The sequence below is a fragment of the Notechis scutatus genome, chromosome 2, assembly GCF_049901735.1.
Source record: "Notechis scutatus isolate UNSWTSFEM ecotype Mainland chromosome 2, rNotScu1.2, whole genome shotgun sequence".
Lineage (NCBI taxonomy): Eukaryota > Metazoa > Chordata > Lepidosauria > Squamata > Elapidae > Notechis > Notechis scutatus.
Window position 1 is genome coordinate 219417974 of NC_142010.1, and position 72089 is coordinate 219490062.

A 72089-nucleotide genomic window follows, 5' to 3' on the forward strand; every position below is an offset into this window, starting at 1 on the left:
TTGGATTACATAGCCAAAATCAAGACTGCTTTCAAAACAGACAGAAAAATAGCAGCTATCCTAAGAAACCCCAAAGATAAAATTGACCTGGAAAACCAAGGCATATATGAAGTCCCCTGTGCATCATGCCCTGACACATACTGGACAGACCAATAGAAGAATAAGTACCCGCCTGGATGAACACAAAAATGCAGTAAAAAAGCTGGAACACACTTCCTCACTAGTCCAACACAGGAAAGCCACAGGTCATAGCATCAACTTCAATGGCACCAAAACCCTAGCCACTATAGAAAACCCCAGCTACAGAATTATCAGGAAAGCCATAGAGATTGAAAAAAGACCTGAAAGCATGAATAGAAGAGATGATTCCACCAGACTGTCAATTATTTGGAAGCCTGCACTCACAAACAAAAAAATCTCCACACCACAAGCCAGGCAAACACCTGGGCACAAACAGATCCCCCCTGATACCTCCAGCTCAAACACACCCCAACCAGGCACCCAGATGAATAAATGATAGCCGTCCATTTACTTGGAGCCAAGCCGCACTAAAGGCCTCCAATAAAGTAACACAATGTTGCCAGCCAATCAAGAAAAAAAAAAGCCACAAAACAGACAGAAGATATTAGAAACACCAATCAAGCAGAACACAGCAAACTTCAAGACCAATAAACACAGACCAAGACTCCCAACCAATCAGGATGAAGAAAAAACCATTCTGGCACAGCAGAAGGCTAGCGCCAAATTTAAAACAGAAACGGCTGTGAAAGTCTGACTCACAGACGAACACAATACAGAAGCCTGATGATGGCAGATGAGATTCTGCCAAAATGTTGCTACAACTTTAAAAGCACAACTATAATGATGTGAGAAAATACCCGAACAAAGCTGAATACCATATATATATATATATATATATATATATATATATATATATATATATATATATATATGTATGTATGTATGTATGTATGTATGTATGTATATGTATATGTATATGTATATGTATATGTATGTATATGTGTGTGTGTGTGTGTGTGTACACACACACACACACACACACACACACACATACATATGATGTAAAAAATAAACAGAATAAAAGTTTTGAAAAAAATCTTATAACCGTTTATAAAAGTTTTCTCAGTACAATGTAAATTTCAACCCTTTCTTCCACATAATCTCCCATTGGTTCATATTATATAAACTATATTAATAGCAAGTTTGTTCTAGTGGTGAAAGTACCAGGCTAAAAAGCAGGAAACCATGAATTCTACTCCTGCCTTAGTCATGAAAGCCAGCTGGGTGATCTTGGGTCAGTCACTTTCTCTCAGTCAACTCACTTCACAGGATTGTTGTTGTGGGGAAAATAGGAGGAACATGCTTGTTATGTATATGTAAATAATGTAGTTGGGTTGACAATATATAAACTACAAATATATATGTTTGTAGCTTTAAGGAAAAATATTGTAATGTATTATGCTGTGTTCTGGTTGGTTGATTATGCTACAAGTTGCCATAAGAGGGAGCTATAGATCATGGTTTAATTCTCTTTCTATTTTTCACTGGTGATCTCTCTTGGTACTGATACTGACTGACTACTGACTGATACTGACTAACCCTGTTTATTTTGATATTCTATTGATATTGAAGGTTATCTATTGTGCTATGGTTTGATATTTGTCTGCTGTAAAAGACGTGAAACCACTAAGAAGACTTTACAACTGGATATTTCTGGACTGTTAAAATGTGTATGACATGGACTGTTTATTGGACTGTGCTATTTCTTCAAGTAAACATTAACACAACTTGTTCAATTCTGTGTGGCTGTATATTTATTCATAACTGTTCTCATAAACTGTTTCCATGTGCATATCCTTTTCATACAAGGGTTACTCTGCACATATCCTAACAATGCTGGATATGTCTGCCACCTTGAGTTATTTGTAAAAATAAAGATGTCAGTGTTCCAAGTAATGCACCCATAGAGAGCAGAACTCTGAGGTGGGTAGATTCCTCAAAGAACAATTTATTGGATACACCATATTGGCACAACTGGTGAAAACTAAGTCTCAAAGTTCCCGTGGTTTTCATCTGATTAAAAAGTAAAAGTTCCTCCTTCCTCCAAGTCATCAGTTACATTGTCCAATAGAGGTGCTGGCTAGTTGCTTGGTTACTCCACTCCTCCTCTTCCCAGCCACTTGTTGGAATGTTCTTGGTTCCAGGAAAACATTTTGGTTTTGACTACAAATCCCCAGGTATCTATTTCCCTCCTCCCTGTCCTTCATTCTTCCTTGTAGCAACCCTGAAGCCTCACAGATGGCTTCAGCCAGGTTCACTTCAGGGTTGTCAAAAGATGGGATACAAATGAATAAACATCTGGAATTTTTGGTAATTTTATCATACAAACTTTAAAGGGGCAGGCTACCTATGGAACTGTATTTGCCTCATCACATTAGCCCATCCCATAAGGCTGGGAAGGTATGCTACAGACTCTGTCAAATAATTTCAAGTGGGGTGGGGGCCCTAGGAAGAGAGCCTCCTCTGCCTCTGCCCCCATATTATGGAAGATCTTGCTCCCAGACTTGAAATGGGTCTTCCTGGCCTTCCACAAAGGGGTCAAAACTTGGCTCTGTGGCCTTGGGGGAAGGTCATAAAGGACCCCATAACTTTGGGCCTGACTGGTCCCATGAGTATTCCCCCTCCCACACTTATATTAACTAATGATAAATGCCCATCCTGGATATATTTTATCTTTTTGAAATTTTAAGTCATAATTTTATAATTTAAATTATTAAATTAATTGTAATATTTTAATTTTATGTTGTTTATGTATTGATTATATTGTACACCACTGAGAGCCCCTCCCTAAGAGACATGGGTGCTTTAGAAATAGGAAATATAAATAAACTTGTTCACCTTTCCATTTTCAATAAAAAATTATGCATCCCAGCAAGAATATGACCAACATTTGTAAACCTCTACATCAAATTAAGTTTTATCCTTTTCAAATTTTTAATTCTTCTTATCCAGCTTGAATCTTTTCATTAGCTGAACAATAAGGAGAGCCATGACATGTAAAATCTTCCAACTCCAATTTTTCTCTTGTTTTTAAGTTTAAACTCTCCTTGAGAACAATTCAGCAAGTCAGCATAAGTCAACCATTTTTAGCCTCTGCTTGTAAATAAAAAACAGGATTAATTTTGGCAACACAAAGATGGAGGTGGGTAAAATGATATTCAGAGGCTCCCCCTTAAGCTTTCTCCCTCTTGATTTTGATTTATTTTCATTACCGCCCCCTCCACTGCCTCTTCCTCCATTTCTGCTCCAAATGACTGTGTGCTCTGCCTTTCCAATCAAAATAACACCTAATCAGTAACTCATTCCCTTGCCTTCTGTCTGCTTGAAAGTACAACACATCAGTGTGATGCCAGCTGATCCTAATCAAAAAGCTTCCTGCTCTCTTCAGCTGAAGCCCATTGTCATTATATCCTTTCTCTTAGAGGCTTTCATTTCCTGTATTATCTCCCCAGGTGTCTTATGAGAAGGCTTGAGCAGTTCTCATGGATAGACAGCATGGGACCTGAGCAAGGCAAGGTAGCAGAATCAAATATTAAAAACCCTAGGGACGAATCAGCGTAATGCATGATTGCTTCCCCCAGCAATGATGATGCAGATTCTTTCTGGTGTGTGATGCTGTTGCATAGAATTGCTATGAATAGCAATGCAAATACTTCCCAATCCTTTGGACCTTTGAAGAGAAGGAGACCACAAGCATCCTGACATAAATGATGCAAATTGTGTCATTTTATCGACACAAATTTTATACATTAAATAATTTGAACAATGACATCATGGCAGGCCTGACATCACTTGCTTCCCCTAGGCAGGTACTATGGATGTTTGCCCTTGCAGATATTTTCTTCCATGCATGTTATTGAATAACTTTGGGCTGAAGAAGTAGAATTGGGAAGTGACAGAAATGTCCTTTTAGACCCATTTCCTTACAAAGATAATTCTTATTTTCTGGTAATGAAAAGCTAATGACTCTAATGTAAATGAGATTTAGGCAACATCCCATCCTGGACCACTTGAAAAGGGTTTTCTGAAAGTAGAGGAAAAGTGAGGGTAAAAATATGCTGGCACATGCAGATTTATTGTCATTTTCCTCACCCTCTCTTGTCCTACACTGGGTTCATCTCCCATTGCACATAGTTCTTCAATCACATTGTCTGGTTTACCCCCTTAATATGGCTGCCATTTTGTCTTTACAGAAAACAGGATTTATTCTTCGTAGGTTACAAGTCCTGATTTTGGGAATCCCAAAATAGCAGCTGGTTCAGATTCAGCCAGAGAAATAAATCACAAAGTTTGCATAAAAAGCCACCTGTGATGGGGGATTCAATTATGATGCACATGTCTGTTGCAAAACTGCCAAAGTTGAAGAGATAACAAGGCTCTGTGTAATAAGCCACCCTCAATGTAAGCTCAGTCTTTTGCAGGTTGCTTCAGCAATTACACGATAAAAACAAACTCTAGTCTGAATTAAATACATAATCTTGTTAGAAGAAATAACATCTGTCTTGCTTTGTTCGCAAGCCCCAGGAGGTTAATTTGCTTGATTCTTTTCAGTAATAGAAACACTATGCATTTGAAGAGGTATCTGCAAAAATTAGACATTAATAACAAAGCTAGCATCAAGAAGGGATCAGTAGTGGGATTCAAATTTTTTTGCTACCAATTCTGTGGGCGTGGCTTGGTGAGCATGGCAGGGGAAGGATACTGTAAAATCTCCAGTCAGAAGTGGTATTTGCTGGTTCTCCAAACTACTCAAAATTTCTGCTACCAGTTCTCCAGAACTGGTCAGAACCTGCTGAATACCACTTCTGGAAGGAATCGGTCAAAACATAACAGGTTCAAAGTTTCCATGTGTATCTTACCGTACCTGTATTTACCTGTATGAAATAGCAAAAGCAAATTAAGTTCAATTTTAAGACTACCTCTCAGGAGGGTTGTGTACTTTGGCATGACTCTTTCCTGTCTTTCAGTCTGAATCCTTGTCACATTGTATGAAGTATATAATCTTTGTGAGCCAAGAAACATCCCATAAACTCAATCCAAGGAACAACCTAAGTTTATTTATTTTATTCTACTCACAGCCATTTCTGCAGGTGCATACTGACCTATTACAAAGGCAGGAAAACTGATGGAATGTTATTTCCATGTGCCCAGTGACAAATGTTGATTTTATCAGTAACGTCAACAGTAGCTGACACTATGATGCACACAAAGCAAATGGAAAGGTCACATACCATGGAGCTTTCACTACCGGTTTTTTTTTTGTTTTTTTTGAAACTATGCATTCTATCCTTATATCATGTCAGCAGTTATACCTAGGGCAAAAGGCAAAAAAAGAGGAGAGGTGAATGGGAAACTAACCACACAACTTCCTTAAACAGGAAAGCCTCTTTGAGTTGATAAGACAATTGGCATTCTCAAAGCAAAACTGTGTCCCAGCACTTTTGAAAAATGTTATTCAGCAGGAGCAAGACTCCTAAATTCACCTCATCAGACAACTATTCAGTCTGTTATGCATAAAATATCTGTATGCATTATCTGCTCATGAGCGCAGATACTAGTGAGGTTAATGGGGTCACCCCAGAATAGCTCTGCTTCCGGTTTGTGTATGTAAGAAAGAGTAAGGCAGTGGAGCGGCTGATTGAAAAGAAATTCACAAAAACCAAGGGCTGTAAAGAAGAGAATTAAATGTGCCCAACCAAGATTTTAAAAGTTCAGAAGGGAAAAAAAAGCCATTTCATCAGCTGTATTGAGATTGTTCGAAAATCTTGCTCACCTGACCTCCACTTTGACGTGTTACTCCAAGTGTATTTTCTTTAATCATTCATCCATAGTAATTAGGGGACAATTCATCACTGTAATCCACCCTTCTATGGTATAAACAATGGAATGCATGGGAAATGAACTGGTTTGTATCCAGAGATAGGCAGCCATTTATGATTCTTTTGATACATTTCTGCTACCTATTATTAAGGTTTGTACATATGTAATTCTAAGCACAGGAGGTAATAAATGGAAGAAACCCAGTTCTAATATGTGAATTATCTCTCCAGATGATTCCTTGAATATGTGAAGTCACAGATCAAACATCAAAGACAGAATTTAATATAGTTAGTTAGCAATCTCAATCCTCTCAGGGGAAAATTCATGGAACTTAATAAAATTTCCTTCTGGATACATTATGGTATAACTATATTTTAGATCATTTTGAATTAAGTGCAGGAGTAACTCAGATTCAAGTCTGAGTTATTTGGCACAGATCAAAAGTTAATTTGTAATATACCCTGCATTGCTGTTGTTGTTTTCTTAGAGGACATCTCTAAGACCCCAGATCAGGAGTTGGTATGCAAATAACTTTTTTTTAGTGAACTATGGAAAATTAACTTTGTGCTTGTTGGGTGTAGAGGACTTGAAATGGTAATATCTTGGCTTCGGTATTAATCATGGTCTTCTTAAATCTGGACTGACCAGATGCTTTCCTGAAACTGGACAGTTCAGATCTTTCAATAAGTCCAGATGACCTGGAGAGCCAATGAATTAGATCAAGTAGGGTACAGAAAGTTTTAATTTCTTAATGTATTAAAATAATGTCCTTTCCATAAAAAGGGAGATCCAAAATGAGATTGATTATGGAACTTTCCACCAATCTGTTTTGAACACATAATTGTCCACTCTATTTCCTTCTCATCCATATGAAGATAAAAACATGCTACTTCTTCTTGCTTAACAATCTAAACCAAAAATGTTGGTACATTTCTTACTAACATCCTTCCAGTCATCAACACATTTTTATCAGGGGTAGGATTCAATTTTTTTAACAACCGGTTCTGTGGGCATGGCTTAGTTGGTAGGTGTGGCTTGGTGGTCATGTGACTGGGTGGATGTGGCTTGTGGTCATGTTATTGGCTGGGTGTGGCCAACTCAATATCACTTACATTGAGGCACGCATCTCCTTGCCCGGCCTCTCGTGACTGTGGGGATGCTGCAACAGTCCTTAAGTGTGAAAAAAGGTCATAAGTCACTTTTTTCAGTGCCATTGTAACTTTGAATGGTCACTCCACACAATCAAAGTACCAGCAAAGGAGAGAAAAAAGCCTCCAGAGACGTTCCTGAGACAGGAAGTCTAGTTCTGCCAAAAATGTAATAAGGGTTAATGGAGAGGCAGTTTCTGTAAGCAACATCAGAATGTTTCCCTGCTGCCTTCCTTTACAGCAGGGGTCTCCAACTTTGGGTCCTTGAAGCCTGGCGGACTTCGACTCCCAGAATTCCCCAGCCAGCAAAGCTGGCTGGGGAATTCTGGGAGTCGAAGTCCGCCAGGCTTCAAGGGACCAAGGTTGGAGACCCCTGCTTTACAGGATTAGGCCAGTAATTTCTTTTAACAACCGGTTCTCCAAACTGCTTAGAATGTTAACAACCGGTTCTAGCGAATAGGTGCGAACTGGTAGAATCCCACCCCTGATTTTTTATTTAACTACCAGTAATTGTATTTTCTTTTTCCTTTAGCTGAATAGACTAAAGCTTCAGCATACTGTTATGTCTGGGAGGTGGGTCCCAAGGAGAAATGAGACTCGTGGTAGTGAACAACAGCTCTTTATTAAGCAACCAGATACTGAGACAAAGCCCTAGCTGCGGCTGCTCTTTTTATAGAGCTGGCCGCGGCTAGGCAGCCAATGACAGGTTTTTGAGCTTGCCGCGCTTGGTGTTAGCCAATCGCGTCAAGCTCCATATGAGCCAATCAAGAGTGTCCCAATAGCGACCAATCATGGCCCAGCTTTTCCGGACCAATAGGAACGCAGGCCTTCAAGCCTGCTAGTACGGAACACATACCTTTAAAATGGCTACTGTTTTGTTCCTTGCATTCCAATCATTCCTTATAGGCCCAGTCACCTAATGAATGGATTATGCTTATTAAATTAATCAGAGCTCTCTGCAAGCTGGTTAGTACATTCTCACTTCTATTTTGCTGGTCCCATTGTGGAGTTCAAAACACTACCCCACAACCAGAATGTAATAATTAAATGATAATATCCTCAGTTAATGTTATAAAGCACTTGAATGGGTTTTTTTAAAAATAGGACATTATACAAAATCTACATTAAATTAAATAGTATATTGAACAAAAGTACATATAGTTTGGCCTCACTTCCATTTAATTATTCAGATTGGACTGGATGTTGATGACTCAATTCCAGGGTTTCATAGAATTTGGATGGAATACAATTGATTTTTACTTTTCTTGGATGTTAAATAAGATTGTTTTCAATCATCACCCCAGAACATTGCTTGCAATATGTTATTGGATTTTTGGTTCCTGCTTTCTTCACATTCTGATAAAAAAGGCGGAGGATGAAAATATAGATTAATCTTTATTACGACCTCAACATTCACCTTCTGATGTTTCTCAAGCTTTGCACAAGATAAATATTGCTTCTCTTTCATCCAAATCTAGTAATTACTTTGCTAGATCAGAGACAAAGCCGATCAATTAGATAAAAGAACTAATACTTTGTTGCCAAAAAGAAAAAGGCCAGACAACAGACAACTAGTTGCTTCTGAGAGATTGTAAGCATAATGGATCTGGCAAAGCTATGACCCTCGCATATAACTCCTAGCATCTTTGCCAACAATGTTGGCTGCAACTGCTGGGAGTTGTAATTCACCAACAACTGGAGAGTGACAGATTTCCCATATTGTATAATAATGGGCATCATCTATATATTTCCAGGTATTTGGAATAAATATAAAAATCTATTTAGCAAACAAACCACAGAGCCATTAACAGAATATCTTTTACAAATTTATCTAATTTCCTCAACCCTTTTTCATGAGTTTCTTGTAAATGCAAAGCTGTAGATCATACCTGGGACTCTTAGATTGTGGTTATCATTAGATAAGATAATATATCCTTTCAGATTTCACTCTGCTATCCGTATGAGTGGACTAGGAAGAAGGTAGAAGTAATCATTTAGTCATAACAAAAGCTTCTAAATGTAATAACAGAATAGATTGGGCAGAAATCTGCAGCATGTATTAAATGTTATACATTGGAAAAAGGAATTACAGATGGAGTTTCTCTTTAAAGAATACATAGTAAAACAAAAAGATTTCAAGGATATTCAGAGCTTTGTAGGGAGCTTGATATAAATATTTAAACCTTGAATTACCTTTCTTCCCCTCACACTTCACTGAAAGCAGATAAACCATGTTATGGCTTGAGCTATGTGTGAACCAGGCAATAGCCCTCTCTAACATATATGAATGGGTAAAATAAATGATAGGAGCAGAAGGAATCATGATTAATGATGGATGCAAACTGCTGGGGAAAAAAGTGTAAAAAGTTAGAAATATGGAAACAAGAGACATAGAATGACTACCTTTGAATAATCATAACACTCTGAAGCTGCAACCTGCATTTAAAACATCATTGTATTTGAGAGACACCTCCTGTATATATACTAATAGAAAGAATATGCAAAGCATACAAAAAAGATGTTTAGCAAAGAATGTTATCAAAGCACTCTTGATCAAAATGTTAAAGCATTTTTGTGTAATGCACACAAATATAAACAACCTCTGAAATAGCTTCCTGGGCCCTTTAAAGGATATGACTTTGTCAACACTTTGAAAAGATGTACTTTGCTGAAGCTAACACGTTTTGTACATTTCCACATTCAGATGCTTTGCACATCCCTTTAAGTACCTGAGTATGTTAGACTACATGATAGAACAGAATCAATTATGACCTGCTACAAAAATCTACATTTGTCAATATTTCTAGGACCCCATCCTTTTTAATTTGCTGTAGCTATAGTCATATTCTAGTTATCTAGATATTTAGGTCCAAAATTAATTTTTGTGGGCATCTGGATGTGGTTCTATGGCAGACTCAGTATCTCTGAAAGAATGGAAATGGCACTGCAGCAATGTCTTTCCTGATAAAGAAAACATGGATAGAATGTGCACCTGCACCACAGATTGCTACTTTTTGTTAGGAAATGACATGATTGATGTTTTGTGCTTTTTTTTTTTCATGAGTAGAGAGGCAGGGGATTAAGGAGAAAGAGCTTGCTTGCACATGGAAGTATAGCCTTTTAAAGGATACGGAGTCCAAGCAAGCCTTCAGTTTCTTAATCACTTTTGGATATAATCAATTTATAATTGAAAAGAGTTTTTTTTAAAAAAAAGAGGAACAAAGAAAACAGCCTCTGGGTGAGTTAAATTTCATTCCAAATTATAGAAAGTAAAACAAAGAGAAAACAATTGTTTTAAAAAACTTTAAAAAGAATAGCAAAGAGCTTGTTTAACGAGACTTTGAACTAAAATGTTATAAACAGATAAAGGGCATTGTATAAATTTGAAAGATTAATTAATATTCTGGCAAAAGTGCTTTTGGCATGATTTGGAATTAATCAAATAAACAGACCAGACCTTCCTGGGAATGCCAATTGACATGAGGAGGAGAGAGTCATTAAAACAACCTACATAAAATGAAATTAATCCAGAAATGTCACAAAACATGTTTGAACAGGTGGAAAAACAGGTATTTGAATCTTTCAAATCTGTTAAAAAAGTGGTTGCTTTTGATGCAAGACTATTAGAAAGATTTATAAAAATGAAAAAGGAAATGAAAGAAGCTACAAAAAATGAAGAATCTATGGGGCAACTTATAGGAGAATTTAAACAAATTAATTACAAAGTAGAAGTTTTAGAAAATAAACAAACATTGTTGTGAATCAATAAAAGTGAATAACCTAAATGCAAATTAGGGGTTGAAAACCTGCACACTTGATTGGTCCTTATACAACAACTTGGGATTGGGCCAGAACCAGTCCCTGATTGGCCACTTTTGGGACTGTCCTTATTGGTCAGTAGTTGGAACCTGCTTGCGCATTTTCATTGGTTAATAAGGCAGCAGCTAACCCTATAAAAGGGTTACTGCTGCCCATAGCATTGCTCTGTTCCATTCTGATTCCTGTTATTATTAAAGAGTTGAAGTCACTGGTCAGATGTCTGGTCTCCTTATTCTCCAAACTTAACACTGGCGATGAAGGTGGGATCCGGAGACCGAAGAGCTGACTAAACCTACAGAGCAACCTACAGAGCACGTGGTCACACACGCACCATCAACGGCAACATGGCCAGCGGTGCCGTACCACCCGCTCCATTCAATCCAGAGACCGAAGACTGGGAGGCCTACATGGATCGGTTCCAGATGTTTCTGGAAACTAACAATTTGAAAGATGCAACAACCGGCAAAAAAAGAGCTATCTTTCTAACGCATTGTGGGCCAACCGTGTTTAAAATGGCAAAGTCGCTTGCCAAGCCAGCAGAGTTAAAAGAAATGGACTGGGACGTCCTCGAGCCGTTACTACGGGCTCACTCACGCGCCTCCGTACCAACCCTAGTAAGAAGACACGAATATTACCAGAGGGATCAACGGAAGGGCGAAAGCCTTGCCAATTACATCGCGGACCTCCGGAACCTAGAGGCCTCTGCGGGTTCGCCGACTTGGAAGAAGCCCTCTGGGACCGTTTGGTTCTGGGCCTAGAAGATGGCACTATCCAGAGCAAAATTATGGCTAAGGGGGACATCAGCCTCACCGATGCCCTCAAAGAAGCCTCGGCAGCAGAGGCGACAAAGAAGTCAGCAGCCCAAATGCGCCGCACCAACGCACCGCTACGTAAACTCGCCACTGATACCTCGCCTCGCTCAGAGAGACACCCGGTATCGACTCACCACGAAGACCTAGAGTCCCCGTCCGACAGCGATGAGGAAGAGGTCAACCGACTTCGAACGGAGAGAGAGCAGTCCTCACAACACTCATTTCGACCGTGTGCGGCTGTGGAGCGAATCACCCACGATCCGGCTGCAAATTCCTTGACGCACTTTGCCGCCATTGCGGAAGACGCAGTCACATCGCAAAGGTTTGCAGAAGCAAACAGAACTCCAAACCCCGACAGGCGAATTCCAGTCTTCCGGATTCTTCGGCACACACCGAGAAAAAGTGAACCACTCCTACAGAAACAAGCCGTCCACCACTTCCACTAGGCGTGAGGAAACCAGGCGAGAAGAGACCACCAAACAATCACCATAGGCCACGCTACATCCCTTGATGCCGGAAAAATCCGAGTAAAGGTCGCCATCGAAAACAAACCTTGCGTGATGGAGGTAGACTCAGGATCTTCCCTCTCTATGGTGTCGTGGAAAACGCTCCAACAGCTCATTCCAATGATTCGCCGCAAGACCTTAACCCTCAGAGGGTTATACTCAAAGACTATCAGGGCAACCGAATTCCCGTCGTCGGGTCCCGCAGATTCCAGGTCTCATTCAAGGACCGCACCGTCGCACTACCACTGACTGTCGTGGATCGAGACAGGCCTAGTCTTCTAGGCCTTCAATGGTTCAGGCCGCCGGAATCACTGTAGCCGGAGTCCACAAGGCCGAAAGCGTCGATTGGGAGGAAGCACTCGTGCAAGAATTCCAAGACGTTTTTCGCGAACGGACTAGGCAAGTATAAGGGGACCCCAATCTGCTTTAACTTGAACCCTGAAATAGCACCCATCTGCCTTAAGCGCGTCGGGTGCCGTCGCCTTAAAACCTAAAATCGACGAACAACTCAATAAGCTGATAGCGCAGGGAGTACTGGAACCCACCGACCACGCCCGTTGGGAAACCCCAATAGTAACGCCTATCAAGCCTGATGGGTCCCTAAGAATTTGCGGAGACTACCGGGCCACATTAAACCACGCACTGCAGCAAAGTGCTTATCCAGTACCGGTAGTGCAACACTTACTCCATTCTCTGGGCGGCGGAAAAGTTTTCGCCAAACTAGATTTAGCCCAGGCGTATCAACAATTGCCTGTAGACCCAACCACAGCCGAGGCGCAAACGATCGTAACACATAGGGGCGCATTTAAATGCAACCGGCTCCAATTGAGTAAGCGTCGCCCTGGAATCTTCCAGAGCTTAATGGAAAGGTTGTTACAAGGGATAAAAGGTATTGTCCCATATTTCGACGATGTACTCATCACGCCGCACCTAACAAAGACATTTTAGAAAAGCGACTCAGAGAGGTTTTACGAAGATTCCAAAATGCAGGCCTCAGAGTAAAAAGATAAATGCCACTTATGTACCGAAAAAGTAGAATTTTTGGGATACCTCCTGGACAGCCAAGGAATTCATCCCACCGAAGACAAATTACGAGCAATTAAAAAGGCACCCACTCCTAGGAACAAGGCAGACCTACAGGCGTTCCTTGGACTTATCAATTTCTATAATGTGTTTTACCCCACAAAACAACAGTAGCTGAACCATTGCATAGACTATTAGACAAAAAAGCAACGTGGGTTTGGGGACAACGGGAACAACATGCTTTCCAACAAATAAAGAAATTGCTAACTTCTGATTCAGTACTTATGCAGTACAACGAGACTCTGCCGCTCACTATCACGTGTGATGCATCACCTTTGGGGTTGGGGCAATTCTGGCCCACGTGTTACCAAACGGAGCGGAAGCCCCCATCGCGTTTTTTTCGCGAACCTTAGCTAAAGCTGAACGAAATTATAGTCAGCTGGACAAAGAAGCTTTAGCGATTGTTGCTGCAGTTAAAAGATTTCACGAATATGTTTATGGCCGTGCGTTTACAATAATCACTGATCATAAACCGCTACTGGGGATCATTGTGGGTAATAAACCAACCTCGTATATATTGTCCCCCAGAATGACCCGTTGGTGTGAATTCCTGGCGGCCTACAACTACACCTTGCAGCACCGCCCGGGAAATCGATTCTCCACGCCGATGCATTGAGCAGAACACCGCTCCCAGACGCTGTTGTGGATCCAGCCCCAACCCTCTCAACACTACAGATTGAAACTCTACAGGCACCACCCTTGACGGCTAGAGACATTGCTTTTGAAACGAAACAGGACCCAGTTCTCCAACACATACTACACTGGGTTGAACGGGGGTGGCCGACGGACCAAATTGCACCTGAATGGGCACCCTTCAAAGCCCGCCAAACCGAGCTGTTTTCCCAAAAGGCTGTATCTTGTGGGGCGATCGAGTCGTAATCCCTGCCAAATTGCAACAGACTGTGTTGGCGGTATTGCATGAGGGACATCCGGGCATTGTGCGGATGAAATCACTTGCACGCAGCTACGCTTGGTGGCCCGGAATCGACAAAAGAATTGAGGCCTGGGTCACTACGTGCCAACGTTGCCAGGACGCCAGCAACGCCCCACCGAAAGCAAGCCCAACCGAATGGAAACACCGAGGGACCGTGGTCCCATATTCATATTGACTTTGCGGGCCTACCAAAGGTCACACTTTCCTGATTACTGTCGACGCCTATTCCAACTGGCTCGAGATTCATCGAATGCACACAACTACAACCGACTCAGTTATTAATAAATTAAACAGACTATTTGCCACGCACGGGTTTCCGGACGTGTTGGTCTCGGACAACGGCCCGCAGTTCACTGCATTGCCCTTTGAACAATATCTGGCTGATCGGGCATCCTCCATGCGCTGACCTCGCCCGTGCACCCTGCGGCGAATGGACGTGCAGAACGCATGGTACAATTTGTGAAAAAGACCCTGCATAAAATGGAATTTGGCAACATCGGCGAGAAAATCAATCGAATCCTCTTATTGCAGCACATCACACCCCACAGCGTGACCAACAAAACACCCGCGGAACTTCTTATGGGGCGGAAAATACGATCGCACCTTGACCGGCTCCACCCCGCCGCACCAGAAAAACCTGTCGGCTCCAGCAGCAAATGCCGAGAATTTAAGGTAGGCGATTTAATCTTTGCCAAAAACTTTTCCGGCGACCCGTTATGGATACCCACAACCGTTACCCACCTCACCGGGCCTAGATCTTACCGCCTGCTAACAGACGATGGGAGGGTGTGGAAACGCCACATAGACCAACTCCGATCGAGATTACCACCCAGCGGCCATGACTTCCCAGTTCAACAACTCAAGGGGAGGGAGTATCGAGGGAATTGCAAATACGGTACCTGAGTATGTTAGACTACATGATAGAACAGAATCAATTATGACCTGCTACAAAAATCTACATTTATCAATATTTCTAGGACCCCATCCCTTTTAATTTGCTGTAGCTATAGTCATATTCTAGTTATCTAGATATTTAGGTCCAAAATTAATTTTTGTGGGCATCTGGATGTGGTTCTATGGCAGACTCAGTATCTCTGAAAGAATGGAAATGGCACTGCAGCAATGTCTTTCCTGATAAAGAAAACATGGATAGAATGTGCACCTGCACCACAGATTGCTACTTTTGTTAGGAAATGACATGATTGATGTTTTGTGCTTTTTTTTTTTCATGAGTAGAGAGGCAGGGGATTAAGGAGAAAGAGCTTGCTTGCACATGGAAGTATAGCCTTTTAAAGGATACTGAGTCCAAGCAAGCCTTCAGTTTCTTAATCACTTTTGGATATAATCAATTTATAATTGAAAAGAGTTTTTTTTTAAAAAAAAAAAGAGGAACAAAGAAAACAGCCTCTGGGTGAGTTAAATTTCATTCCAAATTATAGAAAGTAAAACAAAGAGAAAACAATTGTTTTAAAAGACTTTAAAAAGAATAGCAAAGAGCTTGTTTAACGAGACTTTGAACGAAAATGTTATAAACAGATAAAGGGCATTGTATAAATTTGAAAGATTAATTAATATTCTGGCAAAAGTGCTTTTGGCATGATTTGGAATTAATCAAATAAACAGACCAGACCTTCCTGGGAATGCCAATTGACATCAAAAGGAAAAGATAAACGATAGAATTTGCAGAAGTAGATAAATGTAATAGGAGATGGATTGTGTCATTAAAACTATGGAAATAAATATTGGACTAAAGTCTAAAGGATATAACAATGATGAAAGAGGGAAAAGAAAGGAGAAATAAGCCTTTTATTTTCATCTTTGTAATTGACTTACTTCTGAATTATAAAAATAAGAATATTGACCATCAGAAAAGCTGCAAAGCATGAGGAGGAGAGAGTCATTAAAACAACCTACATAAAATGAAATTAATCCAGAAATGTCACAAAACATGTTTGAACAGATGGAAAAACAGGTATTTGAATCTTTCAAATCTGTTAAAAAAGTGGTTGCTTTTGATGCAAGACTATTAGAAAGATTTATAAAAATGAAAAAGGAAATGAAAGAAGCTACAAAAAATGAAGAATCTGTGGGGCAACTTATAGGAGAATTTAAACAAATTAATTACAAAGTAGAAGTTTTAGAAAATAAACAAACATAATAAATAGAAAAATTGAATTGGACTTAGACAATCTGGCAGTACCGGAATTGAGTTTAATGATGACAATAATAACAGTGCAGATTCATTGCAAACAAAATCTCTTGGGTTCAATCTTCATCACTTCCACTCTTCCAGATAAGGTGAAAATCTCTTGCATGACACATGATTCATTATCCATGGTTACTGTTTTGTTCTTTGCACTCCACTCATCTCTTATAGGCCCAGACACCTAATGAATGAATTATTAAAACAAGTCAGAACTCTCTGCAAGCTGGTTAGTACATTCTCACTTCTATTCCGCTGGTCCCATTCAGGGGTTCAAACACTGCCCTGAAACCAAAAAATAATAATTAAAATGATAGTATCAAAAAAGTAAATGTTGCAAAGCACTTGAATGAGTTTTTCAAAGGACATTATACAAAATCTATATCAAATTAAATACTACATGGAACAAAATCACATATAATTTGTCCTCACTTCTATTTAATTATTCAGATTGAACTGGATGTATGTGTCATGGAAGGGATTTTCGCTTTATCTGGAAATGGTGAGGATTGAACCTAAGATATTTTGTTTGCAACACATCTGCACTATTATTATCATCCCTGAACCTTGTTTCCCAGGCCTATTATTTCCTTTTCTTCAATATAAGCTATGCTGTTTCTTAGATAACAAAATAGACCTTAAAATAAATAGGAAATAGAATAATGCTACTCTCATCAAAGTATTAATGCATGTTTAAAACATGATTGGAGTCAGGTTATTATTTATTATTTTAAACTACCCTCTAGACCAGGGGTGTCAAACTCAAGGCCCGGGGGTCAGATCTGGCCCACAGGGTGCTTTGATCTGGCCCATGAGGCCACCCTGGAAACAGAGAAGGACTGGCCTGTGGTGCCTCTGCCAACAAAAATGGACCTCGGGAGGGCTGCATGCGACCTTTAGCAGCTCTATTTTTGCTGGCAGAGGGTTGCAGGAGGCTGTTGCAGCTGAAAACAGAGCTCAGGAGCCCATTTTCACTGGCCAGCACAAGCACCCCCAACACGAGTTATGTTGAGCTGGCCATGCTCACCCCATCCCCCACCCAAGGTCGAACACAACTCTGATGTGGCCGTCAATGAAATCAAGTTTGATACCCCTGCTCTAGACAGCTTAAACAACTAAATATTAGCATTTCTCTAAACAAAAATACAGAAAACGAAGCTGCAGCAGCAAAAAGAAACCCAATTTACAAGAGCAAGACCCAAAGCAGTTGGCTTTTAAAAGGCAAGTAAGCCAATGCTTAACTTCCTTCAAATTTTATTAACAAAGAGCTGAAACAAGAGCCTCTTGGATGAGTGTTACAGAGGCTACAGAATTCTAACCAAATGACCTCTTACTTTTAAAAAGTTATCTTTTTGAAAGCCACTTCTGTCTAGAGCACTGCCCAGTCCAAATTAAGTGGGAAGCTACAGAGAGTCACAAGAAGGAGCCATAGATGCCTTGAAATTGCCTACTAATAGTTACCCTCCAGGTACTTATGTGAGCACAAAAGCCTGTTGTGACAGTTTTTCTTGCTATCTATAGATATATTTCATTTCAAATTAAATCACTGGGTTTTGGATTTTTTTTTTTTTAGAAATGAAAGGCTGCATGTTCATATCTTTTCTTTCCTACACCCCATTCAGTATTCACTTGAAAAAAGACAGATGGGTGTGCAGGTTTAAAAAATATCTATCAAATGGAATGAATCTTACTCACAGAATAAGACATTCTTCTTAAACTAACCACAACCTTCATTTTAATAACATTTTATTTATGTATTTATTAAACTTTTATGATGCTTATTTCCCCTACAAGGTGACTTTTGTCTGTAAGTCTTGATTGCAATCATATAATTAAATGTGTAATATTTATAATATAACCATATAACCCAATGGCTTAGGGCCTTTCCTCACTGTTGAATTAAAATGCTATTTTTGCATCTGGAATTGGCAAAATACTATAACGGCAGAAAAGATGTTGTCCCTCTTGGTTCTCCCTGTCCTTTTCTTTTTCCTGCTTGTGTTCAGATGAACTGCTGAGTAGTGCTATCCTGAATTTGCAAGTATAAAATGTTCTAAGCAATGTGATTAGTTGATACCTCCAGCTCTTCTGTTCTCCCTTCCCTGCCAGCCAGTGGGAAAACATCAGATCTTATGTACTTTGTCCTTGGATACTGATAGCTTACAAGGGAAAACAATATTCTTATACTGGTATAACTAAGAAAGATTAATACTTCCTTACTTGTAGAATGGATATAAGATGAAAACAATGTCATAATAGCAGAACAAAGACATTGCCAGAATAGGTCTACACCATTTTAGGTGCAAGTGAAGATATTTAGTTCATTCATTCATTCATTGTGAATGAATAATAAATATTACTATTTAATGCGGAGTAGTGAGGTTCTAACTGCTCATCCCTCCAACCTTGAAGTTGCTGAACTACAACATGCAGCAGCCCCTTTCAGTTTCCAGTTCAGCAACTTCATAATGCAAGGATTATGCAGTTGCAAAGCTTATGAAAGCTCACTAATAATGCCAGCGACACATGAATGAAAATAGTGCTTTATTTATTGATTTGTAGATTATTTTGTTCCAATTTCTCCCCTTTGTTAGATCAGTAATTATATGTCCTACAGTGTAACAGGTAAATAAGATAATGATAAGCAGAATTGATTAAGTGTTTAAACAAAGGAACAGTAATGAATCAGAGTGTTGACATCTTGAACAGAAAAGTGAAAAGACAAGACATAATGTTTAGGAAACTAAAAGCACAAGTTGTTTCCAATGGCGTCTTTCTGCTGACAAAACATCTGCCAGCAAACTAGATTTCTCTGTCTCCTGTGTACCTCCCAAATCTGCTCTGGAGGAGGACATGACACTTTGGGGGTGGATTTAAGAGGTTTTGTGAAATGGTAAAGCAGAGAGAATAATAAGAAAGCTCCTTTAAGAAATAGAAATCTGGTCACATAATGCTGATTGTAGCCCACTCTTGTCTTCTGTAAACTATGTTAGGACAAGACCTGAAATGGAAGAACATGAAGTGGAACCTCACGATTCTTTGTGTTTTTTTTATCTTCTAACATATCCCATTGTTATGTTATTCTTCCATCTGGGAAATGCTTTAAAAGATGAAACCTAGCAGATTTTACATACCTCAGAGTTCTCCTTGGATGCTGTCAACTTAAGGGGGAAAACATTACAGAATATTCAGTTGTGGGGAAAAAAATTCTCACAGCAGCTCCAGATGTCATAAGATGAAAAGGAAACAGGACGCCTACTGTTTTGCTATGTCTCAAAAGAAAACTGTTAAATAGGACTGCTTGGAAATGTGCAGCTTCTCCTGGGGGAAAGAAAAGAAACAACATTTTATTTTATGATCCATCCAAGAAATGCAGAAATTTGCTCAAACTAAGCAAATCTTGATCAGATCGCATAGATTCCCTGCTTATATTGCTTTGATAGGCAAAGAATAGGAAACACTCACTGATGTGCCCACCTTGCTATTCCTTTCCAGACTAAAAGCATTGTGCAAAGCACAGGAAAAAAAATAAAGTATAAGGTATATGTACATATGCATATACATAATAGTACATAATAGTAATTGTACATTAAAATGCAAGGAAAGGAAACCAAAATTTAGTTTATGTATTACATCTAGTTTTAAACTTTCATCTCTCTCTTTCTGAGGATCTCCTCAGAACAAGAAATCACTTGAAATACATACATGGATGCAAGCTATTCCATTTGTTTTATTATTATATATATTTATTTCATTCTGCCTTTATTATTTTAATAAAGAACTTGAGGTGAAAAATTTTATTCATCTTTCTCCTATTTTCCCAACAACAACAATCCTTTAAATTGTACTAATGAGGCAGAAGTCTCATTACTTTGGGAAACCTCAAAGAAAGCCATTTTTAAACAAAGGGTAGGTAGCAGAAATTTTCAAAACCTGGAATCAAGCATGCATATAGCCATGATGTGAAAAGGCAGAAACAAGAGGCCTAAAATATATAGAAGGTAGGATGCTAAGAAACTTTAGCTGTAGAATTGGTTTGTGTACGATGACTAATTCAACAGAAACAATAAATGGACTTTTCTCTCCTTGTTGGAGTGTAAAGCAAGGAAAGAATTTATTTGCCATAGGGGATATGATACCTTGACAGTCATAACAGCTATATTAAAAATAAGTTCACTAGGGATTCTACTTGATCAAATGTAAAATAGTATGGATGGTCTTTCACTGTTATTTTCTCAAAGTACCTTTCCATTATTGTGCCTAGCAATACATCAAAATGTGCCAACAACAATGCTCTCTCCTTATCCCAAAGGTGCTTTTCCAAAAGGCAACTGAACTTTCTTGATTTTTTTCTTTGAAAATATTTTCACTTTCATCCAGGAAGCTTCTTCTTCTGAAGAACTAAAGAAGCTTCTTGGATGAAAAGCAAAACATTAAAAAAAAAACCAACAACCCAAGAAAGTCCAATTGCCTTTTGGAAAAAAATCATCTTTGGGACAACGATGACCTGGATGATTGAGAATTTCCATAGACAATGCTCTCCTTAATTTCTAGAACTCCAGAGAATTAAGATGAGAAGATGAAACTTGAAGTAGGTCCAGGTTTTAAAATCCAGAGAGGAACCAGCAGAACTAAGAAAGTGAAGGTCACAGAATGGCTTAGCAGAGACTCTGAGAGCAGTGTGAATTGAAAAGAAAAAGAACTAAGGAAATCGTTTTTGGGAAGGAGTAAGCTGGAACTTCTGAAAGAAAATTGTAGCAATAATCACAAGAAAGAAATGGGCTGCTTTACACAGTGTTGGCTAGAAAGAAACCTGAAAAAGTATGCTACAAAATGAGTCTTCCAACCTCACATTTTCTTTTCTTTTCTATTTTCTTTTTTCTTTTCTTTGTTACTCAGACAGTTGCTTTTAATTTAAAGTAAATCCTGTGCAAACAGAATTGTTAATGCCATAATTTAAACTTTGATTTAATTACTAAAGACTGGTATATTTGGAGACTCCTCCCATGCCTAAAAATCTTGGTAGTTATCAAGGCAATTAAAGAGGGGTTGGAATGTAGATTTTAATCTGCTGGGAAAATATTCTGTAAATCATTTACCTTCCTGATGGGAGTAGTAAGAGAAAAAGAGTTCAAAAAAATGGCTCAGCCCTCAAACTGCCTTACCACAGAGACACAACAATGGCAGGTAATAGTAGCATTCTCATGTTAACATTTCCAACACCAAGGTAAAATTTCCATTTGTCTAGGATTTTTTTTTAAATTTCAGAACCATGCATATCTTTATCATGGAACATTTGAATTATATTTATTTCCTGTCTGCAAGTGTCTAAACCAGTGATTTTGACATAAGACAAAATCTACAGCAGGAAAACAAAGTAAAATAATGGAAATAAAACTGAGGGTTCCAGCTGAACTAACAGTGGGAATATAAATACATAAGCTTTATTTTAATTAATTGCCTCTCATATCCCATTGCTTTGTAATAGTATTATATCCATATAACTATTTATTTTTATATAAAAAGTTTTTATTTTTTAAGACAAACATATACAAACAAAACATAAAAACATAAAATCATCTTCCATTTTATATACATACAGTGTGTCAGTTGGTTACAAATCTTTTGTGCTATCCTTTTGTAGTCATTACTCCCAGTTTATATCAATTTTCACATTGTCAAACTAACATATGCTTATATATTTATCAGTTATTAATCATCCATAACTAAACTATTTATTCCATCATTTTATACGAGATATTTCAAGTATTGTTTTAAAATTTATATTATACTTTCATCCAATGGAAAGTATATATTATATTTTATATCAATCTATTAAACTTCTATTACAAACTTATCTAGTCTATTACATTACCATATATTTTTGTCCAACCATTGATAAAACAAATCCTATATCATATAAAATTGTTTATCTTCTTGTTCTCTAATTTCAAATGTCAATTTACTCATTTCAGCACAGTCCATAATTTTCTTAATAACTTCCTCCTGCATAGGTATTTTATCATTTTTCCAATTCTTAGAAAATACAGTCCTAGCCGCTGTTAGTACATTTACAATAAAATATATCAGCTCTTTGTTGTATATTTCTGGTATAATTCCCAATAAAAAGATCTCTGGTTTAAAGTCTATATGTTGTTTTATCATTTTTTACAACCATGTGTGGATTTTAGTCCAATATTTTTTTACGTCCGAGCATGTCCACCACATATGGTAATATGAACCAGGTATCTGATGACATTTCCAACATTTATCCGATTTATTCTTAAACATTCTCGCAATTCTCATCGGGGGTAAATGCCACCTGTAAAACATCTTACACAAATTTTCTTTATATGCAGTTGACATTGTCATTTTATAATTTTGAGACCACAATTTTCACCATTTTTCTAAGTCAATCCCGTATCCAAAATTTCCCCCCAAGCAATCATCATTTCTTTAACTTGTTCCTCCTACAATTTAAATTCTAGTAAATGTCCATAAAGTTTTTTAATTACTTTTTTATCAGTACCCATCAAAATTTATCTAAATCAGTCAACTTATCATAAATATCTTCTGTTTTAATATCTTTGTCAAATCTAGATTGTATTTGCAAGTATGAAAAACAGTTCATTTTTACACCTTGTTCTTCCAACGCTTGCATAGATTTAAGTTCACCCTTTTCATTGAATATCTCACCATATCTAACTGTTTGTTCCTTTTATATATTATTGAATAAGAAAAAGCTTCAATAGTAGATATCCATAATGGAATTTTTAAATAGTATTGTCTTTTTATCTTCTCCCAATTCAAAAACAATGCCTCTCGAATGTAATGTCTTCTAAAATACCCCTGTATGTTAGTTCCCTTGTACCAAAGGAAAGCATGCCGTCCCAACAGCCCTTCTAAAGTCAATAGTCTACTGTTCCTTAATGTTATCCATTCCTTTACGCATATCAGACTTGTCACCTGGTAATACAACTCCCAATTGGGCAAGGCAAACCCTCCTCTTATTCTTGCATCTTGTAACAGTTTTAGTTTTATTCTTGCTTTTTTACCCTGCCAGATATATTTCAGCACAATTCTATTTAAGTCTTCAAAAAACTCTTTCCATAGTTGAATTGGAATTGTCTGGAAAAGATATAAAATTCTAGGCAATACATTCATCTTAATTGTAGATATTCTCCCAATCAATGATAATTGTAAATTTTCCCATTTTGTCAAATCTGTCTCAATCTGCTGCTTGAGTTTAAGATAATTGTTCTCCTCCAGTGTGCTACATCTTGGTGTAATGTATATCCCTAAATACTTAACCTTGTTTGTGACCTATATTTCTAAAACTTCTTCCAGCTCTTTCTTTCGTCTTGCTAGCATATTCTTTGTTAATATCTTTGTTTTATCTTTATTTATTTTCAAACCTGCTACTTTTCCATATTCTTCTATTTTTTCTATTAATTTAGGTGCTGTTTCCAATGGATCTTCTAATATGAATACCAGGTCATCTGCAAAGGCTTGCAATTTATACTCTTCCTTTTTGATTTTCATTCCTTTTATTTCTTTTTCTTCTCTAATGTTCCTATTCAACACTTCCAATGTTAACACAAACAGCAGAGGCGACAGTGGACAACCTTGCCTTGTCCCTTTTCTTATATCTATAGATTCTGTTAGTTCTCCATCTACCATAACCTTTGCAGTTTGTTCATGGTATATCATTTCAATGGCGTGGATATTTTTTTTACCAAAGCCCATTTGTATCAATTGGGATAAGATGAATTGCCAACTCACATTGTCAAAGGCTTTTTGTGTGTCTAGGAACATCAAAGCCATTTGCTTTTCAGGATGCGCCTCAAAGTATTCCAGTGTATCCAGAATAATTCTCACATTATCTTTGATTTGTCTCTTTGGCAGAAATCCATTTTGGTCAATATGGATAAAATTATTTAAATATCTTTTTAATCTTTCTGCCAAAATTGAAGCAAAGATTTTATAGTCTGAGTTTAATAGGGATATAAGTCTATACTTTTTTAACTTGCTGCAGGTCTGTAATGTAGTGTAATGTATGCTTCTGTCCATATATATAACTATTTATTATATGATATGTATCTATCAGAAAATAACGTGTACTGGAATAGTATAGATACAGAAGCTTAAGTGCTGTCATTGCCTTCAGCAGACAACAGAAAACAAAGAAATATAGAAAAATTCTACACATATATGAATTTATAGGACGTCTCTATAACTAGAATTTATTGTCTGTTTAAATCACAATAGCTGAGGGATGTCCATAGGGGCTGTATAAAGGATTTCTCCCAATTGAAACTTGAGATGGCTAATCCAAGACTGTACATTTTATGTATAGTATAAATCTCCTTGCAGAACTGATAGTTAATTTTCATTATAAACTAAGCCTTACTGACCAGATGCAAAAGAAAGAAAAGATCCTAAACTTTGAGCTGTTTATTGAGATGTAGTTTGTCAATTATTTGAATTCTTGAATCTCTATTCTTTGAAGGACAACTGGCTTGCAAAGTCTTAATTTGGTACAAATCTTTATGAATTAATCTGTCCTACATTTCAACTCTTTAGTTTTCTACTGGCATTTCTGTCTTACCAGCTGTTTCTTTGCTTATTTGTAACCCATGCGTGCTTATCTCCTGGTACTATTGATTTTCTAGCCTCCAAGGCATCCTTTGATCATAACTGGACTCCTTTGAAAAAAAGATTGACACATTTGAACACTATAATGTATTTTGACTCTTTCTATTTTATTTAAAAAATACAAAATCCCATTGATCTTTAAAAAACAAAGAAAAAAACACAAAACAAGCAAGACATTGAAAAAGAAAGACAGATGGGTGTGCAGGTTTAAAAAATATCTATCAAATGGAATGAATCTTACTCACAGAATAAGACATTCTTCTTAAACTAACCACAACCTTCATTTTAATAACATTTTATTTATGTATTTATTAAACTTTTATGATGCTTATTTCCCCTACAAGGTGACTTTTGTCCGTAAGTCTTGATTGCAATCATATAATTAAATGTGTAATATTTATAATATAACCATATAACCCAATGGCTTAGGGCCTTTCCTCACTGTTGAATTAAAATGCTATCTATGCATCTGGAATTGGCAAAATACTATAATGGCAGAAAAGATGTTCTTGGTTCTCCCTGTCCTTTTCTTTTTCCTGCTTGTGTTCAGATGAACTGCTGAGTAGTGCTATCCTGAATTTGCATGTATAAAATGTTCTAAGCAATGTGATTAGTTGATACCTCCAGCTCTTCTGTTCTCCCTTCCCTGCCAGCCAGTGGGAAAACATCAGATCTTATGTACTTGGTCCTTGGATACTGATAGCTTACAAGGGAAAACAATATTCTTATACTGGTATAACTAAGAAAGATTAATACTTCCTTACTTGTAGAATGGATATAAGATGAAAACAATGTCATAATAGCAGAACAAAGACATTGCCAGAATAGGTCTACACCATTTTAGGTGCAAGTGAAGATATTTAGTTCATTCATTCATTCATTGTGAATGAATAATAAATATTACTATTTAATGCGGAGTAGTGAGGTTCTAACTGCTCATCCCTCCAACCTTGAAGTTGCTGAACTACAACATGCAGCAGCCCCTTTCAGTTTCCAGTTCAGCAACTTCATAATGCAAGGATTATGCAGTTGCAAAGCTTATCAAAGCTCACTAATAATGCCAGCGACACATGAATGAAAATAGTGCTTTATTTATTGATTTGTAGATTATTTTGTTCCAATTTCTCCCCTTTGTTAGATCAGTAATTATATGTCCTACAGTGTAACAGGTAAATAAGATAATGGTAAGCAGAATTGATTAAGTGTTTAAACAAAGGAACAGTAATGAATCAGAGTGTTGACATCTTGAACAGAAAAGTGAAAAGACAAGATATAATGTTTAGGAAACTAAAAGCCCAAGTTGTTTCCAATGGCGTCTTTCTGCTGACAAAACATCTGCCAGCAAACTAGATTTCTCTGTCTCCTGTGTACCTCCCAAATCTGCTCTGGAGGAGGACATGACACTTTGGGGGTGGATTTAAGAGGTTTTGTGAAATGGTAAAGCAGAGAGAATAATAAGAAAGCTCCTTTAAGAAATAGAAATCTGGTCACATAATGCTGATTGTAGCCCACTCTTGTCTTCTGTAAACTATGTTAGGACAAGACCTGAAATGGAAGAACATGAAGTGGAACCTCACGATTCTTTGTGTTTTTTTTTATCTTCTAACATATCCCATTGTTATGTTATTCTTCCATCTGGGAAATGCTTTAAAAGATGAAACCTAGCAGATTTTACATACCTCAGAGTTCTCCTTGGATGCTGTCAACTTAAGGAGGAAAACATTACAGAATATTCAGTTGTGGGGAAAAAAATTCTCACAGCAGCTCCAGATGTCATAAGATGAAAAGGAAACAGGACGCCTACTGTTTTGCTATGTCTCAAAAAGAAAACTGTTAAATAGGACTGCTTGGAAATGTGCAGCTTCTCCTGGGGGAAAGAAAAGAAACAACATTTTATTTTATGATCCATCCAAGAAATGCAGAAATTTGCTCAAACTAAGCAAATCTTGATCAGATCGCATAGATTCCTGCTTATATTGCTTTGATAGGCAAAGAATAGGAAACACTCACTGATGTGCCCACCTTGCTATTCCTTTCCAGACTAAAAGCATTGTGCAAAGCACAGGAAAAAAGTAAAGTATAAGGTATATGTACATATGCATATACATAATAGTACATAATAGTAATTGTATATTAAAATGCAAGGAAAGGAAACCAAAATTTAGTTTATGTATTACATCTAGTTTTAAACTTTCATCTCTCTCTTTTTGAGGATCTCCTCAGAACAAGAAATCACTTGAAATACATACATGGATGCAAGCTATTCCATTTGTTTTATTATTATATATATTTATTTCATTCTGCCTTTATTATTTTAATAAAGAACTTGAGGTGAAAAATTTTATTCATCTTTCTCCTATTTTCCCAACAACAACAATCCTTTAAATTGTACTAATGAGGCAGAAGTCTCATTACTTTGGGAAACCTCAAAGAAAGCCATTTTTAAACAAAGGGTAGGTAGCAGAAATTTTCAAAACCTGGAATCAAGCATGCATATAGCCATGATGTGAAAAGGCAGAAACAAGAGGCCTAAAATATATAGAAGGTAAGATGCTAAGAAACTTTAGCTGTAGAATTGGTTTGTGTACGATGACTAATTCAACAGAAACAATAAATGGACTTTTCTCTCCTTGTTGGAGTGTAAAGCAAGGAAAGAATTTATTTGCCATAGGGGATATGATACCTTGACAGTCATAACAGCTATATTAAAAATAAGTTCACTAGGGATTCTACTTGATCAAATGTAAAATAGTATGGATGGTCTTTCACTGTTATTTTCTCAAAGTACCTTTCCATTATTGTGCCTAGCAATACATCAAAATGTGCCAACACGAATGCTCTCCTTATCCCAAAGGTGCTTTTTCCAAAAGGCAACTGAACTTTCTTGATTTTTTTTCTTTGAAAATATTTCACTTCTCATCCAGGAAGCTTCTTCTTCTGAAGAACTAAAGAAGCTTCTTGGATGAAAAGCAAAACATTAAAAAAAAAAAAACCAACAACCCAAGAAAGTCCAATTGCCTTTTGGAAAAAAATCATCTTTGGAACAACGATGACCTGGATGATTGAGAATTTCCATAGACAATGCTCTCCTTAATTTCTAGAACTCCAGAGAATTAAGATGAGAAGATGAAACTTGAAGTAGGTCCAGGTTTTAAAATCCAAAGAGGAACCAGCAGAACTAAGAAAGTGAAGGTCACAGAATGGCTTAGCAGAGACTCTGAGAGCAGTGTGAATTGAAAAGAAAAAGAACTAAGGAAATCGTTTTTGGGAAGGAGTAAGCTGGAACTTCTGAAAGAAAATTGTAGCAATAATCACAAGAAAGAAATGGGCTGCTTTACACAGTGTCGGCTAGAAAGAAACCTGAAAAGGTATGCTACAAAATGAGTCTTCCAACCTCACATTTTATTTTATTTTCTATTTTCTTTTTTCTTTTCTTTGTCACTCAGACAGTTGCTTTTAATTTAAAGTAAATCCTGTGCAAACAGAATTGTTAATGCCATAATTTAAACTTTGATTTAATTACTAAAGACTGGTATATTTGGAGACTCCTCCCATGCCTAAAAATCTTGGTAGTTATCAATTAAAGAGGGGTTGGAATGTAGATTTTAATCTGCTGGGAAAATATTCTGTAAATCATTTACCTTCCTGATGGGAGTAGTAAGAGAAAAAGAGTTCAAAAAAATGGCTCAGCCCTCAAACTGCCTTACCACAGAGACACAACAATGACAGGTAATAGTAGCATTCCCGTGTTAGCATTTCCAACACCAAGGTAAAATTTCCATTTGTCTAGGATTTTTTTTTTATTTCAGAACCATGCATATCTTTATCATGGAACATTTGAATTATATTTATTTCCTGTCTGCAGGCGTCTAAACCAGTGATTTTGACATAAGACAAAATCTACAGCAGGAAAACAAAGTAAAATAATGGAAATAAAACTGAGGGTTCCAGCTGAACTAACAGTGGGAATATAAATACATAAGCTTTATTTTAATTAATTGCCTCTCATATCCCATTGCTTTGTAATAGTATTATATCCATATAACTATTTATTTTTATATAAAAAGTTTTTATTTTTTAAGACAAACATATACAAACAAAACATAAAAACATAAAATCATCTTCCATTTTATATACATACAGTGTGTCAGTTGGTTACAAATCTTTTGTGCTATCCTTTTGTAGTCATTACTCCCAGTTTATATCAATTTTCACATTGTCAAACTAACATATGCTTATATATTTATCAGTTATTAATCATCCATAACTAAACTATTTATTCCATCATTTTATACGAGATATTTCAAGTATTGTTTTAAAATTTATATTATACTTTCATCCAATGGAAAGTATATATTATATTTTATATCAATCTATTAAACTTCTATTACAAACTTATCTAGTCTATTACATTACCATATCTTTTTGTCCAACCATTGATAAAACAAATCCTATATCATATTAAAAAAATTATCTTCTTTTTCTCTAATTTCAAATGTCAATTTACTCATTTCAGCACAGTGCATAATTTTCTTAATAACTTCCTCCTGCATAGGTATTTTATCATTTTTCCAATTCTTAGCAAATACAGTCCTAGCCGCTGTTAGTACATTTACAATAAAATATATCAGCTCTTTGTTGTATATTTCCGGTATAATTCCCAATAAAAAGATCTCTGGTTTAAAGTCTATATGTTGTTTTATCATTTTTTACAACCATGTGTGGATTTTAGTCCAATATTTTTTTACATCCGAGCATGTCCACCACATATGGTAATATGAACCAGGTATCTGATGACATTTCCAACATTTATCCGATTTATTCTTAAACATTCTCGCAATTCTCATCGGGGATAAATGCCAACTGTAAAACATCTTACACAAATTTTCTTTATATGCAGTTGACATTGTCATTTTATAATTTTGAGACCACAATTTTCACCATTTTTCTAAGTCAATCCCGTATCCAAAATTTCCCCCCCAAGCAATCATCATTTCTTTAACTTGTTCCTCCTACAATTTAAATTCTAGTAAATGTCCATAAAGTTTTTTAATTACTTTTTTATCAGTACCCATCAAAATTTTATCTAAATCAGTCAACTTATCATAAATATCTTCTGTTTTAATATCTTTGTCAAATCTAGATTGTATTTGCAAGTATGAAAACCAGTTCATTTTTACACCTTGTTCTTCCAACGCTTGCATAGATTTAAGTTCACCCTTTTCATTGAATATCTCACCATATCTAACTGTTTGTTCCTTTTTATATATTATTGAATAAGAAAAAGCTTCAATAGTAGATATCCATAATGGAATTTTTAAATAGTATTGTCTTTTTATCTTCTCCCAATTCAAAAACAATGCCTCTCGAATGTAATGTCTTCTAAAATACCCCTGTATGTTAGTTCCCTTGTACCAAAGGAAAGCATGCCTTCCCAACAGCCCTTCTAAAGTCAATAGTCTACTGTTCCTTAATGTTATCCATTCCTTTACGCATATCAGACTTGTCACCTGGTAATACAACTCCCAATTGGGCAAGGCAAACCCTCCTCTTATTCTTGCATCTTGTAACAGTTTTAGTTTTATTCTTGCTTTTTTACCCTGCCAGATATATTTCAGCACAATTCTATTTAAGTCTTCAAAAAACTCTTTCCCTAGTTGAATTGGAATTGTCTGGAAAAGATATAAAATTCTAGGCAATACATTCATCTTAATTGTAGATATTCTCCCAATCAATGATAATTGTAAATTTTCCCATTTTGTCAAATCTGTCTCAATCTGCTGCTTGAGTTTAAGATAATTGTTCTCCTCTAGTGTGCTACATCTTGGTGTAATGTATATCCCTAAATACTTAACCTTGTTTGTGACCTATATTTCTAAAACTTCTTCCAGCTCTTTCTTTCGTCTTGCTAGCATATTCTTTGTTAATATCTTTGTTTTATCTTTATTTATTTTCAAACCTGCTACTTTTCCATATTCTTCTATTTTTTCTATTAATTTAGGTGCTGTTTCCAATGGATCTTCTAATATGAATACCAGGTCATCTGCAAAGGCTTGCAATTTATACTCTTCCTTTTTGATTTTCATTCCTTTCATTTCTTTTTCTTCTCTAATGTTCCTATTCAACACTTCCAATGTTAACACAAACAGCAGAGGCGACAGTGGACAACCTTGCCTTGTCCCTTTTCTTATATCTATAGATTCTGTTAGTTCTCCATCTACCATAACCTTTGCAGTTTGTTCATGGTATATCATTTCAATGGCTTGGATAATTTTTTTAAAAGCCCATTTGTATCAATTGGGATAAGATGAATTGCCAACTCACATTGTCAAAGGCTTTTTGTGTGTCTAGGAACATCAAAGCCATTTGCTTTTCAGGATGCGCCTCAAAGTATTCCAGTGTATCCAGAATAATTCTCACATTATCTTTGATTTGTCTCTTTGGCAGAAATCCATTTTGGTCAATATGGATAAAATTATTTAAATATCTTTTTAATCTTTCTGCCAAAATTGAAGCAAAGATTTTATAGTCTGAGTTTAATAGGGATATAGGTCTATACTTTTTTAACTTGCTGCAGGTCTGTAATGTAGTGTAATGTATGCTTCTGTCCATATATATAACTATTTATTATATGATATGTATCTATCAGAAAATAACGTGTACTGGAATAGTATAGATACAGAAGCTTAAGTGCTGTCATTGCCTTCAGCAGACAACAGAAAACAAAGAAATATAGAAAAATTCTACACATATATGAATTTATAGGACGTCTCTATAACTAGAATTTATTGTCTGTTTAAATCACAATAGCTGAGGGGATGTCCATAGGGGCTGTATAAAGGATTTCTCCCAATTGAAACTTGAGATGGCTAATCCAAGACTGTACATTTTATGTATAGTATAAATCTCCTTGCAGAACTGATAGTTAATTTTCATTATAAACTAAGCCTTACTGACCAGATGCAAAAGAAAGAAAAGATCCTAAACTTTGAGCTGTTTATTGAGATGTAGTTTGTCAATTATTTGAATTCTTGAATCTCTATTCTTTGAAGGACAACTGGCTTGCAAAGTCTTAATTTGGTACAAATCTTTATGAATTAATCTGTCCTACATTTCAACTCTTTAGTTTTCACTGGCATTTCTGTCTTACCAGCTGTTTCCTTTTGCTTATTTGTAACCCATGTGTGCTTATCTCCTGGTACTATTGATTTTCTAGCCTCCAAGGCATCCTTTGATCATAACTGGACTCCTTTGAAAAAAAAGATTGACACACTTTGAACACTATAATGTATTTTGACTCTTTCTATTTTATTAAAAAAAATACAAAATCCCATTGAATTTTAAAAAAACAAAGAAAAAACACAAAACAAGCAAGACATTGGAAAAAGGTGCATTACATATATATATTTTGCACCTTTTATATATATATATATCTGTTTCTGTTTTGGTGAGTCATTATAGTTCTGCTTTTAAAGTTGTAGCAATGTTTCGGCAGAATCTCAACTGCCATCATCAGGCTTCTGTATTGTTTTCGTCTGTGAGTCATCAAAACAGAAACAGATGGCCTAACCAAAGGATTCAATTATGCCATAGCACCCAAAAAAATCCCCACAGAATCCATCATATGTGAAGTAGAATCCAGCCTAACTAAATTAAATACAGATGAAGCTGATAGAATAAGACTCCAAGTCACTAACATCTTATGCACAAGCAAACCACCCAAAAGCAACTTGCACAAAGAGGAACTAAAAGCCCTGCAAGCCCTAAGGAACAACAGCAGCATAATCATACTTCCAGCAGACGATCATCCCAAGAGAAAAATCTTCCAGATGCCCCAAACTATATGGCCTCCCAAAAATACACAAAGCAGGCATACCTCTCAGACCCATAGTCAGCTCCAGAGGAGCACCACTACAAAACCTAGCTAAACACTTAGCAAAACAGCTACAGCCCCATGCTGAAGTAGCAGCTTCACATGTACAAAACTCATACCACCTCTTGGAAATGATCAAAGATCTACATGTGGAACAAGAAGATCTGCTTATAAGTTTCAACGTGGTTTCACTATTCACTCAAGTGCCGATAAAAGAAACTCTTGAAATCATCAAAAATAAATACCAACCAGCTAAACACCTAATGGAACTAGCAGAACACTGCTTAACCAACACATATTTCATATACAAAGGACAAAGATATAAGCAAATTGAAGGAGCCCCTATGGGATCACCACTGTCACCCGTCATTGCAAACCTCTTCATGGAAGAATTTGAATCCAGAGCCCTAGCTAATGCCACCCACAAACCCAAACTATGGTTAAGATACATCGATGACACATTTGTGATTTGGCCCCATGGAAAAGAAAACCTAAATAATTTCCTAACACACCTAAACAGCACACACCCCAAAATCAATTTCATCATGGAAACGGAAACAAACAAACAGCTACCATTCCTAGATGTACTAATCTACAGAAAAACAGATGGCACACTAGGACACACCATATACCAGAATAAAACACACACCATCTGCTACCTCAATGCCCAATCCCACCACCACCCACCCAGCACTACCCGGCCACTCCGTGGCCAAAACACTAATTACCAGAACCAAACGCCTGGCAGACAAGACACACATAAAGACTGAACTATGCACCTTGACTAAAGTACTGACAGCCAACGGCTTCCAGAAAAGCAAAATCACCGGCTTGATCCACAAAAACACACTGAGACATAATGGAGACCTAGAAGATGAACAGAACTATGGAACAGCTGTCCTGCCCTACATAAGAGGTACTACAGACAAAATCAGTAAGATACTACACAGGCATCACATCAAGACTGCCCTCAAAACAGACAGAAAAATAGCAGCCATCCTAAAAAACCCCAAAGATAAAATTGACCTGGAAAACCAAGGCATATATGAAGTCCCCTGTGCATCATGCCCTGCCACATACACTGGACAGACCAATAGAAGAATAAGTACCCGCCTGGATGAACACAAAAATGCAGTAAAAAAGCTGGAACACACTTCCTCACTAGTCCAACACATGAAAGCAACAGGCCATAGCATCAACTTCAATGGCACCAAAACCCTAGCCACTATAGAAAACCCCAGCTACAGAATTATCAGAGAAGCCATAGAGATTGAAAAAAGACCTGAAAGCATGAATAACATGACTCCACCAGACTGTCAATTATCTGGAAGCCTGCACTCACAAACAAAAAAATCTCCACACCACAAGCCAGGCAAACACCTGGGCACAAACAGACTCCCCCTGATACCTCCAGTTCAAACACACCCCAACCAGGCACCCAGATGAAACCTAGCTTCCTAATAAATGATAGCCGTCTATTTACTCGGAGCCAAGCCGCACTAAAAGCCTCCAATACAGGAAACACAATGTTGCCAGCCAATCAAGAAAAAAAAAAAAGCCACAAAACAGACAGAAGATATTAGAAACACCAATCAAGCAGAACACAGCAAACTCCAAGACCAATAAACACAGACCAAGACTCCCAACCAATCAGGATGAAGAAAAAACCATTCTGACACAGCAGTAGGCTCACCCCAAATTTAAAACAGAAATGGCTGTGAAAGTCTGACTCACAGACAGACACAATACAGAAGGCTGATGATGGCAGATGAGATTCTGCCGAAATGTTGCTACAACTTTAAAAGCACAACTATAATGACATGAGAAAATACCGAACAAAGCTGAATACCATACATGTAAGTACCCACGGAAACTTAAGAAAACAAATACACACACACACACACACACACACACACACACACACACAAATGTCACCCTGCCCTGTTGAATGCTGATTCATTCATTACTACAATATTAGCTTCCCATCCTTTCAGACCAAACTTTTTTGGTTATTAAATTATTTTTACAGCAGGAAATATATTGTAGATCAGCGTTCTGCCCTGTAGTTGCATATATGTAAATAAGTAAGTAAGTAAGTAAGTATGTATGTATGTATGTATGTATGTATGTATGTATATATGTATGTATGTATGTATTTATAACCACCTAACACAATCAAGTAACTCTGGGTGGCTTACAATTCTGAAAAAAAAACAAAAAACAATAAAAGCTTCCACAAAATAAATAAGTGCAAACAGCTGTTGTGATTATTATTATATGTTATATTGTGTTGTGTTGTGATGTATTGTGTTATTATACTTTACTTTACATTGAGTAATGTCATTAACATGATGGCTAATGATAAAGAAAATATTTTCTATGATATCAGAAAATATTAATAAAAAAGAAAGAAAATTAATATAGTGACAGAAGGTTGGTTTACTGATAATAAGGGAGAAATGCACAGATAACATCACTTATACTTGATTTCTTTAGTACTGCAACTTCTCATTTCTAATTTATCTTATTTTTTATTTTTAAAAAAAAAGTTAAAAAACCCGTCATTACTATCATGTACTGTATATAGTTTTTTCAGAGCTATAGAGTTTTGCATTAAATTTCTCAAGATTTTTGTGCAGAACTGGTAAGTTTTTTTCTTTCTGAACATTCAACTGTCCCTAGTGTATTTATTTTTCTGCACAACTTTCCTGTACATACACTTTTTAGACATATTCTTAATTCTATAGTTGGTTAAGTGGAAAGTGACAGGTGTTAGTTGACTCTACCAGAACTCATCCAGGCTACAACAGAGTCTGTGTGAGAAATTTACATCATTTCACTCCTACTGAAATCCACAATGGATGTTTTTTACACCCTTAGGTTATGTTTCCACTTTGAGGAAAAGAACCATACACAGAGGTAAAACTGAACAAAATAGATAGAAAAGGTGACTGAACTTTTCAGAAGCCTCCTGGGGGCTGGTGATAAATGCCTGTTACTTGCTTCATTTGTCTAAGATGGACAGCTCAAAATGTAGCATAGCAGTTTTATGAGGAAAAAGAAAGAAGAACCAAGTTGATGAACTAGTTTTGCATTATGGAATGAAGCTCAATCCAACTTTAGCATATTTGCTCACTGCAGCATGAAAGAGGAAGTTATGTTACGGGCAATATTAGGAACCTATTGGAAATTCCAAGCCTTTCTCCATTAAATAATATCATATTTATTAATAAGTAGTAGAAATCATTAGGTATTATACCAAGTACTTTTAAAAGGAATTTTTTTAAAAAACCCTCAAATAGAGACCTAAACAAATCACCCCCTGCCTGTGACTGCACAAATTAAAAAGCTCCCTTTGTATCAGATATTGAGTTTTTCTGATGTAAAACAAAATGCTAGGAGGAAACCCAAGAAAAAAGATTGATGGAAGTTTTCCAAAGGCCATAATCTAAAAGGGAACTTTATTTATTTATTTATTTGATTTGTCAATCGCTTACAGGATAATAGATATAAGTATAAACATGAGTAAGAATACAGGAAATAGGTATAAATAAATGGGGACAATAGGACAGGGACCTACCGTCCTATATAGTGCACAATGGTGCACTTATGCATGCCCCTTACAGACCTCTTAGGAATGGGGTGAGGTCAATAGTGGTTAGTTTGAGGTTAAAGGAGTGGGGGTTAGAGGATGTAACAACAGAGTCAGGTAGTGCATTCCAGGCACTGACCACTCTGTTGCTGAAGTCGTACTTTCTGCAATCAAGTTTGAAGACGTTTACATTGAGTTTGTATCTGTTGTGTGCTCTTATATTGTTGTGGTTGAAGCTAAAGTAGTCATTGACTGGTAGTACATTGTAGCAGATAATTTTGTGTGCTACACTTAAGTCTAACCATAGGCGGCATAGTTCAAGGTTGTCCAAGCCCAAAATCTCAAGCCTGGTGATATAGGGTATTCTGTTGTGAGCAGAGGAGGGTAGTACTCTTCTGGTGAAATACTTCTGGACTCACTTGATTGTATTAATGTCCAATATGCAGTGCGGATTCCAGACTGATGAGCTGTATTCGAGTATTGGTCTGGCAAAAGATTTGTATGCTCTAGTTAGCAATTTGATATTTCCAGAGGAGAAGCTTCGTAAGATTAGATTTACAACTCTTAATACCTTTTTGGCAATGCTGTTACAGTGAGCTCTGGCACTTAGGTCATTTGATATGAGAACTCCAAGGTCCTTTACAGAGTGAGGATCATCAATGAAGTCATATCCACCTAGTTTGTATTTGGTGTACTGATTTTTTTTACAGTGTGTAGACAGAGCATTTGTTGGTCGAGATTTGGAGTTGCCAGATGTTTGACCATTCAGACACATAATCAAGGTTGCTTTGAAGGATAGTAGCATTGTCAGTGGTGTTGAATAGTTTTACATCATCTGCAAAGAGGACGCAGTTGCTTTTAAGGTGATCGCAAAGGTCATTTATATAGAGTATAAAGAGTGTGGGTCCTAGAATTCTGCCTTGGGGGACACCACTGTTAACTGGAGCAGGGTTTGATATGGCGCTCCCTATTTTTACTATTTGTTGCCTGTTTGACACTTCCGGATCCCACTTATGGAGGGATCTGGAAATGTCGTAAGGGTTTAGTTTTAACAGTAGTTTGTCGTGTACCACTGAATCAAATGCTTTGCAGAAGTCTATGTAAATTGCATCTATAGCTTTAACCTGGTCAAGTAGAATAGTCCATATGTTTTTGCAGTGTAGGAGTTGTAGATTGCAGGACAATTTTTTCCTGAAACCAAATTTTTTTTGGAGAGTAGGTTGTTTGACTCTAAGTGGAGGGTGATGAATTGGTTAATGATTGATTCCATGACTTTGCACGTGACACAACACAGTGAGATTGGTCTGTAGTTTTCAACCAAGCTGGGGTCACTTTTTTTGAAGATAGGGAGGACTGTAGTTAAGGACCATAGGTTTGGTAAGGAGCTGGTTCTGAATGATATCTCATATATAATGCTTAGGGGTTCCGCTATGACAGAGGAGAGCTTTTTAAAGAAGTATGCACATAATCCATCAGGGCCAATAGATAGGGATGGTTTTAAGTTTTGTAGTGCCTTTTCTACATTATCTTCTGTAAAGTCAATATGTAGTAGGTCATTACAGTTAGTTGTGGTACAACTAGGAAATGTCGGGCATGAACCATTGCTGTTTACAAAGACTGAACTGAAGAATGTGTTGAAGAGATTGACCTTAACAGCTTCATTGTTGCAGTCTTTCCCATTTGGTCCTTTTAGGGGTGGGATGGTTCTTGATTCTTTAAGTTTGGTATTAACAAAATTGTAGAAGGCGCAGGTGGATTTTGTATGTAGGAGGTTTTCCTCTTGCTTGCAGTGGTAATTTGTGCATTCTGCCTTTATCTGTTAGAATAGGGTATTGTATTGGTTTTTAAAGTTTGCTACGTAGCTAGTTTTGTTTTTACATCATAGTGATCTTTTTTTATTGAAGTTTCCTTATTGTTATGGGTAATTTTTTTTGGGGGGGGGTTACTAATGGTACATATAGTTTAATGACTCTTTCAAGTTCAAACAAGAATGCATTATAATGGTCTTCTGTAGTATTACAGCTAGAGAACAGAATGTGACAATTAAGAGATGGTAGGTCAGCATCTATGAGATCATAGTTGGCTTTTTTGAAGTTGTATTTTGGGGATCCATCATTGTGATCTTCTTTGTGAGAGCATAAATTGAGGCAAAAGTCAATCATACTGTGGTCACTGTTTGAAAAGTGTTCTTGTATTTGTAGGCCATATATTGAGTTTGAGCTGTTGCAGAAGATAAGGTCAAGGGCAGTTTTTGAGTCTAGTGTTGTTAGTTACTAATTGATCCAGTCCCATTGTAGTAACAGCATTGTACAGGGTTGCATGTATGGGTTCGGATGTACATTCATTTAGTGTCCAATTTATAAGAGGTAGATTGAAGTCACCAAGGAAAATAAGAGGGTGAGGGCAAGAGACAGCCCACCTTAACAGTGAAATTAGCTTGTTTGCATGAACTATGTCATAATCCAGGGCTCTGTAGCAAAGTAAGAAGTGGATTGTGGCATTTGAGGACAGTTCACAGCGATGGTCTCTGGGAGAGCAAGTTCCTGTGTAATTTGAATCGTTTTTAGATTTAGGGATTTTTTTGTAGAAGATTCCAACTCCACCTCCTCTACGGATTTTGAGATCTGACCAATAAATGTGCTGACTGTGGTAAAGAAGTCTGGAAAAGATGCATTTAACCATGTCACACAGACAAATATAATGTCAAATGTGGTCGTGCCTAATAAGATGAGGAATTCATGCATTTTGTTTGTGAGGCTTCTTGCGTTGAGTAGTTTGCATTTTAGATATGTAGTAATGGGTCTGGAGGAAGTAAGGGGCATGCATGCCTAATGCTGGATGTTGGGGTGATGGTTTTTGGAATGTAAGTTGAAGGTCTTGCTTTTAATACATTCTGTCCGGTAGTCAATGTATAGGTTAGTATTTCCTTGTTCATGGAGTCTTTTGAGCTCAGAGCACAGCTCACAGGATCGTACACGTTGCTGTAAGGTTAGGTCAGGGCGAGAATGGAGGTTCTTATGGTTGATGTTGCTTTTGGCGAGTAAATTTATAGTATAAATGAATTCACGTTTGCTTGATTCATTTTTGCAAATGACCCTGCAGAAGCATGGGACCACCGAGTTGTCACTGTTTTTGAACTCTGGGCATTAGGGAGTGAAGATGGCATATACAGGTAGTCCTTGACTTACAACAGTTTGTTTAATGACTGTTTGAAGTTACGATACTGAAAAAAGTGACTTATGACCATTTTTCACACATGACCTTTGTAGCATCCCCATGATCACATGATTTACATTTGGATGCTTGACAACTGACTGGCATTTATGACAGTTTCAGCATCCTGGAATCATTTGATCTGCTTTTGTGACCTTCTGACAAGCAAAGTCAGTGGGGAAATCAGATTCACTTACTAATTCAACTGCAGTGATTCATTTAACAAATAGGGCAAGAAAAGACATAAAATGGGACAAAACTCACTTAACAAATTTCTCACTTAAAAATATAAATTTTGGGTTCCATTGGGTTCATAACTTGAAGACTACCTGTAATGGCAATTTTTTAAATGAAAGTTTGTACGAGTGCTCTTTTCCAAAGTCTCTTTTTGTCCTTTTATTGTCTCTGCCACTATTTCATCACTAACTCTGCTTATATATTGTTGGGCTGAGGAAGCACTTTAGTTCAAAAACACAGTACAAATTAATCCAAACAATTGAAGTGAAACGTGATCTAACATAATTTTTGGCTTGTCACAGAGAACAACAGCAGTGGATATAGCTGGGTTGCTTCATTGAAAGTGCAATAGTCAATTAAAACTGAGCAACCATTATAATAAATACTGATAAATTGGAAAGATCAGGATAAAGAAAGGAGAGAGAAAACCTACATATAATTTATATCTAAATTTACCATTTGAATATACCTTAATTTAATTAAAAGGATTACAATAATAATTACAATTTGGAGACAGTATTTGGAGGATATCTAGAGGTTACAGCCAAGGTCAGAGTACTAGTAGTGTACTTTTGTTTCAAATGGTTTTAGCATAAAACATGGTATATTACTTTCATGTGAATAAGGAATGGACTTTGAGAATATGAAAAGAAGGGAGTGATGGCTTTACACTAAGCTTTTCTGCAAAAATGATTTTGATCCTTTAAGCATTCTACTTGGATTATGGATAATCTTCAGCAGTGGCCTGAGGAAATTGTCTCTGCAGCTGTGCCCATACCTGCCTCCATCCTCTTAAGAGGGACATGAGAAAGCAGAACAAGTAAAAGATTGCTCAGACATTTCTTAGAGGAATAATAGAATAATAGTTGGAGGAGAACTTGAGTTCTCCTAGTCCAAACCCCTATTCAGGCAGGAGACCCTATACGATTTCAGGCAAATGGCTTCCCAATCTTTTCTTAAAAACCTCTAGGGCAGCCATTCCACTGATTAATTGCTCTCATCAGAAAATGTTTCCTTAGTTCTGGGTTGGATCTCAACTTTCCATCTGGTTGTCCTATGTTCAAGTACTCTGGAGAATAGGTTAACCCCCTCTTCTTTGTGACAGCTCCTTAGATATTGGAAGACTGCTATCACATCATCCCTAGTCATTCTCATTGTTAGACTATAGACATACCCAGTTCCTTCAACCATTCTTCATATGAAGTCCCCAAATCATCTTTGTTGCTCTCCTCTGCATTTTTCTAGAGACTCAACATTTTTGTTTGTATTGTGGTGACCAAACTGGATGCAATATTCCAACTGTGACCTTACTAAAGCATTATAAAGTGGTACTAAAACTTCATGTGCTCTTGATTTTATCCCTCTGTTAATGCTGCTTAGGACTGTATTGACTTTTTAACAGCTGCAGCCTCCTACTCGCTTATATTTAAGTGGTTGACTCCTAGATCCCTGTTACTGCTATTGAGCCAGACACATCAATTTTATGCCTATGCATTTGTTTTTTCTTGCCTAAGTGTAAAACCTTATTTTCTCACCACTGAATTGCATTTTGTTGGATAGGATCAGTGTGTGTTCAAGTCTGTCAAGATCCTTCTTGAGCTTATCTTCTAAAGTGTCCCATCCACCCCAACAAATTTAATGATTCCCCTTCAATCCCCTCATCTAAATTGTTTATGAAGATGTTGAAGAGTACTGGACCTAAAACAGAACATTTCTCTCTGTGTAGATATAGTTCCATTAAGGACTACTCATTGAGTGTGGTTGGTCAGCCAATTATGAATCCATCTGGTGGTGGTGCTGTCTAAGCAATATTTGACTAACTTGCCAAGTAATAGGTTGTGGTCTACTTTGTCAAATGTAGTTCATGTTCAACTTCAACTTCAAGTATATTAAGAAGATGTATACTGTATTCTCTACAGTATAACTGTAAAGATCCATTTGAATCAGAGAAGTTCACTTCTTTGAATAAAGGAAGCTTTGAGCATTGATCTGATAACTGGATTCTACAGACACAAATGTTTACAAATACAATCCTGTATCCAATATTTATGGTGACTATAACTGGAATGTGTGTATAGTTTTGCATAGAATATAAAATTGCAGAACATTTTTTCTAATTACTACAGCTTTAATAAAATAATAATAATTGCATTTATCTGTGTCAATGTACATTAGTGGGAATACTGAAGGTCAACAGTGTATGAAAAACTCACATCTGCTTCCTGAAAATAGATTTTATAACAAAGAGTATAGGAAAAAATGTATTCAATACTACTGGTTGCATAGAAATTACACTAGCGTGTGTACAATAGCAAGTGGATGAACACAGTTTTGATGTTTTGGTGCAATAAGATTGGGACTGGGTTAGGGACTTCTGTCTTCACTCTGAGTTGTGTTGGGGGTGCACAAAGGGAGGCTCAGCTAATCTCATTGTACACATGTTGTATTCTGCCAATAAAGGTTGATTGATTTAGTTCAATTAGTGGCTTTTTCATTTTCAAATATCTGCCCCATTTAAATTATCCCTTCCTCATAATTTGAAATAATCATATCTTATGTAAGCATTCTGCTTCCTTGCTCACTTCTGAGTCTTGCTTTCATTTCTCCTGGCTTTCCATCTCTTAGGGCATACCTGCACTGCTAGGTTGCCCTGTTATAAATAAAGTCCAACAACAGAGTCTGAAGGCAGAAGCAGATATTACCTTCTACTAACCTTCATCCCACCCGAAATGTGACCTCCATCCATGTTTTCCTGCTCTGGGTTGCAAGCTCTTTCTCCCTTGTGCTGGCCTTAACCTTGCTGTCTTGTCTGTTTGCTGTGCTTTGCTTTCTTCCAGGCAAAGCCTTGAATTTTGATTGGCATCTGTGCTGAGGCAGGCATGCCCCTTCACTTAATTTTCTCAACTTTTGTTCCAGAATGTCTGCATTATAAAAACTGTTCCTGACGGCACCATGATTATAACATTTTGTTGACATGCAGAAAGTCCTTGCTTCAAAACACAGAAGAACCAGGGTTGTTTTTCATAATCATTTTTCTTCCTGTGAGCTACCTACAGTATTTTTCTGCTTGACTTTTTTTAAGTAGTCCATCAACGCATCATTTTATTGAACCCAACCCTGTGGATGCCCCCGCCACTTTGAGTAATCTTTAACATCCAGCCCCTTTCTTTATCTTGTTTACTGACTGCACATTGTAATCTCCTTGTCATTTTCCCATTCTGTACACCTTCTTTTATGATACAGAAATTCTATTCATGCTACAGAAGTGTTAGTAGCAAATCTTTGTACAACCTAACAAAGAGCAAGTTGCTACAGTAGGTTGCTAAACAACATAGCAAACAATTTTGCTAGAATTCTATCAAACTGGTTCTTTCCTAATTTGAAATGAATAAAGGTAAACTATTTAAATGATGCTACATATTTTTCTGTCTTCCATCACCATTAACATAATCGTCATTGTCTCAGGAGGAATAGGTTTTTTTTAATGATGGTTCTTTATATTTGATTGTTTGAAGTGTTGTACATTTATTTGCTGCTGCTGGACCACAGGAACAGCACGGAACATGGGAAAGTCAAGAGATAAGCAAGGGGTTAAGCTAAAAAGGTTTCAGTCCATGCTGTATTTCAGAAACGTTTTTGACCACAGTTGACATGGCACTAGCAACAGCTTTGCTAAACATGACAATAATTCACTTTTCACAGAAGAAAGACCACAAAGCATTTAATGCAAGCAGAGGTTCCCATGATTGATATGCAGCCCAGACTGCAGACCAAGACAATTGGCATATTTGAAAACATTAATTATTTGAATGTTTGCACTTGCTTCTCACTTATTGTCAATTTCTTTTCACATCAGTTTATTCGCAAAAGAAATAACAAAAAGAAACCCAGGAAAATTATTACCAAGCTACTCAACAACATAATACTAAGCTAGTGAAAACACACAAACACAAGCACACACACACACACACACACACACACACAGAGTGTAACTAATTACCAATTTGCTTCAAGGCTGTTTGAAATGCTGATTTTGATCTTCAAAACTATTGAGAGGCGTGGGATCAGAACATCTCCAAGTATCTTGTATTTCTTCTTGAGATCTTTGTGCCACTGTAAAAGCCATTCTTTAGGTCTCACCATTAATTGAGATAAGGAGAAAGATAGCTAGGAAAATAAACTTGCTATGCTGCCTAATAATCTCTCCAAAGAACTGAGACTATGGCTGAAGCATTCACAGTAACATATTTCTGCTGCACAAAAAAAAACCTGCTAAGAATTCCATAATTGAACATAACCATTTGTTTAAACTGTGCTCTGGAGTTTCTTGGTAGTCTATCAAACAAATTCCTTAGACTCTAACAGAGAATAAACTCCTCTTAAAACAGTATCTACCACTACTATTCTGGTGTACAAAAAATCTCCTATACATATGGATTGAAAGGAGAGTCACTCAATCTAAAAAAATCATAGGAGTGCCCTCCCCTTCTGATTATAAGCTACAAATTACTGTGTTCATGTCTATGACAGAATAACAAAATTACCACACTTGGTATTCAAAGAAGATGGCAGTCAAGAATTAACTAATTTAGAACTTGCTGCCATTTTACAGTACTTTGGACTTTTACAGCCCAGATATGATAGCCCTAGAGCCTAAATAATAAGATGAAGCATTTAAAAAAAAATCTCTACTATATTAGCACAATTAAATAGATAGTTTGTAGTAACAAAATAGAAAAAAGTCAGTAAAAATATGAAGGAAAATACAGGTTTCGTCTAATAGGTTAAGAGCCAAGTTCAACAATTGTTTGATTCTCATTGTCAATGATACTGGTAAGATGAAAAAAGAAAAACATTTTTAATTCAGATCCAACCTATACTGACTCACTATCCCTTTTCCTGTCTCAACCACCACTGCCTGTTGTACAGTATATTTCATACTGGGACTCTTCAAATTATGGGAGGGAAATAACTGCTTGGAAGATGTGATTGTAAAATTATGATTGATTAACCAGCTTCCATGGCAGATGCCTACAATTTGCAAATCATTATTCAAAGCTATAAACTCAACGGTGCTGTTTAGAAGCTCTCTTTATAAGGTTGAACCTTTTTTGCCCTTTCTGTCCATTTGATTTAAATAATTTACAAACTCTTTGAACCAGAGAAAATGTGTCCTTGTTTGTCTGATAAGAACAAGAGCCTGAAATAAATAACATTAATGGTCTTACTTATTACATTGTCTTAACAAAAGTGATTAATTCTATTTCAAAAAGTCAACAGCCATTATAGTCTAAAGTAGATAATCAATCTAGATGGTTTTAGTGATAAAAATAGACCAAACACCAGCCAATACGTCTCTCAAATAACACTTTCCCCCATTGACACTGCTGATATATATCAATTATTTAAATTATCCTCTCCTGCAAAAACCTAAAAATGCATTTTTCCTCTTCTACAACTAACAATGGGACAGTTCAAAGATCTTGAAAATTAATTTGAGTTTTATGAATCTTTTAAAGACATTTTACCTTCTGTATGCAATATTAAAATATGGAATAGGTTTCAAGACTTGTATGTCGGTTTTTACACTGTATGTATTATGTAGGACAACTCTTCCATATTTTGGAGGGCACTCATATAGTCATCAGTGGTGGGATTCAAAAACTTTTACCACCAGTTCGGTGGGCGTGGCTTGGTGGGCATGCTTTGCATGCATGCACACACTTTGTATGCGTATGCACACCAAACACACACTTTGCGCAGGTGCAGAGGCAGTTGAGCAGGTGCAGAGGTGTTTCAACTCACCTCCTGCAAGCCTGCACTCTCCTGGTTGCTTCAGCAGCTGCCGCGCAGCACTCTTCTGTTCTGCACAAAGCAGCTGCACTTCAAAATCAGAAGATAAAGGAACCTGGGCCGGCGGGTGGGTCCAACAGCAGAGCAGTGGAGAGAACTGGTTCAGTCTCCACTGCTCATCACTGCTAACGGCTCAGCAGAACCGGGCTGAACCAGTAGCCTACCATCACTGATAGTCATCTATTTGTATCTTGCATTTTTAAAATCAGAATTACATGCAATTTACCAAGAGAGTCCATTGTTCTATGAATATGCTGACCATCTTATTTTTCATACTGTAAAAGTACCAATTTCTAGTATAACATGGATTGAACATGACAAGGATTTTGTAATCCCTTTTGAACTTACCTATCCCCTTAAGTAACCTATAGAAGATTTTCATTCAGCACTTCCATCTAAGGTGGAAACAGTGACTGGTATTTGTTTGTTTGTTTGTATTCCATTTATTTTTCCATTCCAACATGCAAGCCTTACAATAATAAAATGATACAGCAAAGGATATAACAAAATTAATGCCATTAAACCTATCATTAAAGTAATACATCTAAAACTCAGTGAAAGAGATGTTTTAAAGATCTTCCTAAATACTGCAAGAATGGGAACCAAAAACTTTCCTTCTCAAGTGAATTCCACAGGCTGAAGCCTTTTTCCTGATGATAGTTGAGGCTCTAGCATTCTATCTGTCTTCTGAAGGTCACTCCTGATGATCAAACTAATTATAAGATATATAGCAGGAGTTATATATTTCTCCCCTTAGCCAGTTTCTTTCTTTTTTTAGTTACAAATTCTATAGGATAGGGGAGAGCAATGTTTTGGTGACCAAGATCCATGCCTAACATTTTGTGGGAGAGTAAGTTCCTCAGTAGTTAGGGTGGTGGTACATTATGTGTAATATTCATGTGGGACAATTTTTTTTTGTTTAATTGGGAACTTGGGACAAATCATATTGCTGTTAAGTCTATTTTAACTATATATTCAATAGATATCAACATTTTTAATATTTCCTGCTTCATAATGGGAATCTTCCTTTAGGGCTACAAAATGGGGAGAGATTCAGGGATGCTACATGTGACTGTGGAGGCTCTGATTGTCCATTACTACTGCAGAGCAACCCAAATGACCAGTTACAATTTAGCAGACAAGATATTTCTGCTCCTTTTTTTCTTTTAACTTAAGACTTAGAATATCAAGATAAAAACACTACAGCACTAGAATATTAGAAAAACTGCACTAGCATAAAACAAAAAGTAGGAAAAGAGCCAACAGGTCACTCTTAATAAGGTCTATGCCTACAAAAAAATCCTCTTGTAGAATCATAGAATTGAAACAAGCTATTTAGTTTCTCAAATCCTAGCCTGGTTCAGTGAAAGAACCCAAATTAAAGTATCCATAACAATCTAACCTCCTTGATTACACACATCCAGCAAAAGGAGCCCACCATTTCTCTGGGTAATTGGTTCCATACCATAAGACTGCTCTTATTATTAGAAAGACTTTTGAACATTCAGTTCTAATAAATATTCCTGTTACTACGCACAGAACTCAAAAATCATCTAGACAATGGAGAGAAGGACCTGTACATTGATTACTGTGCAGAAAGTCACACAACCCACAGCTCAGCATCCAACCCTACTTCAACCAATCTACCATCACCCAACACTAGGCACGCATGCCCTCAACTACCTCAATTCAAACTACAACTGGCCTTAAATGCAAGCTACTCAATGCAAGAGGCCTTGTAAATAAAATACCTGAATTTCTCCTCTTACTAAATACGGCTAAATTCAACATTATATTTGTCTGTGAAACATGGCTCAACGCATCTCTCCCTGACTCCATTACCACAGTAAGAGACTATCATGTTTACCAATCCAATCGTGAAATCCGTAGAGAAGGTGGTGTTGCTATCTTCTATAAAAAGTCCTTACATCTAAAAAACATCCAAGTTACCCAAGAGCTTGCTCTTCCTGAGACCATTATCTGTGAACTGACCTTAAATATCATATTTCAGTTCTTACTATGTTATAGAGCCCCTGATTATGACATCGAACATGTAAACAAGCTAAATACGCTACTAACATGGGCAGCATCCTGCCCACATGCTTTTATCTTTCTTGGTGACTTCAATCTACCTCATATTAACTGGACCCTAAAGGAATGTACAACTAAACCCATACATGCAACCTTCTACAATGGTGTAACAAATCTGGGACTGGAACAACTAGTAACCAACAATACTAGACTTAACAACTGCCTCAATCTCATCTTCTGCAATAGCTTGAATTCAATTTATGGAATACAAATTAAAGAACCCTTTTCCAACAGTGACCACAACTTTTGTTTCAACATACATCCACACAAAAACCATCACGACAAAATTCCCAATTATAACTTCAAAAAAGGCAACTATGATCTTATAATCAACAATCTCTCTTCCCTTGATTGGCAATTTCTATTCACTGGATGCAATACTGTTGAAGACCATTACAACATATTCTTACTAAAGGATTATGGACTTAGAATGTAAGGTTGTATATATTGTCCTACCCAAAAGGGGAGAATGTTAGGAATGTAAGTTACCTAACAGCTATTTGAGTTGGAAATATATAAACCAGGATAGACATTTTAATACTGTATTTTTAAGAAAATGCAAAAGTGTAATTGGGTGTGGTTTCTCAAGCGGCCATAAGATGGAGCCAGAAACCTGGGTTGTTTTAGTCTTAGTCTCAGAAGAAGTCTCAGTGAGTCTGTTTTTCCTTCTGTTGGAGAGTATTGCCATTCCTCCTAATTGACTGATATTCTTGGATTTGATGTAAGTCTGTTACTGAACTGTTTTTGACACTGGACTTTGTTATTGGATTATCCCTGGACTAAAAACTGACTGATTTTACCTGTGAATGATTTTGGACTGCTTATCTTGAACTTTGCTTAAACCTTTCTGGAAGTAAAAAAAAAACTACATTTACTGTACAGTGTATCTGTGTGCTGTGTGTGTATTATTCAAACACTACTCTCAAATATGTCTCCCTGTATGCGCTCATTCTCCTAACGGGGAATTACCTCAACAAATGAATACTTCAACTTCAATCGTAACAATACAAGAGCACACAATAGATACAAACTCAAGGTTAACTGTACCAAACTTGACTGCAGAAAATATGACTTCAGCAACCGAGTGGTCAATGTTTGGAATACTCTACCTGATTCTGTGGTTTCTCCCCCAAAACCCCAAAGTAGACTGTCTACTATTGACCTCATCCCCTTCCTAAGAGTCCTGTAGGGGGCATGCATAAGTGCACCAATCATGCCTACTGTCCCTGCCCTATTGTTTCTTTTTATTTTTCTTATAAGTATCTATCTCATGTATTCAAAACTAAGTTTATTCTTATACCTGTATCTTGTAAGCAATTGACAAATCAAATAAATACTAAAATACTAAATACTTAAATCTATTGTAGCATTTCCCGCACTCTGCAATGAGATGTTGCATGCACCATTATTTCAAGTATTTGAAAGCATTATACAAACCATACTCTATTCTACATTTTTCTCTCAAGGCTAAACATTCTCAGTTCCATCATTTCTCCCTACACAAGACTTACCCCCCCGCAAATCATCTCTGTTGCCTTTCTCTGAATCTGTTTCAGTTTGTTCTTGCTGATCTTCTCACCTGGACATATAAATCTCTTCTGTGAAAATAGATGAAGAAAATACACAAACATGTTGATTTTTTAAAAATGTCCTAAGACTTCCACTTCTATCAGGCATATGGTTATTTCAATTTTACAAAAATCTCACATACTTAAAAATTGATAGTGTTATGACTTAATATTTTTTTCATGATATGTCTCTGATAAAAGACAAATGGCATTGACTAGGCCTTCAATCAACAAATTTCAATTCATGCTACCTCTCTTACCCTACTCTACTGTTTCATTTCTCTGTTGCAAGAACAATCTATTTTTCTCCTTATTTTCTTTTAATCATAAGGGGCTTTATAAGAAAAGGGACTTTCTTCCATAAATACTATGTTTTCCTCTCAGGATTCATTGTGAAGGATTTTATTCATTTGGACTTTTACAATACATTTGGCAGTTTCATCTGTCCATATATAGTACTTATTTGATAAGAATAAGAACTCTACAAGTTCTTCTAAAAGAGAAGTTTAGAAAGATAGCCATTTTTTTTCCTTTTCTCACTTCATTGTTGAATCTTCAGCAAAAATTATCTTTGATCTGTACAGAATTGAAAAAAAATCTGATGTTAGCTAGGGATACAGTTCTATGTTCCTGCTTCAGGATTCTTTTTTAAAAATTGGTATGACATTGTAATCTTTCAAATGTTCTCCTATTGAGTTCATTCTTAGATGTGTAAGGCCTTGGAGAACATGTATACTGCTAAGTGATATTCCTGGGGTGCCAGTTACAATCCAGCATTTAGTAACAATAATTATCATTGCTTAAATGGCTAGTTGGAAATAGCTTTACTGTAATAGTAGCAAATTCCATTGGTAATTCTGTTTTCTCAACTTTATTATCAATTTCTGTCATTAAAAAGCAAATCCCATGTTAGAGCAGTAAAGGAGTTTTTTTTTTCCAAGTGCAAAAAGTTTAGAGTCAAGTACTATTATGTTAGATACTTTAGAGACAAATGCTCAACAGTAATCTCTTTGAAACATTAAATGAAACAGGATTTTATATATTTCTCCCCTTAGCCAGTTTCTTTTTTTTTTAGTTACAAATTCTATAGGATAGGGGAGAGCAATGTTTTGGTGACCAAGATCCATGCCTAACATTTTGTGGGAGAGTAAGTTCCTCAGTAGTTAGGGTGGTGGTACATTATGTGTAATATTCATGTGGGAAATTTTTTTTTGTTTAATTGGGAACTTGGGACAAATCATATTGCTGTTAAGTCTATTTTAACTATATATTCAATAGATATCAACATTTTTAATATTTCCTGCTTCATAATGGGAATCTTCCTTTAGAGCTACAAAATGGGGAGAGATTCAGGGATGCTACATGTGACTGTGGAGGCTCTGATTGTCCATTTCTACTGCAGAGCAACCCAAATGACCAGTTACAATTTAGCAGACAAGATATTTCTGCTCCTTTTTTTCTTTTTAACTTAAGACTTAGAATATCAAGATAAAAACACTACAGCACTAGAATATTAGAAAAACTGCACTAGCATAAAACAAAAAGTAGGAAAAGAGCCGATAGGCCACTCTTAATAAGGTCTATGCCTACAAAAAAATCCTCTTGTAGAATCATAGAATTGAAACAAGCTATTTAGTTTCTCAAATCCTAGCCTGGTTCAGTGAAAGAACCCAAATTAAAGTATCCATAACAATCTAACCTCCTTGATTGCACACATCCAGCAAAAGGAGCCCACCATTTCTCTGGGTAATTGGTTCCATACCATAAGACTGCTCTTATTATTAGAAAGACTTTTGAACATTCAGTTCTAATAAATATTCCTGTTACTACGCACAGAACTCAAAAATCATCTAGACAATGGAGAGAAGGACCTGTACATTGATTACTGTGCAGAAAGTCACACAACCCACAGCTCAGCATCCAACCCTACTTCAACCAATCTACCATCACCCAACACTAGGCACGCATGCCCTCAACTACCTCAATTCAAACTACAACTGGCCTTAAATGCAAGCTACTCAATGCAAGAGGCCTTGTAAATAAAATACCTGAATTTCTCCTCTTACTAAATATGGCTAAATTCAACATTATATTTGTCTGTGAAACATGGCTCAACGCATCTCTCCCTGACTCCATTACCACAGTAAGAGACTATCATGTTTACCAATCCAATCGTGAAATCCTAGAGAAGGTGGTGTTGCTATCTTCTATAAAAAGTCCTTACATCTAAAAAACATCCAAGTTACCCAAGAGCTTGCTCTTCCTGAGACCATTATCTGTGAACTGACCTTAAATATCATATTTCAGTTCTTACTATGTTATAGAGCCCCTGATTATGACATCGAACATGTAAACAAGCTAAATACGCTACTAACATGGGCAGCATCCTGCCCACATGCTTTTATCTTTCTTGGTGACTTCAATCTACCTCATATTAACTGGACCCTAAAGGAATGTACAACTAAACCCATACATGCAACCTTCTACAATGGTGTAACAAATCTGGGACTGGAACAACTAGTAACCAACAATACTAGACTTAACAACTGCCTCAATCTCATCTTCTGCAATAGTTTGAATTCAATTTATGGAATACAAATTAAAGAACCCTTTTCCAACAGTGACCACAACTTTTGTTTCAACATACATCCACACAAAAACCATCACGACAAAACCCCCAATTATAACTTCAAAAAAGGCAACTATGATCTTATAATCAACAATCTCTCTTCCCTTGATTGGCAATTTCTATTCACTGGATGCAATACTGTTGAAGACCATTACAACATATTCTTACTAAAGGATTATGGACTTAGAATGTAAGGTTGTATATATTGTCCTACCCAAAAGGGGAGAATGTTAGGAATGTAAGTTACCTAACAGCTATTTGAGTTGGAAATATATAAACCAGGATAGACATTTTAATACTGTATCTTTAAGAAAATGCAAAAGTGTAATTGGGTGTGGTTTCTCAAGCGGCCATAAGATGGAGCCAGAAACCTGGGTTGTTTTAGTCTTAGTCTCAGAAGAAGTCTCAGTGAGTCTGTTTTTCCTTCTGTTGGAGAGTATTGCCATTCCTCCTAATTGACTGATATTCTTGGATTTGATGTAAGTCTGTTACTGAACTGTTTTTGACACTGGACTTTGTTATTGGATTATCCCTGGACTAAAAACTGACTGATTTTACCTGTGAATGATTTTGGACTGCTTATCTTGAACTTTGCTTAAACCTTTCTGGAAGTAAAAAAAAACTACATTTACTGTACAGTATATCTGTGTGCTGTGTGTGTATTATTCAAACACTACTCTCAAATATGTCTCCCTGTATGCGCTCATTCTCCTAACGGGAAATTACCTCAACAAACGAATACTTCAACTTCAATCGTAACAATACAAGAGCACACAATAGATACAAACTCAAGGTTAACCGTACCAAACTTGACTGCAGAAAATATGACTTCAGCAACCGAGTGGTCAATGTTTGGAATACTCTACCTGATTCTGTGGTTTCTTCCCCCAAAACCCCAAAGTAGACTGTCTACTATTGACCTCATCCCCTTCCTAAGAGTCCTGTAGGGGGCATGCATAAGTGCACCAATCGTGCCTACTGTCCCTGCCCTATTGTTTCTTTTTATTTTTCTTATAAGTATCTATCTCATGTATTCAAAACTAAGTTTATTCTTATACCTGTATCTTGTAAGCAATTGACAAATCAAATAAATACTAAAATACTAAATACTTAAATCTATTGTAGCATTTCCCGCACTCTGCAATGAGATGTTGCATGCACCATTATTTCAAGTATTTGAAAGCATTATACAAACCATACTCTATTCTACATTTTTCCTCTCAAGGCTAAACATTCTCAGTTCCATCATTTCTCCCTACACAAGACAACCCCCCCCCCCCGCAAATCATCTCTGTTGCCTTTCTCTGAATCTGTTTCAGTTTGTTCTTGCTGATCTTCTCACCTGGACATATAAATATCTTCTGTGAAAATAGATGAAGAAAATACACAAACATGTTGATTTTTAAAAAATGTCCTAAGACTTCCACTTCTATCAGGCATATGGTTATTTCAATTTTACAAAAATCTCACATACTTAAAAATTGATAGTGTTATGACTTAATATTTTTTTCATGATATGTCTCTGATAAAAGACAAATAGCATTGACTAGGCCTTCAATCAACAAATTTCAATTCATGCTACATCTCTTACCCTACTCTACTGTTTCATTTCTCTGTTGCAAGAACAATCTATTTTTCTCCTTATTTTCTTTTAATCATAAGGGGCTTTATAAGAAAAGGGACTTTCTTCCATAAATACTATGTTTTCCTCTCAGGATTCATTGTGAAGGATTTTATTCATTTGGACTTTGACAATACATTTGGCAGTTTCATCTGTCCATATATAGTACTTATTTGATAAGAATAAGAACTCTACAAGTTCTTCTAAAAGAGAAGTTTAGAAAGATAGCCATTTTTTTTCCTTTTCTCACTTCATGTTGAATCTTCAGCAAAAATTATCTTTGATCTGTACAGAATTGAAAAAAAATCTGATGTTAGCTAGGGATACAGTTCTATGTTCCTGCTTCAGGATTCTTTTTTAAAAAATTGGTATGACATTGTAATCTTTCAAATGTTCTCCTATTGAGTTCATTCTTAGATGTGTAAGGCCTTGGAGAACATGTATACTGCTAAGTGATATTCCTGGGGTGCCAGTTACAATCCAGCATTTAGTAACAATAATTATCATTGCTTAAATGGCTAGTTGGAAATAGCTTTACTGTAATAGTAGCAAATTCCATTGGTAATTCTGTTTTCTCAACTTTATTATCAATTTCTGTCATTAAAAAGCAAATCCCATGTTAGAGCAGTAAAGGAGTTTTTTTTTCCAAGTGCAAAAAGTTTAGAGTCAAGTACTATTATGTTAGATACTTTAGAGACAAATGCTCAACAGTAATCTCTTTGAAACATTAGCACATGCACAGCAGGACAAAACAACTTTCTCTTTCATTGTCATATTTGGGAAAGTTGTGTTCAAGGCCACAAGTTCACTGAAATACTGTTTGATGTCTAGAGATTGTCAATCCAGTACATAATGAAACACTTTAGTGATGTGTTACAATGGTTTAAATTGCTGCTATTTGTGCAGTATTTGTTCAATAGAGAGAGAAGGAATCTTTGGTCTTTGGTGGATATAAGCTTTCAGGTACGTGGATTTTTTTTTTTTTAAAGGGCTGAGATAATGTAATCATTGAACACATCCATTCAAGTCTATAGAAATCAAGGCAATTCAAAAAAGAATAAATGCAAAAGCACATGTTAATGGATATCTTGCTTTTTACTCATTAAAAATGAGTTTCTTAGTATATAAAATTTCTGGTTATTATTAAGATCATAGCAAACTGTAGAAAATGAAGAGATAAAATAACTAATACAATCCACAATGAGAAATTGTTAGAGAAATCCAAAGGATCTAAATAATATTTTTTTTAAAAAAAACAATACTTTTTAATGGAATGATTAACTGCTTCATTTACCTCACAAGGGATGTGAGGTATTAAATAGATGTTTGTAACTGTGTGATCATAACCTTAAAAATAGGATTTTTAAAGGACAATCATAATGAAACCTGCTACCTTCCAAGTATGTTTGATTTGAATTCTCATAATCCCTAGCAAACACAATGTGGGATTATAGGTGTTGGGTAAAAAACTCTGGACACCAACTCCCAAATTCTAGAGTCTTTTCAAACTGTAATTTTCAAGATGAATACTGATTGCAATCTAATTTTCTAATGGAAGCAAAGTATATTGCAAAGAGTGAGGAAGCAATCATAGGAGTTTCTACTCATTCAGTCAAGAAAATTTTAATTGATTTAAATGACGGTATCTTATCAATAGCAATAGCACTTAGACTTATATACTGTTCCACAGTGCTCTCTGAGCAGTTTACAAAGTCAGCATATTACCCTCAACAAACTGGCTCCTCATTTTATTGACCTCAGAAAAAATGGAGTCTGGGTCAACCTTGAGTCAGTCAGGATTGAACTCCTGACAGTGGGCAAGTTAGCCTGCAATACTGCATTCTAACCACTGCACCACCACGATTCTTTTATGAAAATATCTTAGATTATTCTCAGAGAATTTCCAATTCCATTGAAGTAGCAACAGCTCTGATTCCATCATGTGTGCCCCCTCTTTTTTAAAGTTCCATAGCCAAGCAAGCCAACATAAGTCACTGTGATTATGTTTGCATGAAAGACACTGGGTTTATTTGTTGTGGAAAACAAACAGCAACAAATACAATTTGCCTTCCAAAATATATGTAAATGTATGTATTCTGTTGCTAAAGCTGGCACTGAATCTACTTTAATGAATTTAATGAAAATGAATTTTTAATAGTGTATATGTGTTTGTATAGATATGAATGACATTAATGCAACACAAATGGGAAGCTTCTTGACAGCAGTTTTACAGCCATTTTTCAGCTTCAAATACTGCCTCAATATATGAATTATGTATGCAATTCAACTACACATTCCTTGGCCACCATCTTAACATTCATATTAGAAACCCTACTCTATCTCATATAAAATATGATGCTGATTTAAATGTTAAGCTCTTCACTACTTATAATACTAGGAACTGAATATTCATTACATTGGGCATATCATACATCACACCCACCTCCCAAAAATTCATTTCTGCTTTGATTGGTACTTCCAATTACAATGGTGTTTCCCATCTGCTCCATCCTTTTCTCTGCCCTCTCTTTTAATGTACATACTTGTTTCAAACATGTGGAATATTTCAAAGCTGGATGAACTTTTAATGAGTAGGCACCATATGTCAAGTTACTCACCCTTTTCTGAATTACTTTGTAAGCCCTAGTATTGAATCAAAGTTATCACCTTTTAAATCCTATCAGTTTCAAGTCAGTGTCAGACACAGTGTGAGGTTGAACAGATATATATCACCAGGTAAATTAAAAGACTGATATAGTGCAGCTGCTAATATTTATAAAAGCAATTACATTCAGGACAAGGACTATTTGAGATATTTGTGATCTACTGATTTCGAAAGAGAGCTTATGAACATTCAGAGATGTGAGATTTGTAAACTAGGAGATGTAAGGCATGCATTAAGTACTTTTATTGATTTTCTGAGAACAATGAAACAATTAGCAATTAAAATGAATGAATTTGGCATTTTTACAAATTGACTGGGCCTACATATTGTTCCATGCCATAATGTGATTTGATTAAGTTCTATGAACTCACCTGATATGGGGTTTATTTTCATGGATGCTTCTGTACCTTAGCATGGCCTGTTTTCTCAGCTGTGATTTATTTACAAACTGTTTAAAATATCTCAAAATGTGAAGGATATACTGGTTTACATACAAGATAGCGTAATATGCCTCTGATGTAGTGAATTTTATGGGATTGCATTTCATAAAAGATAGATAGATAGATAGATAGATAGATAGATAGATAGATAGATAGATAGATAGATAGATAATTTGTGTCTCTATAGTGTATATTCTCTTAAGGCATGTATAATGTATGTACAGTTCATAATATGTAAATGCCTTATCAGTCTAGATAAGTTGATTCTAGAGCAGAAAAAGAAACAATTAATAAATTCTGATGTCAGAATCCCCATGAGAAGTTTCCTTCTAATGATTAATGTTGAATACCACTGGAATTCAGAAGGAGGTAATATGAAATGTCCTTTTCCTTGGTCTATGATTTTAATTACTATCCATTAACTATCCCTGATTAAACAATATTTCAGGACTAATGTTATAAATACATTATTATTTCTTAACAATTCAACTCTCCTGTCATTTAAATCTAAAGTTACAATTTTCATTAAAACTTACCATCTTTGTAGTATGCTCTGGACAATAATCCTACATGCCTCTGATTTGTGTAAAAAACTAATTAAGTATTACGATAGACTACTTCAGTTGCATTTGAAAATGGTTGGCATTTTGAAGTGGGAGTATTTGGACTGGGAAGCATTTTCATACAACTGCAAAATTACTTCCAGCAGAAAGTCAGGTGGCAAGTACTGCTGGAATTAAAGCCAAAATTGGACTGCCGAGAAACAAATGGGAAATATCAATATACCTGGAAGAGTCCCAGGAAATGCAGAATTATTAAAAAGGAAATTTCAAATAGTAACCCCATCAGAATTGACTATACATAGAAAGAAAAGAAAATAGAACAACAATTAGAAATGAGAAATGTAACTTTGAGAAGTAAAATAGCTTGGCTAGCTTCATAGAAGGAGGACATGTTGCAATTTCCATTTCTTAACAACATCTGCAACCAGGTTTGTACAGGAATTAACAGAAAGTCAGTGTATTTAGGAAATAATTCAGCAAACATTAATTGTTGTTATTCATTTCAGATTACTACTTCTGTATGTAATCTTTTGGTAAGCTAATTCAGGGTCAGGGTCACTGCTTCATTGATGCAGATGACAAATCATTACATCACTAAAACCAAAGGAACTACACTAGCAATGGACCAATTATCAGCTAAGATGTTAAACATTTGTGCTGCAGGATATTAACCGATTGGTTGTTTGTGACAGTGGTTATGTTTGAACTGTCTCAATCTTTGTGCTGTATAGCAGAGAAGAATTAGCTTACTAAAAGGAAGGGTTATCCTCCAAATGTGCAAGAAGTGCAAGATGTGCTCCCCACTTCTTTGCACCTTCTAAAAACTCTAAATTACATTACTTTTTGTCTTTTTTAAAGTACTAAAATAGATGTATCAAACCAATAGAATCACTATATATTCCATAGATTTTTCAGAGATAAGTGTTAAAGGAAGTAATAGTATGTATATGTGGAACATTTAAAAATTATGAGATAGTTTTGTAGAGTTGGAAAAGAACTAATCCATACATGGCCCTGATAGTCCTGCTCTGTATTAATATGAATGAGGCCCTTAATTATTACTGATAGATTTGCTAAGTTTCTCCTTGAATATCTCCAAGGAAAGAGCCAAAAGCATTCTGTTGTATTTTATTAATTTATTTAATTCTAATGACAGTAGTTTTGATTAGATTCATAGACAGAAGGTGCTGATGTTTTATATTCTTTAATGCTACTAGAGCCAGACAGGGATATTTTAAGATCTATTTACAATATGAAAGCTTCCCATTTAGACAAAAAATTGTCAAGATTTTACATTGTAACCTTGAATACTGTATCAAATTGCTTTTATTTGAACATACTATAATGTAAGGTTAAGTCAATATAGACATGCATGCAAGCCACAAAAGCTATAATCATTTTCATACCTATAATATCTATAGAAAATACTCCACTTACTAAACAATAAAAATAGTTATTCATCCGAGAATATTTATACACTAACTATAGGCTCATTTCTGGCAAACAGATACAATGCTACCGTATAATTTTAAAAACTGTAAAAAAGAAAAGGCAAAATAACAGTGGCATCATTTTCAAAATAGTTTTTATGTGTGCCAATATCAAATCTTTTAAAATAAAGATTAAACATTACATCTAAATATGGCCACAAGGTTTGAATATTTATCCCATTTGACTTCTGAAGAAACATCGTTGTAGAATACCTTATGCCACCAGACTTGAAATTCTAGAACTAGAAAACCTTGAATTACGCCGTCTTCGGTCTGATTTAAGCATGGTATATAAAATCATACATTGCAATGTCCTACCTGTCAATGAATACTTCAGCTTCAACCATAACAACACAAGAGCACACAATAGATACAAACTCAATGTTAACCGCACCAAACTTGATTGCAGGAAATACGACTTCAGCAATAGAGTGGTCAATGTCTGGAATACTCTACCCGACTCTGTAGTTTCTTCCCCAAACCCCAAAAACTTTAACCTTAGACTGTCTACTATTGACCTCACCCCTTTCCTAAGAGGTCTGTAGGGGGCGTGCATAAGCGCACCAACGTGCCTACCGTCCCTGTCCTATTGTTTCTCTTATTCTTCTTTTATTTTTCTTATATGTACCCATTTCATGTATTCACAACTATGTATACACTTATACTTATTATCTTGTAAACAATTGGCAAATCAAATAAATAAATAAATAAAATGTCTTTCTGCCTTAGTTCTAGAGGTGCAGTTCTTTAGACAGGACAATTCTAGGTTGGGGTCATCAGTACCTTCGAGCAGCTGCAACATGATCATGAATCAGATCATATTACCATCAGTCCATTGCCATGGACAATCACTTAATTGCTGACCAATATGTTGTTACCAAGCACCATTGTGGGCAGGGATAGGGCATGTTAGATCTGCCCATCACAGGCCACTAATAGACTCGAGTTCCAGAAGGAACTTGGGATTTTTCCGAAAGATCTGGTGAGCAATTTAGCTGAGGTTTTGACTGCAGTCTAGAATAGACATGTGACAGTGGACTGTATTGCTCCTATGCAACATTCCCTGGGCACTGAGTCTGGGGCACACCTTGGCTATCTGAGTTGCTCTGAGTAGTGAAGTGCCAAAAGAAATATCAAGAGCATTGTTTGAAGGAGATGAAGAGCTAATCTGAACACAAGTAAGAGGCCTAACTGAGGACTGTGGCAATAAAGGTGGTGAAATACCATTATTTTTCTGCCCTTGTTCCATCTACCAATAGTAGCTCAAGGGACTTGTTTAGAATGATCTCTTCTCTGCTGAAAAGAGATAGTCAGCAGGACCTTTAACAGGGCCACTGTGAGGTGTATTCATGCTATTTGGCAGATAAAGTTCCTCAAATTTACTCACAGTTGGCTTCACACTGGATAGTTCCAAGTGAAATGCCAGAAGTACCATCTTGAAGGGTTATCTAGATCATGTGTAAACCTGCCATTTCTGAGAAAGTGGGCAAAGTCATCTAAAAGAGTGGATTTGGTTATCTGTTTATTAAATCAGAGTCCACCTTGGGTTTTTAAGGCAGTCTGGCAGGTAACCAGTAGCTGAATCTATGTGGAAGTGTTAATCTATTTGAAAAGAAGATAGTTCCTCCAGCCTTGAAGAGGACTGAAGGTGTGCTTTGGCCTCAAGAAGCCTTTGCTGAACCCAAGTCTTCTGGACAGTTATCATCTAGTATTCAGTCTTGACTTTCTTGATAAGGTTGTTGACAATCTGTTTGAATAACAGTTTATTTATTAATTATATTAATACATCTATGCATTCCTATGGGTAGAGTAACAGGGCAGCAACTTGGAATGTTGCCAACTGTTCTACTTCAAGACTTGCCCATTTCCTTGCCTATCACATAACCTAGAAAAAAAGCTACAGTTAAGGGGTTGGAAAGAATGCTTTGCATGGTTCCCCAAGCTTGTTTTTAACTCCTGATTCAGAGAATTAAAAGTTATGCAGCACCAGCAGGAAATACATCTTCATTCCATTGTACAATTCTCAAATATTTTTAGTATGTGGTAATTGTGCAATGGAATAAAGTTGTATTTTCTGCTGTTGCTCCTTATCTTCTTTGAATCCTACATACAAGCATGTCAAGAATACACACAGTTGTTTACACATTTGAAGACTTTATTACACATTTTCTATTAGCAAGAGTAAGTAAAATATTTTACATATGATTGCTGAATAATATTATAATGAACCTTGAGTCAAGAGTCAAGAAAATATCTACACAATTTAAAAAGAATCTGGCAGGTATGGTTAAACAATGCATTCCTATAGAGACATAAGCACACACATAATATATTCTAGACCCTTAACAAAAGGGATAAAAGTGATTGAACCATCTGTGAGATGTTCTTGATACTTCATCTTGCAATTTATTGCCTATTTGGTAACAGGATTAACTTCTATGAAAACTAAATAAAAAGGATAGCTTTAAAGAATTCAGATTTTTAGTAGAATAGAATAGAATAGAATAGAATAGAATAGAATAGAATAGAATAGAATAGAATAGAATAGAATAGAATAGAATAGAATAGAATACTTTATTGGCCAAGTGTGATTTATTGGCCAGAATTTGTCTTGGTGTAAATACTCTCAGAATACATAAAAGAAAAAATACATTCATTAAGAATCAAGAATCATAACGTACAACACTTAATGACAGTCATAGGGTACAATCAGCAATCAAATCATACTAGGAAACAGTCAATATAAACTGTAAGGATACAAGCGACAAAGTTACAGTCCTACAATCACAAGTGGGAGGGGATGGGTGATAAGGAGTGATGAGATGATTAACAGTAATAGTAGTGCAGACTTTGTAATAGTTGAACAGTGTTGAGGGAAATATTTGTTTAGCAGAGTGATGGCTTTCGGGAAAAAACTGTCCTTGTGTCTAGTTGTTCTGGTGTGCAGTGCTCTATAGCGTTGTTTTGAGGGAAGGAGTTGAAATAATTTATGTCCGGGATGTGAGGGGTCTGTAAATATTTTCACAGCCCTCTTTTTGACTCGTGCAGTATACAGGTCCTCGATTGAAGGCAGGTGGGTAGTAATTGTTTTTTCTGCAGTCCTAATTATCCTCTGAAGTCTGTGTCTGTCCTATTGGGTTGCAGAACCAAACCAGACAGTTATAGAGGTGCAGATGATAGATTCAATAATTCCTCTGTAGAACTGTATCAGCAACTCCTTGGGCAGTTTGAGCTTTCTGAGTTGGCACAGAAAGAACATTCATTGTTGTGCTTTTTTGATGACATTTTTGATGTCAGGTGTTCATTTTAGGTCATGTGATATAGTAGAACCTAGAAATTTGAAGGTCTCTACTGTTGATACTGTGTTGTCTAGTATTGTAAGAGGTGGTAGTATGGGAGGGTTTCTTCTAAAGTCTACCACCATTTCTATGGTTTTGAGTGTGTTTAGTTCCAGATTGTTCCGGTTACACCACGAGACAAGTTGTATAACCTCCTGTCTGTATGCAGATTTGTTGTTATCTCGAATGAGACCAATCACTGTTGTGTCATCAGCAAACTTCAGTATTTTAACAGATGGATCGTTTGAGATGCAGTCATTGGTATATAGGGAGAAGAGAAGTGGAGAAAGCACACAGCCTTGGGGGAGGGCTGTGCTGATTTTACAGGTATCAGATGTGATTCTGCCTAGCTTCACCTGCTGCTTCCTGTCTGTTAGGAAGCTTATGATCCACTTACAAGTGTGTTCAGGTACCTCTAGCTGGTTTTAATTTACTTAGAAGAGTGTCTGGAATGATGATATTGAATGATGAACTGAAGTCTACAAAGAGGACCCTTGCATAGGTATTTGGAGATTGAAGGTATTGTAGGATGTAATGGAGAGCCATGTTAACAGCATCATCTGTCGATCTATTTGCTCAGTATGCAAACTTCATGGGATCTAACAGCGGATCTGTGATGGTTTTCAGGTGGGACAGCACAAGCCTTTCAAAGATTTTCATAACTACAGATGTTAGAGCAACTGGTCTGTAGTCATTCAGTTCCTTGATGGAGGGCTTCTTTGGCACTCGGATGATGGTAGAGCGTTTGAAGCAGTTAGGAACATAGTACATCTCTAGTGATCTATTGAAGATTTGGGAGAAGATGGGGGCCAATTGGTCAGCACAGACTTTTAAGCAAGAAGGAGTTATCTTGTTTGGCCCTGGTGCTTTTCCTGGCTTTTGTCTGTGAAATAGATCTTGCACTTCTTTTTCTGTGATCACCAGAGGTTGTGAACCCAATGGATTGGGGTCAGTTGTAGGAGGCTTGGCTGTTGTTGGTGTGTTTGAGATGTGGGTTGTGGAGATAGGTGGCTGTAGTTTCTTTTCAAACCTGCAGTAAAACACATTCAGGTCATCTGCTAGTTGTTGATTTCCTTCTGCCTGGGAAGGAGGTTTGCTGAAGCCAGTGATGTTTTTAAGAGTTTTCCACATGTTTGCTGGTTCATTTGTTGAGAACTGATTCCTTAACTTTTCAGAGTAGCTTCTTTTTGCTGCTCTGATCTATCTTGTTAATATGTTTCTGGCCTAGTTGTATAGCATTCTGTCACCTTTTCTGTAGGCTTCCTCTTTGGAACAACATAACTGCTTAAGTTTAGCTGTGAACCAAGGTTTATTGTTACTATATATTTGCAGGTTCCTTGTTGGTACACATAAGTCTTCGCAGAAGCTGACATATGATGTTACAGTATCTGTGAGCTCATCTAGGTCTGCAGAGGCATCTTCAAAAACATTCCAATCAGTGTAATCAAGGCAGGCCTGGAGTTTCAGCTTTGCCTCATCCAACCAAGTCTTCACTGATTTAATTGTTGGTTTCATGGTTTTAAGTCTTTGTCTGTAGGCAGGTACAAGGTGAATCATGCAATGGTCAGAGTGTCCCACAGCTGCTCGTAGTAAAGACCTATAAGCATCTTTTACTGTTGTGTAACAGTGGTCTAAAGTATTTTTGCCTCTGGTGGGAAAATTTACATGCTGGAAACATTTTGGGAGCTCTTTCCTTAAATTTGCTTGATTGAAATCTCCTAAAATGATGGAAAGGGAACCTGGGTGTTTGGCTTCAGCCTACATAATTTGAACAGCAAGAATTTGTAATGCCTTGTTTACACAGGCTTGTGTAGGAACATACACAGCAATTAGGAGAAATGAGGAGAACTCATGTGGAGAGTAAAATGGCTGGCAGTTGATGTGTAAAGACTCTAAGTTTTCATCACAGAATTTATATATTATAGTTATATCCTGAGACCAGCTGTTATTGATATATAAACATAATCCTCCACCCTTTGTTTTACCTGATGTCTCTTCAATTCTGTCTGATCTAAATGTCTGAAATCCTGGGATGTATATGGTGTTGTCCCCATGAATTTGTGGATTAAGCCAGGTTTCAGTAAAACAAAGAACTGCAGAATTATAGAAATCAGAATTCCATCTATTTAAGAGATGAATTTCATCCATCTTGTTAGCAAGTGAGCATAAATTAGTCAGAAAGATTGAAGGGAGAGGAGTCCCCCCCCAATTCCTTAGTCTGTTTAAAATTCCCGCTGCCTCCTTTTGCCTCCTTTTTCTGATGCTTTCCTCCTTTGTTTGTAGTAATCCATAGTACCGGGGAATTAGTTAGACTCTCCTCCACGTTTGCAAAGACAGGTGGGGGTGAGGAATAAGAAAGCTGCTCCTTAAGGAAACATTGCCTAATCCTTAGCAGATGGTCTCATGAGTATGAAATCCATAGTGAATTGCAGATAATAATAAGGAATAAAGAAACCATTAGAGAACATTTCACCGAGGCAGCCGTCGTCAGTGCCATCTTGGCTGTAAACACTATTATATTTCCAAAATCAAATATAAAAAGAAATTAATAAGCCAAGCTGAATCCACATGTGTGTGTATCTGTATTATCCAATTTCATAAGCCAAAACATATATGGGGACCAGAAAAGTATGTTCTTCTGGGCTAGAAATATTACATTTTTAAATGGACTCTGAGATTAGCGTACAAAATAGTATAATCATGCTTAGAAAGCAATCTTATGTAGATAGAGATTCAATTCCTCCTGGGGAAGTTTGTATATTAGTACAGCTTTTATTCTTCTGAACATATATTTGTAAATTGAACAATAAAAGTTTAATAAGCTTGAGAAAAAATAAACTATATTTATGTTAAGATTAAAAGTAGCAAATTTCTCATCTCCCAGAATTTCCCATATTTTACAGCTTTTTTGTAAAAAGTTTGGATGTACAATATGAATATATATTGGTAACTCTTTTGTTCTTTATATCATGTGATCAGAAGTAAAAGTGACACAGTCAATTTTGTGCTTTAGGAAGTAATAAAAATCTAATTGCGCAAGAAAATGAAGTTTCTTTATGTAGTATAATTTATGTTATTTTTACCTCTGAAACTCCACTTCTAGATATCAGAGTAATAGAAATCTTGATAAGCAATGTAATTGTAACTCATACCAGATAACTGTATTTATTTTTCCTTTGGCTTAACTTAGAACTATATATACATAGGCACTTTAAACATGGAACTATATATACATGTTTCAAATATGCAACCAATTATACAGGTGCTTCAAATTCATAGCTCCATGTAATTTCTTATCTACACATAAATTTTTTGCACAAATAGACTTCCACTCTATTTAAAGGATTTACTCACAGATAAATATATACCGCTGACAGCCTCAGCATATGGATTTCACTTTATTTCATTTATATGTATTTGTATATGGAAAAGGAAGGAAGAAATATACTTTGTTCTAAACCAAAAATGGACAATACTCTGGAGAGTATTATCTCATTTGAGACACAGATACAGAAATTATTAGGGTTCAGAGAAACTTTATAAATAGAAGAATCATTTGTACTTTCTAGGAACAGAATTCTGAGATGCTAATGTTGATAAAAGCCTTGGCAAACCAGGATCATGACCACTGAATTAAGATAAAAAAGATTGAGCCAAGAAATGAGGCAGAACTTTTCAACAAAAGATTGCAAGAAGAAGTTCCCAGTGATTGGATTTTAAGCTGCAACACTAAGCAATTTTGGAGGAAACAGTAATAAAGGGAGATATAGTGAGAGAGCATGAAAGTAGGCTTGAGATCAATCACAGAGCCTGGCATGCAGGGCCAAATTACTTTCTCATGAATTTTTTATGCTGATATATATTAGGAACTCACAAGGTTCGGAATCTGTGTGCACCATGTCATAAAAAACACAGAATTAATGTTATTAGATTTCTTTATGTTTTCTGAACTATTTCATTTAGAAAAATGTGCACCAGTGTTCCTATAAGACCTAGATGATAAATTATTTATTGTGAGTAAAAAGAGGATTGTTATTTAAAGCAACAACAGCAACAACGTTCAAAATCAAATTTAGGGAAAGAGAGAGAGAGGGGGAAAAAGAGTAAATAAATACATAATCAAAAACCTGTTCAGTTAGGCCTTTATTATCACTCATTTACAAATAGCTTAGCAAAATATTTCTTTTAATAAGCACAACCAAGGTCAGTCTACCAGTTGCTAAGACATAAAAAGGAAAGCAGAAGTTACCTCTTCCTGGGGCTCACAATTTTGTTTCTTTAAGACAGCCTTTCCAACTTTGTACCTCAAGTTCCATCAAAGCTGAACTTCCCACAGATTTTGTCATCACATCTGGAGTGCACGTTTTAAAAGCCTGCTTTATAAATAGCATCTACAACAAACTGAAATAGCCCCTTTCTAGCAAATAATGTGAAACAGATTATATGTTTAGGAAAAGTTGACACAATCCACAAATTTTCCAGGCTAAGCTCAAATGAAAGAAATAAGGACATACTTCTCCTATGCAAACCATCATTGGGCTCAACAAATCTAGTTTCTGTCCCATGCCTGGGTCTGAACATTGACTATGTTCATGGCTATCAACTTACCCTGGAGTTCTTTATAAGTATTATTCTTTTCTTAGTATCACAATCTTCTGATGTTATTCCTGGGATCTGGTGGAGTTACTCTCCCAGCTTGCTTTGACCTTTATTTTCTACATCTTCTCTAGATCATCCTTCAGGTCATAATAATACCCCATCTTCTAATACTTCTTTCTCCTGAAGTTGGTGTCACTTGGCACTCCTACATCTTTTACCACAACTATTTTCTGGTCCTTGTCTACTACCACATGACTGGTTGATTGGCTAATTCCTGCCTGTCCATTTTGATCTGGTGGCCCTCAAGAACTTAGCCCTGTTATTCTCCACAATTTTCTGTGGAAACTCCCATCTGGATTTGAGAGGGTCTAGCGCATACACTGTGCAGATGTTCTTGTACATAATTCCCACTAGATAGTTGTGCCATTTGGTGTATGATATTCTTGCCTGAATCTTACACCCTGCCACATGTGCCGGATTATCTCTGAGGCCTCTCTGCACTGTGAGTCCTATTTATTGTACCCTCTTCTATCTACAGTACCTCCTTCTATCTACAGTAATTCTTCTGAGGTTGGTAAAATGAGGATCCAGATTGTTGGGGGCAATATGCTGACTTAGAGAGGGCTGTAAAACACTATGAAGCAGTATGTAAGTCTAAGTGCTATTGTGTTAGACTCCTGCTTCTATAAATCTGGTGATTAGTCCATTTTCTTGTGCTGCTATGATCCATGCCTGAATGTTCTCTTTTAATACAGCTTTTTCTGACCACTGATAGGATTTCCCACTATCTGCCATCTCAGCTATCTGTTGATTGTACATCCCATGCAAGGTCTTATCTTGTAATGTAATTTAATATAATGTATGGTATATTAATATCACATCCCATCATATCGCAATGTGTACACAAACCCATACCTACACATCCATGCATACACACAGAAAGAGAATATCCTTGGTAAGGGGAAGAAAAGATGACATATGTCTTCCCAGGACAAGTCAGCCTCAAGTATAGAACAAGGGTTTGATAAAGCACCTTTGGGACAACTGTGATCTGGGAGGACTGAGAATCTCTACAGAATTTAATTTACTTTAACTTCCTTGGAAATTTCTTTCATAGTTGTTCAAGTATGAAAAGCAAATTTGACTGAGAGGTACAAATAGTTAGCAAAGAAGGAGAATTTAGTATGGGTAGATTATGAATGCCTATAATCTAAGCATTCGCCTCTGGGGTGTATTTACATATTGTATATGAATTGGAAGAATATTGGTTTAATCCATAATTAATTTAGTTAAGCCACGTCATAGAATCTGTTTTATATGCTTATATATCCTTGGGTATCAATGAAACATCCTTTAAATGCAAAACCTGCCTCTAAGACTCCATATGTTATGCTGCTGAGCCAAATAAAGACACTCTGTGCTCCTACATGCCTGTGGCTTCCAGGCAATGTTGCATTACAAATAAGCAAGAACAAGAAAGGTGACCTCAAGTGTTTGTATTATCACACTTCTTGGAAACAGGAATAAATGTGATAGCTCTTTAAGCGAATCCTCCCCACCCTGCCATGCGTAGGAACTCCACTGAATTCTTCCTTATCTTGCCAATGAATGACTAAACAAAGACAAAATGTCTCTCAGGTGCATATGTAACAGCAAATTCTGAAAGGATTGTCAGCAGCTCCTTCTCAAAGTGAAAAAAGATGAAAGGAACATTTGAAGGTTTTTCTGTATTGAAAAATTTGATTCCAGCTGTGCTTATTCCATTTTGATAGAGTGTTTTTATTGGGCATTATCTGAGGAAAAGAGGGCTGTTTTCATTTTAAATGAAACCTAGGAGAAAAAAGACAACAGTTGCTGGTTCCCTTTATGCCCCTCATTTGTTTTTAGTCTTTACATTGCATTATTCCACAGAAAACAAATGTGAGTGAACTGTTAAACATATCATGTTGGCAAATTATCAGATTTCTTTAATCAGGCAACAGATTTGTGTTTCTGGAACTTTCATTCAGTCAAACCACTGAACAGAACCCATAGATGTTCACAGGAACAATATCGGCTGTTTTTATTGGCTTAGCTTCATGTACATTTAGTCTCTGTATGTGTAATACTGCTCCCAACTCTAAGAATTTGCTAGTAGAATAGTAGAATAAAGACTGGGACATTATAGAAATATTCATTTGTTTGTTTGTTTCCTGATGTTACTATTCATAAAATTAACTCAAGGCAGTGAACATATTCAATACATCTTCTTCCTCCCAGTCTCCCCACAACAACAATTCTGCAAAGTGTGCTGGGTTGGGAAGAGTGATTAGTTCATACTCACTCAGCTGGTTTTTATGGGAGAGGAATGACTTGAACTGACAGTCTCCATCTTTGTAGCCTGGAGCCTTAACTACTAGACAAAATCGTGCTAAAAAGATATAAATGTTAAATATTATTCTGAAAAGTAGTCCTTTTTGGCCCCTTGATTGAAAAAGCATAGCCTAAAATCAGAATGAGTGGGGTGGAGATACAGAACTCTTTTCTATCTCTGTGAGTTTAGTCTCAATTTTTAGATTCCCCATCATACCTGGTTGAATGTGGAGAGATCTATGCATTCATTTGAATGAAACCAGAATATTTCTTGCAATTTTGGATGATGCTTTGGATGAATCTAATCAATAGTTAATAAGAGAATGCTAGCAGTTCAATCTGTGTTTATATGGGTTGTATATTTTGTGGTCATGGACAGATTGGGCTCTGTGGGCTGCAGATCCTCCATATCTGTTCTAAGCTAAGGAGACAGTAGAGCTTTGACCTCTGTGATCTGCTGTTGTCTAAGCATGGTCACAGCCCTTCAACATGCCGCCATGTACTGCATCAACTAGACCATTCAATATGTTAGCAGTAGCAGCACTGTAGTTACTTCACTATAAGGCTTCTATATGCATAGAGCATTCTTATTAATTTAATGAAAGTCACAGTTGCCATCTAGATACATTAATCAAAATATCAAGGAATGCTCTCAAGTAGAAGAGACAGCACAATGTATAGTTCAGGAATTAAAATGATCAGCTGGGTGAATTGTTTAAGTCAAAGCAGCAAAGCTAAAAAAAATTAAAACATGAAGCTATGTATTGTTTTAGTTTACTAGAAAATGACTTTAATAGATTAAAAAAACCTAAGCCTCTCAAGAGTGGCCTGAACTACGAGATGGATGACAAATAAATTTGATAAAGAAACAAACAATAGCAAGGAAAAATAACAGAACTGTAAGATGTAATGACGAGGTAGAGGTAGAAACCTCAAATTAGAAAAAATTACCTTGAGCTCTCTTAAGGTTTTTAGAAGACCTAGGAAGGAGCCATCCTGTCATCAAAATAGCCAACCCCCAATAATAGTATAGATAATAATGGAAAACATCAGCATGAGAAAGATTGCTCTAAACTGTGCATGTCTAAAATAACTTCAAAGTTTCTATTATTTCTATTCTAAAGTCATTCTTTTCCCCTTTCATCAGATTTCAACCTCAGCTTGCCCATCTTACTTGCAATTTAAAATACATCAGAATGTAATTGATTCATTTTATTTCAGAGTAGTTTCTTTATTTACAGTTGCAGCAGCACAAAGAAGTACCCTCAATGTGCTATTGTTTAATCAGTTCAGCTTCTTTAAAATCATCCACAGAGACAAGAAAGTCATGTCAAACGAACAGCTTGGAACATGGACAGCTAAAAATAGTACATGCAAAAAAAATTTGCATCTGTGAGGTGTTGTCTGCTTCTCGAGTGTCATCTTTGTCCCTCTGCTTTCAAAATCATACCTTCTGGAAAGGATTCACCTTAGCTGAAGTACTTGGGTATTTTTAGTTTAATTTCAAATTAAATTATATGTTGCATCCTGATACCTGCAGTGCTGGGGTAGTTCTGCTTCATTTATTTTTATAAGAGTGTGGTTGGATACTCTTCTCTGCATTCCTTGGTCACGGTGGCAGGTGTAACGGGTGCTTGTAAAGATGTTTGCTGTGGATTTCTTAAAGTACAAGAACGCATCACTCAAAAGCTTCACATGACTGAGCAGCACGTTGGGGAAACATGTCATTACCCTCAGACACACACATGGTCTGGAATCATCAATTATCTCTCCTCTTGCATTATATCAAATTTATCACAGAGGAAATTGCTTTTCTTTATTGCAGCCTATGAAATGGATTAACAAAGCATATTCATGAACAAAATATAGAGGAGAGGCATCCTGCATCACAATCAGCACATTAGTTAGAGTACTGTGTTATTAAGACAACAGGGAAAAGCAGCCTCCTGAGGTCCAAACTACATGTTACATTAAATGTGTTGTCAGACTATACATGCTTGTTTTTCCAGTTTTAATTATCTACTGCATGGGAGACCAATCAGAACTGGAACTGAGAATCAGAGAGAGGTATATTTAAAACATTTTCCCTCAACCATAATCCTAGTGCAAAACATCTCCTTGTATCAAGGTTGGTATTTGACATCAAAGAAGAGCGACTGTTAGTGCCTATTATTATGCCAACTTCAACTATAAAAAGAATTAGCACATCACTATCCACAGAATTTTGTAGTTCTTTGTTCTGAGTTTGCTTATATAATAAAACAGATGATACAAAGTTTACCCTTTACCCCTTTGAGAATCTAAAGTCCTTGCAGAAAATCAACAAATTCAAATAAGATCCTTTCCTGGCCAACAGATCACAGAGTTGGTTCAACTCCATCAGTGTTTATTTGCTAGCCAGCAATGAGTACTTATTATCTCACACTTATTTTCATATAAAAAGGTGGGTTCATAAAAGGATTCTGGGTATTTTTGTGATGGGACACTAACCGAGCCCTGTATCTGGAGTTTTTACTCTGATGTTGACACTAGTACTGGGACATTGGGAAGTAGAAATAAATACTACCCTATGCAAATTGAAATAGCAAAATGCTGACATTCCCTGGAGTTCCCTGTTCCTAGAAACTTATGCAACTGACATTCCAATCATCTAAGAACTACCACAATAGGAAAAACACTATTGTTCTTTGATGCTCAGGAGGTGGTCAACTAAATTATGATTGTATCTGCATTCCTCTCTGGAAGTCTGAGAAATCCTGTAGAGAATTTTCACAGGATAAAGGTAAATGATATTGATTTAAAAAAAGATGAGAAAAAAGCTTTGAGGCACTAGTTAAGGTGCTGGACTAGAGGTAGGGAGATTATATTTCCTCCGTTAGACTTGAAAGCTGCCCTGGAGACTTT